Below are 72,089 nucleotides of genomic sequence, written 5' to 3'. Positions count from 1 at the left end.
AGCTTTTGCACAGCAAAGGAAATTATAAGCAAGGTAAAAAGACAACCCTCGGGATGGGAGAAAATAATAGCAAATGAAACAACTGACAAAAGATTAATTTCCAAAATATACAAGCAGTTCATACAACTCGATACCAGGAAAACAAACAACCCAATCCAAACGTGGGAAAAAGACCTAAACAGATATTTTGCCAAAGAAGACACACAGATTACTAACAAACACATGAAAAGATGCTCAACATCGCTCATTATCAGAGAAATGCAAATCAAAACCACAATGAAATGTCACCTCACACCGGTCAGAATGGCCATCACCAAAAAGTCTACAAACAATAAATGCTGGAGAGGGTGTGGAGTAAAGGGAACACTCTTGCACTGTTGGTTGGAATATAAATTGATACAGTCACTATGGAAGACAGTATGGAGATTCCTTAAAAAAAAAAACCTAGGAATAAAACCACCATATGACCCAGCAATCTGAGAGGGTAACAGGCAGGAAGGCCAGGGGTCTCCAAAAGGAGGAAATAGCCTGCAAGTGTCAGACATTTTTATCTCTCTTAAGCGGCAGGAGGAAACAAACTAGCAATATTTTTTTCCTTCTCTATACAAATTTAAAAGGAGGTTTCTCTTAAAATACTGTGTTGCCATAATGACACCTGGTTTCACCTGAAGTTAACTATTCTCAAACCTTGAGATAACCAATGCATTTTTCTTATGGAAATATTTGTCTTAACCTATGCTAATGTACTATGCATTACCCCAAACTCTTCAAGTCGGTTCCACCTAATGGCTCAGAACCTACTTGACAAACCATTATGTTATACTCAGATATTGTTCCCCTAATCTATGTAAACGAAACTGTTTGTATGGTAACCTGCCCTTTTACAAGATTCAAGTTAATCATTTTATGGCCCAGGATGAACCATTTGGTGCCAAGATTATCCCAAAATGCATCTTATGGGTGAGGGGCCTGGTGCCATTCTGAGTTTTAAGACATTCCTTTCTTTCATTAACAGACTGCTAGTGACTGTATAACATCCAGCTGAAGACTAGCAGGGGAATACTCTTTCTGCCCTCTTCTGATCCCTATGTCAGAAGCTTTCTCTATCTCCTTTATACTTTAATAAAACTTTATTACACAAAAGCTCTGAGTGATCAACCCTTGTCTCTGGCCCCAGATTGAATTCTTCTCTTCTGGGGGCCAAGAATCCCTGCATCTTTTCATTCAGCAACAACCTTTCAAATCCCACTCCTAGGCATATACCCTGAGGAAACCAGAGTTGAAAAAGACACGTGTATCCCATTGTTCATTGCGGCACTATTTACAATAGCTAGAACATGGAAGCAACCTAAATGCCTATCAACAGATGAATGGATAAAGAAGTTGTGGTACATATACACGATGGAATGTTACTCAGTCATAAAAAGGAACGCATTTGAGTCAGTTCTGATGAGGTGGATGAACCTAGAACCTATTATACAGAGTGAAATGAGTAAAAAAGAGAAAGATAAATATCGTATTCTAACGCACATATATGGAATCTAGAAAAATGGTTCGAAGAATTTATTTACAGGGCAGCAATGGAGAAACAGACATAGAGAAAAGACTTATGGACATGGGGAGAGGGGAGGAGAGGGTGAGATGTATGGAAAGAGTAACATGGAAACTTACATTACCATATGTAAAATAGGTAGCCAATGAGGATTTACTGTATGGCTCAGGAAACTCAAACAGGGGCTCTGTATCAACCTGGGGGGGAGGGGGGATGGGGAGGGAGATGGGAGGGAGGGGATATATGTATACTTATGGCTGATTCATGTTGAGGTTTGACAGAAAACAACAAAATTCTGTAAAGCAATTATCCTTCAATAAAAAAATAAATAAAAAAATAAATAAATAAGGTGGTTGGGACTTCCTTGATAATCCAGTGGCTAAGACTCCGAGCTCCCAGTGCAGGAGGTCTGGGTTCGATCCCTGGTCAGGGAACTAGACTCTGCATGCTACAACTAAAGAGTTGCAACAAAATGGAAGATCTAGCATGCTACAACTAAGTTGTACCCAGTATAGCCAAATAAATAAATCTTTAAGTACAGGGAAAAAAAATTTCTACAAACTTTAAAAAATAATAAGTAAATAAATAAGGTGATCTGTCTAGGTCTCATTAAGAAGGGCTGTGTGTGGGATCAGCCTGGATCACCCACCCAGCAAATTTCTATGCCCTTGGTCTCATTTCTCAAGAAAAGAGCCTGGAAACTGCAGGGCCATGGAACCCAAGGAAGGGAAGCTACTGGATCGCCTGCTGGGTCTCCAGGCTAACCTGAGCTTGGACTTGGCTCTACCACTTCCTGGCTGCCTGACCCTGCACAGTGGGGGCATTGATAATAACCAGGCTTACGAGACCATGGCAAAGTGAGAAGACAATTGTGAACACACCCAGCAAAATGCCTGGCACCGAGTAGCCTCTTCCATTCTGGCTTCTGTCTTAATACCTTGTATGCAGTTGCTGTGGCTTCTAGAACAAATTCCCACACACCTCCTTGGCTTCAAACCACAGGAATTTCTTCTCTTGCAGTTTTGAGGCCAGACATCTGAAATGGGGGTATTGGTGAGGCCATGTTCCCTCCAGAGGCTCCTAGGGAGAAACGTTCCTCACCTCCTCCAGTTTCTGGTGGTTCTTGGGTTCCTTGGCTTGTGACCGCATTGCTCCCATCTCTGCCTCATAGCCTTCTTCCCTGTATATGTGAGTCTCTGTTCTCTCCTTCTATATGGACTCCAGTCATTGGATTTAAGGCCCATCAGAATGATTACCTGGACTTCCCATGGTAGAGAATATGCCTGCCAATGCAGGAGATGTAGGTTCAGTCCCTGGGTGGGGAAGATGCCCTGGAGGAGGAAATGGCAACCCGCTTCAGTATTGTTGCTGGAGAATCTCATGGACAGAGCAGGCTGGCGGGCTACGGTCCAAGAGGTCACAAAGAGTCAGACACGACTGAATGACCAGACAACAACAGGATGATTACGTCTTGAGATGTTTAACTAATTGAAGCTGCAAATATCATTTTCCCAAATTAGGTTATATTCTGAGGTTTTGTGTAGACAGTGTATTTGGGGATCGAAACCCTCTTCCAGCCAGCGCACACCTCACGGACAAGGAACCCAAGCCCCCGCCTCTGCCCTGTACCTCTGCTCCCTTCTTCCAGCAAGAAAGTCCATCCTGGGGTCGCTCACACAGTCTGAGCCTGTCTCCTCTCCTGCAAACCAGACCTTCCTGGTGTCTGGACCCAGATGCGTCCAGATCACATCCCAAGGCTGACCCAGGGCAGGAGAAAGGAGCTCACTTTCCCAACAGTTTCTGTCCGGGGTTAGCCCAGAGGTTCTCTGGGAACTTCTAGGGCACAGTGGGTGACCTACTGGAAGAAGGCAAGCGGGGATGGGGTGGCGCGAGTAGAATGCCCGTTTTAACCCTTTCTTTGCCCGGAATCAGCCCTAAGCCTAAATCTCGGGTTGCGGCCAAACCCGAGTCCGCAGCGCCCCCTGGCGGTCATCCTAAGTCGGCACCGCAGCTCCCCTGTGTCTGTGCAGCCGCGCGCGTCGGAGGTGGCTGTAAATGAATTTAGCATCAGCATAGTTATTTAAATTGTTTTTAATTAATCACAGATTGAGCAGTAAATGAACCACTAAGTGGAGAGAGAGCGCAGAGTGAGCGAGAAAGAGGTGAGGGGAGGAAGACGGCGCCTGGCGATGGCTTAAAGGAGCACAAATAGCTTCCGGTGGGCGGGGGGTAGTGGGGAGCGCTGGAGGCGCAGATCGCTGAGCTCTGCCTCCCACTCCTGACACACCTCCCCGCCCCAGATCTGGGTACCACGCGGCTGGCGCGGAAGGCGACCCAGCCAGCAGGGCTGGGGTTGGGAGGGGCGCCTTGAGCGGGGTGGTGGGGGAGGGGTGCCTACTCCCCGGAAAAAGGACAGAAAGTTGCCAAAAGGGAAGTGAGCAAGCAGGAGAGGGGAATAACTCTTGGTAAGAGTTTAAAACGTGCCTTGGTAGTGCTCAGCACTTGGACATCCGTTCTTGTATCTGAAAAGCACGCACGGTTGAAAACGGCGAGCATCCTGGCGCAACTAGGTCAATGGTGCACTGAGGGGTCTTGAACGTGGATTCGGCGCCTGAATCTGAATCTGGGGACCTGCAGAATGGGAAGGGGCCCGGTGGAATTGCAGAAGACACTAAGAGCTCCCAGATCCAGGATTCTTTGCCCTTGAACAAGACATTTAGTGATGCCCTGGGCCAGCTTCCTTATCTGTAAAGCAGGTTTACCACATTCTCCAGAATTTAATGCGAGATTCTGCAACCTGCAGCATGCAGGCCTATTTTTGTAAAGCCTGTGAGCTGAGTGGGTTTTTTGGGTTTTGGTTTTTCTACACAGTTGAAAAAAAATCAAAAGAATAATATTTCATGACACGTGAAAATTGTATGAAATCTAAATTCCATAAAGTTTTATTGAAAAGCAGCCATGCTTTTTCATGTTAAGGCTTGTCGGCAGTTGCTGAAACAACACAGCAACAGTTAAGTAGTTACAGCAGAGATGGGATGGCCCTGGAAGCCTGAAATATTGACCATCTGACCATTTACACAAATGGTTTGCTGACCCCTAATTTAATACACCATGATTTGTCAGATGCACGATTTTTATCCGTTAACAAGGAAACACACTGCCAAATTAAACCATACCATGAGCCTTTCATATTACTTAGATTTTATCTTACATGGATTGGAAGTTATTTAGACCATTTAAATGTAGATTTGGACACACTTGTGAAAATGTAAAAAGGAAAATGTGTGTGAAATAAAAAGGGCTTCCCTTGTGGCTCAGCTGGTAAAGAATCCACCTGCAATGAGGGAGACCTGGGTTCAATTCCTGGGTTGGGAAGATCCCCTGGAGAAGGGAAAGGCTACCCACTCCAGTATTCCGGCCTGGAGAATTCCACTGTATAGTCCATGGGGTTGCAAAGAGTCAGACATGACTGAGTGACTTTCACTCATTCATTCCACAAACATTTTCATATCCTAAGACCAACTCTTTTGAATCACTTTTTGACTCAAAAATCACTTTTGTCCTTGTCTTGTATACAGTCTCATCCTCAGTGCCTTTACATAAGGTAGTATTCCTTTTTTTCCTCTTCTTTTTTATTTTTTGAATTGAGGCAATATGGGCTTCCCAGGTGGCTCACTGGTAAAGAATCCACATACTAATGCAGGAGACACGGGGGACTTGGGTTCAATCATTGGGTCTGGAAGATCCCCTGGAGAAGGGAATGGCAACCCACCCCAGTATTCTTGCCTGGAAAAATCCAATGGACAGGGAGCCTGGTGGCCTGCAGCCCATGGGGTCGAAAAGAGTCGGACACACACAACACACAACGTTGGTTTATAACATTATATAAGCCTCATGTGTACGATGTTATATTTCAACTTCTGTGTACGCTGCAGGGTACTCACTGCCAAAAGTTTAGTTTCCACCCATCACCATACAGTTGGCCCTTTTCTCCATTTTGACCTCTACCCTTCCCCTCTGGTGACCATTACTCTTCTCTCTATCTGTATGTTCTGGTTTGGTTTGTTCGTTCCTTTTTTTTATTGCACTTATGAGTGAAATCATAAAGTAGTTATCTTTCTCCATCTGATTTATTTCATTTAGAAAATTACCTTCAAGGCTCATCCATGTTGGTGCAAATGGCAAGATTTCATCTTTTTGTGGCTGAGTAGTATTCCACTGTATATATACAACACAGCTTCTTTATACATTCATGGCAAAGAGTTGGACACGACTCAGCAACTAACACTTTTCTATAGAGGAGGAGAACTGTGAGGCAAGATCCAGAGGACACTAAGGAATCGAGGCAGACATTATTATTCTTTATTGTTATCGCCTATTTATCCATTGACAAACTATTCAGTAGAGAATAAAAAATTGATAAGACAAGAAAGAAAGGAGGCCATTGGTGTGAGAAGTATCCTTGAGGGCTGGAAGAGTTGACTTTCTGTGGAAGGAGAGTTTGTTGATGGTGGGAGGAAGGAAGTACAGCCTAGAAGTGGGCGGGGCCATGTGGAATTGTCGTCATGGCAACTACCATCTCCATGAAATGCGAAGCAATGCCAGAGCATCCCTAACACAAGGGAGGGAAGAGGACATTTTGGAGGTTAGAGAAGAGCGAGTCTGAAACAGTCATCTAGGAAAGTGTAGGGAATGAGCCTGGTTCTATGTTCAGACCTCTTTGGACCACTCACCAGGGTGAAAAATTCATTTACATTCAGATCCAATAGACAACACATTTCACAAAACAATATTTAACCTTATTATATTTGGTGGGCTCTGACCTTTTTTCTATTTTAGCTCACTTTTTTAATGCTTATTGAACCTACTAAATTGGCTCCTTGACCCACAAATGAATCTTGACCTGAGGCTTGTAAAAGGCTGAGTTAGGGAAGCAGCATTGACCCACAGACCTCCTAGAGGCTTGTAGGAAGGAGTGGTCATCAAGACAAAGCAATGCCTGGGTCCAGGTAAGGAGTAGAGAGGATGTTGGATTTAACAAAGACTGGGTTTTTGCCAAGCAGGTGTCACTCATCAAAAACTGACAAGTCATAGGATCTAAGGAAAGAGCTGAGGGTGTAAGGGGTGAAAGGCAGTAGAAAGATGCTGGGGGTTGGGGTGGAATGAAGGTCTGGATGAGATCAAAGAACCATGAAGACAGGGAACCACAGGGAATGATAGGGAATAACACAAAGTTTAGTTAAAGCATGGAAATGGCCGGCCAGTGGAGAGTTGCAGTTGCCAAATACTGGTAGGAACAAGGTCCAGCGTGTAACCATGGGGGTGACTGGCTGAGCCAGGATGAGGAAAAGAGTCTAAGGAATGAGGAGGCTGGGTTACGGGAGAGATCCCTTCTGTAGACACTAAAGTCCCTCCAAATTATGACCCCAGATGTCCCAGGCTGGAGTCACAGCAGAGGCCAAAGGCTTCAGTCTCTGAGACACAAACCCAAGCCCTAGAGATGACAACAAGGAAGAGGGGTGGCAGGAGGCTTGAATCTCACCGTCTGTGGCTGACCCTGGGCAGCAAGGATGGGCAAGGAGTTCCCGCAGTGTGGAGGGCAGGACTACTTGAAAGGCTGCCAGGGACGCATGTGCTCAGGGAGATCCATGCGTCCCCCAGAGCAAGAGGGCAAAGGGAAGATCCAGGGAGGAGGCTGAGCACCTGAGAAATCTTGCAGACACAACGCTGAGTGCTAGAGGGTCTGGGCCTCGGCATCTTAGGCATGGCAGGTGGGGGACTTCCTGTCCGGGAAGGAGGAATGTTTTATCACTGACAGTGTTTAGAATTGTGGGAGGGCGGGGATTCTGGAAAGCAAGCTGACTTTGGTGTAATTCGTGTTTTAAATCCTCTACAGCCCTTCTCACCTGAACCAGGGTAGACTGCTGGTTTGCAGAGTTGCATGAAGTTGAGTCAGTTAGGGGTGCAGCCAGAACAGCAGAGGATGCGATTTGGTGGGAGCGTGGCATTAGAGCAGCTAACGCCCCATGTGTGCTGTCCTCTTCTGAGGACTTCTTCACACAAAGCAATTCATTGAATCCTCGCAACTACCCTGTAAGCTGGGCCCTATAATTAGCCCCGTATTACGGAGGAGGAAACTGTGGCCCTGAGAGATACGTGACGGGTTGGAGGATCTACAGCTTCCAGATGAAAGAGCTGAGGCTCCCACCAAGGTCAGCTGGCTCTAGACTCTGGGCTTGGTACCCCTGTGTGCCCCTGCCTGTGTACCCACGGGCCCCACTGTGATGCCCCGGGGGCCTGGTATCTCATGGTGGCTGCTGTACATGGGTCTGTGAGCATGCTGGGTTCATCCTGGTGGTCCCTTGGGCTCTGAGAGTTGCGAGCAGGGTGTTTACTGGGCTCCTGAATCTCCCTTCCCTTACCCCACACTCTGTCACTCCAGTGGCTGTGACCTTGAGCAGAGGGCCGGTTCCTTGGGCCCTAGGAACTCAGCTGCCTGCCTGTCTGTCTAATGAGATTAGGGATGGACAGGTTTGTGGATGCAGCAAGAAGTGACTGCTAGAGGCCAGACAGATGCAGGACTCCACACCTGTTACGGGGATAAGATAATTTCTTTTTTAAGGCAGGTTGAATTGGAGCATTCCTCTCTTGCACCCAAAGCATCATTAACTGTATTACAGGGAGGGTCTGCCATGAGAGACGTCCAGGGAAGAGCAGCATAGAATCCAGGGAAAGCCAAGATTTGGGGAATCGCACTTCAAAGAGGTCTGGCAGCCAGGCTGTACCCACCAGGAAGATCCTTATGATCCCTGAATAAGAGGGGCCTCAAAAGGAGGCCCTATGGGAGAACTGGATGCAGAGCCAGGACCCAAGATGTACCGTCGGGCCATTTCCTGGCAGGGAAGGTGAGAATACCAGGCAGAGAGTGGAACTGCCCTTACTGGAGTCTGCCCCCCACCATGTATTAACTGTGTTCCTTCAGACGCACGAGTGAACCGCTCTCTGCATCCATTCCCTTCTCTGCCATGTGAGGAGGGTATAGTACCTGCCTCCAGGGTTGCCAGGTGTGCAAATGAGATCATTCTTGCCAGGTGATTGTGCTTGCCTAGCACAAGGCCTGGAGGTGCTGAGAAAGTGCCAATGATGAGTATTATTCCCCTTCCTCTGCTTCCTAGGCTTGCCACCCAGTGGCCATGTCCTCCCACTCTCCACTCCCCTTCATTCCTGCCTGTCTGACTTGTGCACATCCTCGACGAGGCAAATTTAGGCATCCCCTCCTCCTGGAAGCCCTCCCTGCTTTCCTCCTACTCCGGGTCTGGGCAGATGTCTTTTTGTGTGCTTTTACCCACTGATATTTTGAAATCTGCCTCCCAGCCCCTGTCACATTATAGGCTCTTGGTGATTGCTGAACCAATAAGGGAGTGAACAAACAAACTGGGATGGCATCACCAACTCGATGGACATGAGTTTGAGCAAGCTCTGGGAGTTGGTGATGGACAGGGAGGCCTGGCGTGCTGCAGTCCAAGGGGTCACAGAGAGTCAGACACGACTGAGTGACTGAACTGAAACAAACTGGGGAAGTGGGGACTGGGTTTCAGGAACAAAGTAGAAGCTTATTTATCAAAACTGAGGACTAAGGGACAAGTGATGAGAGGGGCTGATACTGAATGCCCTAGGCCTACACACACACACACACACACTCCATCTTGTTGGTCTCAGAGCTGTTTTTCACTCTTGCAGCAAATATCCCTAGCTCCCATTACACCCTATACCCAATTCTGGGCACTAAAGACACAGAAGTAAACAAGATGTTCATAATTCCTTGTCTCTTTGTGTCTGCTATATTCTAGTAGCAGAAACAGACACACAAGGAAATACATAATACACAAGATAATTTCAGATCAAAGATAATATGAGGGAGAAAATGAAAACATGCAGAGCAGAGGGAGTGGCAGGGATTAAAACAAAAACAGAGACAGGAGTAAGTGACGAGATGGAGGAGGCCAGGCCAAATCTGGAGGAAGGACCCCACACAGAGGGAACAGGCAGGATGTGCAAAGGTCCTGAGGCAGGACCAGGCATGGTGTGCTGGAGGAGCCGAAAGAAACAGGGAGGCAGTGCATGGATAGCCAGATGGAGAGGAGAAATGTAGGTCAAGGTAACCCATGCAGTAAGAAGCTTTTAGAGGTTTCTTTACCAGCTGAGCCACCAGGGAAGCCCTTTAGAGGTTTAAGCAGGTTTCAAGCATGATCTGACTTACGGTTTTAAAAGGAGTGATCTGGCTGCTACATTAAGAAATGTCTGTGTTAAATAGATGGTTAATGGGAGCCTGCTGTATTGCACAGGGAGCTCAGCTTTGTGATGATCGCTAGGGGTAGAATGAGGGGGATCAAGGGAGGTTCAAGAGGGAGGGGATCTGTGTGTACATATAGCTGATTCACATTGTACAGCAGAAGCCAGCACAACATTGTAAAGTAATTATATGCCAATTTAAAAAAAAAATTTTTTTTAAATAAAAGAGGTGATCATAGTGGGCAGGGGGCAAAGAGAGTAGCAGGGAACTGGTGAGGAGGCTTTCATGACGGGCCACCATTGTTCAAAGCAATGGTGGTTTGAACAAGAGCCGTGGCCTTGTCCAGGGCCCATGCTCAGGGTCCGCACTCAGGGTCTACGCTCAGCCCAGCTCCCAGCATCTCTGCTGTTCTTCCTGCAGCTGGTCACCAACAGTGGGTGGACACACCCTCCTGCCCAGGACTGCTCTTCCTTCCCTCCCTGCCTTCTGCAGCTAACACCTGCTCTCAGAGTTATTTATCACCATTCTCTTCCCTAAGGATGTCTGCCTCTGTCTGAAAACACCTTCTATTAATATAAAGGAAATACCAACGGCCAGCCCCAGCTCTGCCCAGCGGAACTCTGTGTGCTGTCTCCTTTGAGACTTCAGAAGTCATAATAAAGGCTAATATTGATTGAACACTCATGAGGCACCGGCCCAAGCTAAGTGCTTTCCTTACTGTTGTGGGTTTAATTGTGTCCCTGAACAATGTAATTGTGGAAACCCTGACCCCAGTGCCTGTGAATGCACCATTGTTGGGAAACAAGGTCTTTGCAGGTGTCCTCCAGTTAAGATGAGGTCGTTAGGGCAGATGCTAATCCAGTCCGACTGGTGAGCTTCTAAGAAGAGAAGGGACAGAGAGACAGACTTGAGGGATTTCAAGCTTAATCCCTTCCCCTCCCAAGGAGCCCTGCCCCTCCCATTTCAGGGTCGTCACCTGGTGGCAGAGCTCAGTGCCCATCTGGCCTTAGGAAGGGCACACCTGGATTCCGTCCAGGCGTGCTGACCTGTGGAGCTCTGCTCGTTACCACTTTGCCACCCAGTCATACTCGCTCCTGTGCTGTCCGTGCCCCAGACTGTGACACAGCTCTCATCCGGCTCTGCCTTCCAGTGCGAGAGCAGCCAGCATCACACAGCGGCTTGGGGACCAGCCACCAGTGATGGGAAGACCTGCTTTCAGTATTAGAATATTCCACATTTTGGAAATGGGTTTACAAAGAGTCGGACACAACTTAGCAACTGAACAACAGTGACATTTTGGAAAAATACAAAATTTGAATCATTTACGTCTTGAGACATACCCAGAAAGTCATAGGCCGAATAAACAAATTCAAACTGAGCCAAACTGACTGCTTCAGAAAGCAGTCCCTTCCCATCCCTTTCTCATATAAAACAATTTCCAGGTTGTCATCTAAATTCCCAGGACTTCCCTGATGGTCCGGTGGTTAAAATGTGCTTCCACTGCAGAGATGCAGGTTCGATCCCTGGTCAGGAAACTAAAGTCCCACATGCCACAAAACACAGTCCAAAAATAAATAAATAAATAAATCTTAAAAATGCACTTCCAAAACTAATACAATTATGTAAAGTTTAAAAATAAAATTAAATTAAAAAAAAAGAAAAAAATGCACTTCCATTTCTTGGGTTACTAATGAGAGGGAGCTCTTCTCCATATGTTAATAATCATTTAGCAATTTTAAAATGTTAATAATAATCATTGCCATTTCCTCCAGAGTCCTTTTAAACCCCAAGACTACTTCCCAAAGTCCTCATGGAGTCACCTTAGCCTAGGGCTGGGGGACTAGAGGGCAATAATGAGGGAAAGCAATCATGGAAGTGATCACAGTGGGACTGAGGAGAGCAGGAGGAAGGCAAGGGTGGTGCCATATCCCATCCCAACCTCTGGATCCCGAGCACCTCCTTTCCTGCAAGGTAAAGCCCTCTGCCCCCCTTCCCACCCCCATCACCACCAGGGCCCTGGCCACTTGTGACTGTCTAGGTTGTATCTACACAGGCTCAGCAGTTGGGAGGGCCAGGAAACCCCAGCTCTCCCTGTTACCAGGCTCTGCGCCCTCCCGTATCTGCCTCAGGAGAGCCTCTTCCTACCTGGCCCCAGGTCCTCTGTAGGCTGACGGCAGGTCTGGCACTACCAATGACAGAGGACACAAGGGGGGCCCAGCTTTCTGAGAAATAGAATATTCCCGCCATATCAGTAAACAAGGATGTCAGTCATCAGCGATTGCAGCTCTCCAATGTGAGCTGATGAGCTCGGGGGGAACATGGGAAGGAAAAGAATACCTGCCATCTAGCCACCACCAGACTACAGCAACTCCCTATGCTGAGCCCCAAGGAAGCTCAGGATGTGAAAAATATAAGATACTGGCCCCAGTAGCCGAGGTGCATATCAAAGGAAGGATCTCAGTGAGTCCAGACTCTTGCATCTTCCCATACATACAAAAGTCCTAAATTCCTTAGCTTGGAATATCTGATTTTCTTTAATTATCAGTAATCTCTTGATGTTCAGACTACCTGCCCTTTGTTGCAAAACTTCTATATAACCTGGTTCATCTCCTCACCTCCTTGAAGCAGTTTTTTCAGGGTTACTTGAGATACTATCTCTGGGGCTTGAATTTCTAAAAATTTCCACTGAATAAAACATAACTCTCAACTTTTAGGCTGTGAATATTTTTTAAGTCGACAGGTCCTACTCAAAGCATCTCGACCCAAAGGATGCTGTTGACCTCCAACCATCTTGGGAAACTAAAGGAAGAGAAAGGAGGTCTTCCAGCCTATGCAGACCGACTGTGAGATGTGTGTGGCCCCCTTCCCAATGATTCCCGGGTGTGCCAAAACTATAATCCACTCCATCAGCCTCCAGGGGCCAGGCCAGGAGGCGGCCAACCACAGCTGAGCAATCGGAGGCCTGCATGGGCTCGGGCATGGACAGATGGCCTTCTGCTTTATTTCATATTAGCCTTGTAATGTGATACACTGAGTGTAATTGGTACGTGAATCAGAAGACACACTCCCTTTTATGTTCTCGGTGGGAACCTCCTTGTGTCCCTCTGCCACACTCTGGCACTCCTCCAGCTGGTCACTCTGACATTTCTGGAGCTAGCAGAGAAGATGCTTGGTTGCACCCCCTGAACTGGGGAGTGACATCTTCTCAGGCTTTTGGAAGTAGCAGCCTTCAAACCATGGGGAGGACTAGCCTCCCGTTTTCATCCTTGGAGAAAAAGTCTGTTTCCAACAGTAAGGAACTGGAAAGGCCAGGCAGCAAGCAATGGGAACAGATGCTGGCTCCGCTGTATCTGTTCAGGGCTATGGCTTCCTGCAGGCCCAGCTTCTCTCTTCCTGTCACCACTGCCACACTAGCTGCCTCTCAGCCCAACTCTGCCAGCAGTCCCCAAGGTCCTTCCCAGCCTCAGCTAATCCTTCTGTACTAGCAAGGACACAGTGTCTTGGGGAAAGTGAGGCTTTGAGAGACCCACAAACCCAAAACTGAATCTACATCTGAGTACCTAGGCCAAGTGACTTTCCCTCCTAATGCCTCAGTTTCTTCATCTGTAAAATGGGTAGGTCATACCTCTCACCTTGGCTTGTAGGAAGGATGAATTAAATCTCCCAGAAACTCTGGTACAGTGTTGGTGTCCAAAATGTTAATTTCACTCATCCTCCTATATACACCCCTCCAGCCCTGCCTCCCCCGTGACTGTCAAGAAGTGCTTTTCATTATGTCAAAGAATGAATTCAGGAGACAGCTTGGGGAAGGCCCAGTCTCTTCACTCTGAACACACAGCTGTGAGTTTATCTATCTCTAAAACACAATGGCAACCCACTCCAGTATTCTTGCCTGGAAAATCCCATGGACGGAAGAGCCTGCTGGGCTGCAGTACATGGGGTTGCAAAAGAGTCAGACACGACTGAAGCAACTTAGCAGCAGCAGCAGCAAAGCAGTTCTCCTGCAATTCCTTCCATTGTCAGACATAAAAATCATCAATAAACTAACCACTTATATACATGTCCTTGCTGGAATGTCCCACCCCATTTAACATCGTGTCTCCCACGGCTCATCACACCACCCAGTCAGCGGTGAGTCACCGTCAAGGACTGACCTCAGCACTCCAAGATGCTGTGCCCATGAAGTTCAATTAACTGTATTTGAAAATGCAAATCTCAGGCTTCCCTGGCAGCTCAGTGGTGGGGAATCTATCTGCCAATGCAAGAGACATGGGTTCAATTCCTGGTCAGGGAAGATCCCACATGCGGCAGAGCAACTGAGCCCACGCACCACAACTATTGAGCCTGTGCTCTAGAGCCTGGGAGCCGCAATTGCTGAAGCCCAAGTGCCCTAGAGCCTGCGCTCTGAACTAGAGAAGCCACTGCAACGAGCAGCCCATGCACCACAATTAGAGAGTAGCGCCTGGCCTCCGCAACAATAGAAAAGCCCTCACCAGCAACGAAGACCCAGCACAACCTAAAACAAATAAATCAAAACAATTTTAAAAGAAAGTGCAAATCTCACAACTGAGACAGGATTTCATGAGCTCAACGAAAGTGATATGAGAGCATGGTTCCAATCACACACAGAGCCTTTGATCAGTGAGCAGCTAAGAAGCAGTCTTGTGATTCAAGCCCCTCCTTTTTCCTGTTACTCCTTACAAACCTATGAGCAAGTTTCTAAACCTCTCCATGCCACAGATTTCTTATAAAACACACCAAATATGTCCTACCACATAGAATCATGGTAAGAATAAATCCATTAATATACACAAAGAACCTTGCTCACGGTAAACACTCAAAAAATGCTAGTTATCAGTACTGTGTAGAAGGGTGAGACCAGTTAATAATTAACAAAGAGGAAGTCAATGAGGATAATGAATAAGTATCTCCAAAGAGAATAATTTAAATATCAAAGAACTGAGAGAAGCCCTTAGGAAAACTTAGGAAGCCCTCAAGCATTTCTGCAAATAAAGAAAAAAAAAAATGACCCTCTCTATAGTGGTGCCTTGAAAATCTAATAAGGAGTGAAGGTTGTCCTAACACACCATTAGACCGTCTTGTCAGAAAACTTCCACCAAAAGTATAAAAATGTGATTCATTCTTTGTTCATTCTAAAAGCTCGAAAGCACTCGTTTAATTATAGTAAAATAGTGTTTAATGTAACGTGTGTGTGTGTGTGTGTGTGTGTGTGCGTGTGTGTGCGCTCAGCCACTCAGTCGTGTCCAACTCTTTGCAACCCTATGGACCATAGCTCACCAGGCTCCTCTGTTCATGGGATTTCCCAGGCAAGAATATTAGAGTGGGTTGCCATTTCCTCCTCCAGGGGATCTTCCTGACCCAGAGATTGAACCTGCAAGTCCTGTGTCTCCTGCATTGGCAGCTGGATTCTTTACCACTGTGCCACCTATATTTTGCTTTATGTTTAGTGACAGGTTGGCCTCAACCAAGGAGATGGCACACAGGCTGACATTCAGCAGAGATGATGTCCTTGTGTTACAGGGAAGGACTCCATGTTGGATCTGTTTCTTTTACTTTAATCTTTGCTTCTCATTGCTTTTGTTCACTAAAAGGATGCTGTTTATATATAATGGCCTGCCTCAAGTAACCCTACCCCTCTGCCTGAATGTTAAACCAAAATGCCTTTGTTCAGGACCCTGTCCACCTGTGAATGGTTAGGGGAAGGAAGAAATTAACACATCCCCTCCTAAGGCTAACCATTCCCAGAGATATTTGTAAGATTAATAGCCTTTTTTACTTTACCTCCTCACCTTCCCCCACCTTATTATAAAAGAAACCTGGCATCCAGACTCTGATATGATGGTTATTTTGAGACATTAGTCTGCCATCCTCTTGGTCTGCTGGCTTTCAGAATAAAGTCATAATCCTTGCCTCAACACCTTGTCTCCGATTCATTGACCTGTCCTGCAGTGGACAGAATGAGCTTGGACTCGATAACACTTGCCCTTGTGTGACATAAATAACTTGTGTGGCCAGAGAGGGAGTTCAGGTCAGAAGAAAGTGGAAACAAGAGATTTTCTTTCAGTGAATATTTACTGTGTCAGATACTGTTCTAGATCCTTGAGATACAGTCATGAACAAATAGACTAAAAAAAAAAAACTCACTTCTCATGGACTTATAATCTAATTGGCAAGAGGGACAGAAAGTAAGCTCTAAGCCATAGGCATACCAAATAATAGAGAACAGACTTGTGGACACAGTGGTGGAGGGAGAGGGAGGAACAAATTGAAAGGGTAATACTGAAACATACATTATCATATGTAAAATAGATACTCAGTGGGAATTTCCTGTATGATGCAGAGTGCTCAAACCCAGTGCTCTGGGACAACGAAAGGGGTGGGATGGGGTTCAAGGTTCAAGAAAGGTTCAAGAGGGAGGGGACTGATTACTTATAGCTGATTTATGTGATTTATGTTGTTGTATGGCAAAAACTAACACAATATTGTAAACCAATTATCCTCCAATTAAAATAAAAATTAAAAAGCAACTTACATGCACATAAGTGCTGTAGTACATCATGAGAAATGCTGGGCTGGAAGAAGCACAAGCTGGAATCAAGATTGCCAGGAGAAATATCAATAACCTCAGATATGCAGATGACACCACCCTATGGCAGAAAATGAAGAAGAACTAAAGAGTCTCTTGATGAAAGTGAAAGAGGAGAGTGAAAAAGTTGGCTTAAAGCTCAACATTCAGAAAATGAAGATCATGGCATCCAGTCCCATCACTTCATGGCAAATAGATGGGGAAACAGTGGAAACAGTGGCTGGCTTTATTTTTCTGGGCTCCAAAATCACTGCAGATGGTGACTGCAGCCGTAAAATTAAAAGATGCTTACTCCTTGGAAGGAAAGTTATGACCAACCTAGATAGCATATTCAAAAGCAGAGACATTACTTTGCCAACAAAGGTCCATCTAGTCAAGGCTATGGTTTTTCCAGTGGTCATGTATGGATGTGAGAGTTGGACTGTTAAGAAAGCTGAGCGCCGAAGACTTGATGCTTTTGAACTGTGGTGTTGGAGAAGACTCTTGAGAGTCCCTTGGACTGCAAAGAGATCCAACCAGTCCGTCCTAAGGGAGATCAGTCCTGGGTGTTCATTGGAAGGACTGATGTTGAAGCTGAAAGTCTGGTACTTTGGCCACCTGATGCGAACAGCTGACTCATTTGAAAACACCCTAATGTTGGGAAAGATTGAGGGCAGGAGGAGAAGGGGACGAAAGATGATGAGATGGTTGGATGGCATCACCGACTCAATGGGCATGGGTTTGGGTGGACTCTGGGAGTTGGTGGTGGACAGGGAGGTCTGGCATGCTGCGGTTCATGGGGTCACAAAGAGTCAGACATGACTGAGCAACTGAACTGAACTGAAGTGCTGTAGAAAATGGAAAGGAAGAACAGGGTACCAGAGCAGGGGTGAGCAGGGAGGGTCTAGATGAGAAAGTGGTGTTCGAGCAGACCAGGAGGAAAGAAAGAGTGAAACATGAGACTGTGCAAGGAAAAGCACTTCAGGCAGAGGGAAGAACAAATGCAAAGATTAGAGTGTGTTCAGCATGTTCAAAGGAACTGCCAGGAGGTCTGTGTAGCAGGAGCACAGAGAGATCAGATTTCACAAGGCTGTTGGTTCTCCTCTAGATTCTTGGGGGATCAGGGCAGGTGCTTGAGCAGAAGAGGCTGGATACAGCAGTTATATGGGGCAGAGACTGGAGGGGAATAGAGGAAAGAAGGGAATCGTATACAGTTGTCCAAGGCAGGGACCCAGCTGGCTCACCAAAGGGGAGCAGAGATGAGGTAGGATTCCAGACACACCCAAAAGATGTAACCAAGAAAAAAAAAGTTGTAACCAACAGAATTTGCTGATGAATTAGATGTAGGATGAGAGAGGAAAATGCAGGATAATTTTTAGATTTTTGGTTTTGGCCCATCTGGGCCCCTGACCTGGGACCTCGGTCAGCTCCCCAAACTGAAGTGACACCATCCAACAGATCAAGGCTGCAGTGAGTGGTGGGGAGTTAGTCACAGGGCCCCCACCATATGGCCATCCACCATGTGCAGCCTTGGATTTAATAATAACAGCATGCACTAGGTAGAGACTTACGGAGTGCCAGGCACTGTGCTCTGCTCCTGTCATCTCATTTAATGCTCACAGCAAGCCTGTGACATGCGCATCATTAGTTCCACTTAAGAGATGAGGGACCCTGAGCCCAAAGACATCAGCGAAGTTCACACAGATAGAAGTGGCAGGGTTGAGACATAAACCTGGGATTCTCTTGACAGGAGAGCCTGTGTTCCCAACTACTATGTGACCCCGCCCCCGACGCTGTGCCAGACAGGTCACCTCCCCTCCCTGACCATCAAGCACATGGGAGGGATGACCTCTAGTGATCTCCCAGCTCTGGTATATTTTGTGCTATGAAATCAGGAGTCAAGAGACCCACGTGCCTCCCTCTTGGCTTTCCCACTAACTGACCTGTGACCTTGGGAAAGTCGCTTCCCTGATGGGCCCCACCTGGGCTTAAACACCCCCCCCCCCCCCCGCCCCATGCCTTTTCTGCTCAAAAACTCTATGTCTGTATGAATATCGCCATTTCCAGAAAGTTCCAGTGGGTATCAACGGACATTTTCAGAGTGAGGGATGGATTGTAGTGCCCTCTACACAGACGACTTCAGGGAGAAGCCCTGTCAAACCGCCCTTCATTCACGCCGGCCTGTCAGCAGTCCCCTACCCGCCCACTGCCCTCTGAGGAAGTGGCCGCCGATGGAGCGCCAGCTGGCAGGGCCCGCCCCTCGGAGCCCTGTCCACACCCACCTTCCTCTGCGCTGCTGACCTTCCGTGGGTGTTCCTTTTCTCTCTTTGGTTTCCTTCGTCAAAACCAGAACTGCGCAGAGGGGTTTGTTTCAACTGTGAGAACGTCTCTAAATGCAGCTCGTGAAGTCACCATTCACTGCACCCATGCGACATTCACACGCCTCGCCACATCCACCCGCTCAACAACTGGGGAGGGAGACAGTTTAATGCACACCTGCGTTGGTGAGGCGAGGGCCCTGGCACAGGAGGGTGGGTCTTTGCCTCTCTCCACTGTCCCTCTATTCTCTGCTCTAGGCAAACCTACCTGCAGCTCTTCTCCAGACAAATCCCACCCCCTGCGTTACCATTCCCATCCTCACAGTATCTCCTCCCCATCCTCTCAGAGACGTTTCAAGTGCCACCTCCTCCAGGAAGTCCTCCATGGTGCCCCCTCCACAATGGGGCAGATTAACTGAAACCACGTAGACAGTTTCATTTTCTGCTTTTAACTTTATTTTTTAATTAATATTTTGTGTGTTCAAGATGTACAACATGATGATTTGATATACATGTAGACAGCAAAATGATTACTACAACCAAACTAGTCAGTGCATTACCTCCTCACATAGTTCCCGTGTGTGTGTGTGTGTGTGCGTGCGTGCGCGGGCAAGTGTGCACATGGTGGAAGCACCTTAGATCTACTCTTAGCAGATTTTCAGCATTCATTATGTTATTTTTTTAAGTTTTTAAAATGAATTTTTAAATTTACAATGTTGTGTTTAACTTCTACCATACAGCAAATGACTCAGTTATACCATATTCATTCTTTTCCATTATGCTTTATCACAGGATACTGAATATAGCTCCCTGTGCCATTGCAGTATTATTGACCAGAGCCTCATGCTGCACCTTAGATGGCTAGGCTTGTTTATCCTATATAACTGCAAGACTGTTCCCTCCTCCAGCATCTTCCCATTCCCACCCCACCCCTCCTGACCACCATTCTACTCTTTGCTTCTACAGAGTCAACTTTTTTAGATTCCATATAGAAGTGAGATTACCAAGTTTTTCCCTTTCTGTGTCTGCTGAATGTGACTTCCAGTTTTTGTTTTTAGGTTGTGAGCTGAAAGGTAAAGTGCTTTCTGAGTGTAGAGGCTCTAGAGCAAAACGGATCCGCGTTCAAATCCCACACCAGCCGTTCCTTCACTGGGCAGCCTCGGGCAAGATACTCTGTGGGTCTCCGTTTCTTCATGATCAATTTTAGGTTCAAGACTGACAGCAGTACTTTCTGCAGGTCTGGCACTGTTCGAAGCCCTTCATGTTCAATTCTCACAGCAGCCCTGTGATATGGGTTCTATCTATCTTTTACCATTTTACAGAAGAGACTGAAGCATAGAGTGTTAGAGCAATTTGCCCAAAGCTCCCTGGCTCCTTTCTTTTTCTTTTTTGCTGTGTGGCTTTGGGTAAGTCATTTAACTTCCCTGATCTTGGACAAGTTATTTTACTGCTGTGTGCCCTAGTTACCTTCTCTAGAAAATGAAATATCTGCCACATATTAATACTCAAAAACAGATAAAGTCAAGTTCACTTCACTCAGTTGTTCAGTCATGACCAACTCTTTGTGACCCCATAGACTGTGCTGGCCGTGATCCTCTGTCCATGGGATTCTTCAGGCAAGAACACTGGAGTGGGTAGCCATTCCCTTCTGCAGGGGATCTTGCAAACCCAGGGATTGAACCCAGGTCTCCCACATTGCAGGCAGATTCTTTACCATCTGAGCCACCAGGGAGGGGTGTTTTTTAAATCCTTATCACCTTCATCATCCCTACTGATATAATTACAGACTTACCCAAAGCAATACGAGATACTCAGGAAACTTTCAGCAAATGGAGCAGAGAAGCTGGGCAGGAAGGAAGAAGTAACTGAAAGAAGAACGAATGAAAAAAATGAATAAATGGATGTATTACCCACAGAAAGCTCTGGAATGCAGAAGGGGAGCAAGAGGGTGTGAAGCAAATTTAAGTGATACACTTGTGAACTGATGGACCATGTGGGTGCAGAAGAACTAAAGACCCACATCACTATAGCTATGTAACCTTCCACCCCTCCGCTGATGTCTCTTTTGAACCCCCAGAGCACAGTCTGAGAACCATTTGCACCCTGAATGGATGATGATACAGATGGAAATGTCAACTGATCCTAATTGATACATAAATGGACCCTGCAACCCAAGTTATCAGTTTAAGACCCCAGGGATTCTTTATTAATATTTCTAATTTATGGGCTCATTTGAGAAGTCATTAGTGACAACAAACCTAATAAATCACAGGTTAAAAGGACTCCAGACAGCAGCACACGGGGTCTTCCGCATGCACAGTGGGTGGTAGTCGTTTTACTTCTGAGACAATCATAGCAACGGTCACCAGGGAGACGGGCTGCCAAAGGAAGCCTGGAGTTGGCGGTGGTGACAGCTGGAAGCAGATTATCAAGCGAGGACAGCGTTTCCTGGTCCAGTGGAGTAGGCCAGGGAGGAAACCATCGACTGTGCACTGCTTTGTGCGTGTGTGCGTGTGCTCTGCTGTGTCCGACCCTTTGTGATCCCCTGGACTATAGTCCACCAGGTTCCACTGTCCATGGAATTTTCCAGGCAAGAATACTGAAGTGGGCTGCTATTTCCTTCTCCACGGGATCTTCCCCACTCAGGGATCAAATCCACGTCTCTGTGTCTCCTGCTTTGGCAGATAGATTCTTCACCACTGTACCATCTGAGAAGCCACACTCTTCTGTGCAGACACTTTATTTGCATTGCCTGGCTTAAGCCTTCTCAAGTGACGCCTATGGATAGCTGCCCTGGTTCCCACTTACAGGCGAGGCAACTGAGGCTCAGAGAGACGAGGTCACTAGGCTCAGTTAACATTTGAGCTGTTCAAAGTCAGGAGGCACCCATCCAACAATCCATGCTCTTAATCACTGCACTTTTCTGGCCACCAGTCCAATGTCCCCATTCCACAGAGCTGGAGACTGAGACCCGGTGAGGCAGACACACATGCAAGTCAGTAGGAGAGCAGGGATGAGGACTCTGCATCCTGATGGTCTATTCTCTTGTTCTTTCTGAAGAGCTTCCCTAATTGTCATTCTCATCCCCTTGCTCTTGTTTTCTTATTTTCTTCCCTTCATAGCATTTATCACCTGCCATCTTATAGATTTATTCCTTTGGATCCCAGCATGCTCATATTTGTGAGCTAAGCATTTGGGCCGTTTAATCAATGTGTACCCCAAGTGATACAACTGGTTGCACACCCATCTCAAGCATAGGATCTTCCCAGTGGTACCAAAATAACTAAACTTACTAAAATTCTGCCCCCCCTCCCCGAATGCACTTCCTGCTGCCAAAGTTCAGGAAGAAATGGAGCCTCCTACATGTGCCCCAGTGAGGGTTTTCACTGAGCCCCTGGGGCTGATCAGCCCCTTTCACATGGCCACATTACTAACAGGGTGCAACTTTTGTGTCTTCTTAAGTTGCCTTTACACTTCTCCACTTCAGTGTTTTATGTGTTCAGGATTAGCTGTGTCACCAAAAAGGCCATCTCACTTCCTTTCTCCGTGTTTTTAAGGGGCTCACTCATTGTAGCTCCCAACTACAAGCTGTAGTCAGGCTTCTGTTGTATATCCAATATGCATATTTCCCTTCTTGTCAGCAATAGAATCCCAGTCTCATTCAGGGTAGCAGTGTTTTCAGGTTCAAGATTACATTTCCTAGTCCCACCTTCAGGCATAAGAGTGAGAGGTAACAGGCAGGAAGGCCAGGGGTCTCCAAACGGAGGACATAGCCTGCAAGTGTCAGACATTTTTATCTCTCTTAAGCGGCAGGAGGAAACAAACTAGCAATATTTTTTTCCTTCTCTATACAAATTTAAAGAGAGGTTTCTCTTAAAATACTGTGTTGCCATAATGACACCTGGTTTCGCCTGAAGTTAGCTATTCTTGAGCCTAGAGATAACCAATGCCTTTTTCTTATGGAAATGTTTGTCTTAAGCTATGCTAATGTACTACGCCTTTACCCCAAACTCTGTCTCCAAGTCGGTTCCGCCTCTTGGCCCAAAACCTACTTGACAAACCAGTATGTTATACTCAGATATTGTTCCCCTAATCTATGTAAATGAAACTATTTGTATGGTGGTCTGCCCTTCTTTAAGATTCAAGTTAATTATTTTATGGCCCAAGATTATCCCAAAATGCATCTTATGGGCGAGGGGCCTGGTGCCATTCTAAATTTTAAGACATTCCTTTCTTTCATTAACAGACTGCTAGTGACTATATAATATCCAGCTAAAGACTAGCAAGGGGGTACTCTTTTTGCCCCCTTCTGATGCCTATGTCAGAAGCTTTCTCTATCTCCTTTATAGTTTAATAAAACTTTATTACACAAAAGCTCTGAGCGATCAAGCCTCGTCTCTGGCCCCGGATTGAATTCTTCTCCTCCGGGGGCCAAGAATCCCGGTGTATTCGTGTGATTCAACAACAACCTTTCAAGAGGAGGTTTAATGGAATGAAAGAGAAAGTCATTGGATACATTTCCTTCCAGAAAACTCTTGAGGGAAAACTGACCAAGGTAAGAGAATAGTCCTTCTTCCTCTCCACCTGGAATGCAAACTTGATGTCCAGAGCCACAGCAGCCAACTTGCACTGTGGGGCAACATTGAGGATAGAAGTTGGCACAAAGGTATGTAGACCCTTTTGATAGTGAATTTGCCAGCCCAACCCAGCCCAGCCCTGACCTGACACTCTTGACTCCATTTACATGACAGAAAATAAATAAATACCCTCTTGCATGTGAAATCTCTGGTTATTTTTATCCAGAATTTCCATCTATTGGTGCAGTAATGTGTTGCCTCCACAAAAGTGAAACTCTTCTTGTTAAACTCACATGCACTTATCATGGTCTGATAGGAAAACACCAGTGAGGCAGTCAGGAGACCTGGAATCCAGTCCTCATATTGAACTGTTCTAGGATGACAGATCGGAGAAGGCAATGGCACCCCACTCCAGTACTCTTGCCTGGAGAATCCCATGGATGGAGGAGCCTGGTAGGCTGCAGTCCATGGGGTCGCTAAGGGTCGGACACAACTGAGCAACTTCACTTTCACTTTTCGCTTTCATGCATTGGAGAAGGAAATGGCAACCCACTCCAGTGTTCTTGCCTGGAGAATCCCAGGGACGGCGGAGCCTGGTGGGCTGCCGTCTATGGGGTCACGCAGAGTTGGACATGACTGAAGCAACTTAGCGGCAGCAGCAGCAGCAGGATGACAAATGGGTTGTTGTCCCATTCTTCACACTAGTGTTTATTTATATCTCTACCTCATCCTGGAAAAGAGATGAAATGTGGATAGCAGACAAGTTCGAAGTTACAGTCTGGAGTAAGAACTGGCCTGAGGAAGAGGCATGCTGTGGTGCCAGTTAAGGAAAGATCTGTGTGATTTACAATCAAGTGGACTTACCTCTACACAAAAAGAGGTCAAAATACCTGTGGGAGTGTCTGTGGGAATACTTTTGGGAACACCTGTAAGAATACTTGTGGGAATACTTGTGAGGCTACCTGTGGGAATAATTTAGGAATCATCTCTCAGAATATTTGTGGGAATACCAGTATAAAAGCTTTTTGGGGATGCTTGTGAGGGTATCTGTGGGAATACTTGTGGGACTACCTATGGGAATACTCTGGTAATACCTGTGAGAGTACTTGTAGGAATACCTATGGAAATACTTGTGAGAGTACCTGTGGGAATATTTTAGGGAACATCTCTCAGAATACTTGTGGGAATACCAGTCGAAAATCTTTTGGGGATGCCTGTGGGAATACCTGTGAAAATACTTGTGAGGGCACCTGTGGGAATACTTGTGGGACTACCTATGGGAATACTCTGGTGATACCTGTGAAAGTACCTGTGGGAAAGCTGTGGGGATGCCTGTGGAAAGCTGTAGTCCTTAAGAGAACAGCTCTTCATCTTCTCCCACACCAAGAAATAAAGTCCAAGCCCATCAAGCCAAACCATAATAATTTTAGCTTAAAATTTTTTCAAAGTATGTTTTACAAATCACCCAGAAGGCCCTAGAAAAATCCTAACTCTGCACCCACAGACACCTAATGTTAAGCAAGTATCACCTCCTGGTGAGTCCCACAAATGGCTGAGTAGGAAAATGCAACCCTCAGTGACTAAATGAGTGAATGCAATTCACAGGTTGTTGAATAAAAGCCAACTCAATGTTGGAGGACATCTGCCGACAGTGACAATTGGGGGTTAGAACAGTTCATCCTGAGCCAGTTTTTCCTGACAGTAATGAGGCCATTCTTGCTTCGTGACAATAAAATCATGTCATCTGCATAGAAAAAGACTTTCAACTTTCTGTTCTTTGTAGCAAAGGGCAATTCATTCAGCTCATCCAGAAATTCTTTCAAGTCATACAAGACATGTTAGAGGGAGCTGGGACCAGAGCATGGCTCCTGTGCTCTGCTTGAACTCGACATCTGCTTTTGAGGACACGATTCCTTTGGACGCCGGCCTGAAGGCGCTGCTAAGGGGCAGGTTCTGTGTCAGTGCCCGTGGCAGGGTGGGGATGACTATCAGAACCTCCAGCTTAGCCCATAATTGCTTTCTCTCCACATAATTAGTTTCTCTCCACTGAGTCAAAAGGCCAGACTCAGTCACTACTACTGCAATTCGTATATCATTCCTGACAAATTTTTGCACCAGTGGCATAAAAAAAGGTCAATCATGTGGAATAAATATGCTGAAAACCCAAGGGCTTCTTCATACAAAATACGAACCTGAAAAACCCCAGACCTGCCATTTCTAAAAGAGGATATTGACAGGTGCTTTAGTTGGAATAGTAAATAAACCAATAGGTCTATCATTTGGGTAAGGTTAATAGAGGGATTGGGGGCAAGAGGAGAAGGGGACGACAGAGGATGAGATGGCTGGATAGCATCACTGACTCGATGGATGTGAGTCTCAGTGAACTCCGGGAGTTGGTGACGGACAGGGAGGCCTGGCATGCTTCGATTCATGGGGTCGCAAAGAGTCGGACACGACTGAGCGACTGATCTGATCTGATCTGATCTGAATAGAGGCTGGGCCTTTACAAAGTGGGAGAATCTACCTTTAGGATCCATCCAGACAAGGTTACCTGTAGAATTAAGAAGAACAAGCAACTCGGTGAATGAATGCTTGAAACACGCCAGGTCCAAATAGAGATGACCTATGAATATAAAGCAGACATCAGAATTCAAATTTAGGATAAAAAATAATGCAAATTTTTTTATTGAGTATGGGTCAAAACAATAATATTTGGATAGATTGGTCAAATAAAATATATCATTAAAAATCATTCTATCTTTTCTTTCTTTTTTTTACTTTTTTGTATGCCTACTAAAATGTTTTAAATTACTCACATGCACCCTGTGGTAGCCATCTCCAAGATGACCCTCAGTAATTCTTTCTGATATTCACACCCTTCTGCGATCCCCTCCCACTTTGTATCAGGGTTGGTTTGTGTGACCAATAGAATATTTTTGTTTGAGTTCATTAGGTGGTGCTAGTGGTAAACAGCCCATCTGCCAGTGCAGGAGACAAAAGAGATGTGGGTTCAATCCCTGTGTTGGGAAGATCCCCTGAAGAAAGGAATGGCAACCCACTCCAGTATTCTTGCCTAGAGAATCCCATGGACAGAGGAGCCTGGAGGGCTGTAGTCCACTGGGTCACAAAGGGTCGGACATGACTGAAGTGACTTGGCACACACATTGTTAGAATGTTCATGTAACTTTTTGTGTACATCTCTAAATGTAAGACTGCCACATGCTTGTCTAGGACCAGTTTATAGAACACAAAATATTTTCTAGGTTCAAGGATTCAGTAATTCCCAGATTTGTGAATGTCATCTTGCCCCATGTCCTGTACAGTCTTCCTTAAAGGAACATTACAGTATATTTTTTAGTGGAATACACCAGAAGTAATGGTGTATCATTCAAGATTAGGTTACAAAATATGCTGAAGCTTCTCCTTTGGTCTCTCTTTTCAGTACTTCTGTCTATCAGTCTGTCTCTCTCTTTCTCCCTCTCTCTCTCTAGTCAGGTACTCTAGAGGAAGTTAGTGCTAATTTGTGAGCAGCCCTATGAACAAGCCTGCACTGTGAGGAACCAAGGCCTCCAGCCAACACCCGTGTGGATGAACCCTCTCAGGTCCTCCGGCCATAGTCCAACCTTCAGATAATTGCAGCCAAAGCAATGCCTTGACTACAACCTCGTGAAAGACTCTGCATTGGAATCACCCAGTTAAGCCACTCCCAGATTTCTGGCCCTCAGAAACCATGTGACATCATAAATATTAAGTCATGGGTAATTTATCACACAGCAACATACAGCTAATACACATTCATGTTATTACTATTAAGCACTAATCTCAAGTTGGCTTCCCTGGTGGCTTCAGTGGTAAAGAATCCCCTGCCAATGCAGGAGACATGGGTTCAATTCCTGAGTCAGGAAGATCCCTTGGAGAAGAAAATGACAACCAACTCCAGTATTCTTGCCTGGGAAATCCCAAGGACAGAGGAATTTGTCCTTATAGCCTGGCAGGCTACAATCCATAGGGTCACAAAGAACAGCTAAACAACAACAATGATCTCAAGTTAGCAAAAAAAAAAAAAAAAAAGAATCCTCTAGACAGCATATTCAAAAGCAGAGACATTACTTTGCCAACAAAGGTCTGTCTAGTCAAGGCTATGGTTTTTCCTGTGGTCATGTATGGTTGTGAGAGTTGGACTGTGAAGAAGGCCGAGCGCCGAAGAATTGATGCTTTTGAACTGTGGTGTTGGAGAAGACTCTTGAGAGTCCCTTGGACTGCTAGGAGATCCAACCAGTCCATTCTGAAGGAGATCAGCCCTGGGATTTCTTTGGAAGGAATGATGCTAAAGCTGAAACTCCAGTACTTTGGCCACCTCATGCGAAGAGTTGACTCATTGGAAAAGACCCTGATGCTGGGAGGGATTGGGGGCAGGAGGAGAAGGGGACGACAGAGGATGAGATGGCTGGATGGCATCACCGACTTGATGGACATGAGTTTGAGTGAACTCCAGGAGATGGTGATGGACAGGGAGGCCTGGTGTGCTGTGATTTATGGGGTCGCAAAGAGTCGGACACGACTGAGCAACTGAACTGAACTGAACTAAGCTTCCAAACTCCTCTTCCAACATTAGCTCACTTTCTTGGTTACACTTGAAGAATTGGTTCTGTTTCTTACTTCATTTATTTTCCTTTTCCTTTCTGATAGTCTTTATCAAACTAAGAACTACAATGACAAAATCCATATTGACACTCCCCCCAAAAAATGAACCAACAAAGCCAGTTTTAATTTGCTGACAATTACGTTGATAATGAGTGAGGGGTAAACCCAAGGCATTTCATGATATTTAAAGAGATTCTCAAAAAAACAACTTTCGCCAATTTGAAAATTCCATTCCTCTGAAATGCCCCCACTCTTTGAGTAGAACCATGAGTTCTAACAGGTCTGGCCATACTTAGTTTACGGTGGGATGAATATCATCACTTGTCCCCATCTGAAAATCACCTTCCTTAACATAATAATGAATAAGACAGGCTAACTGTAATACTATTTACAGCATTGTCTTCTTCAAGCCATTTACCGTAATTTGTAATATCTATTTGTCTGCTGCTTACCATGTCACCTCTCTGATCATAATCCCATCTGGGCAGGAGTCTTCTTGGTCTTAATATGTTCCTCGTCCTAGCCTAGTATCTGACACATGTGTGCATCTTGCCGTCTCTTCAGTCATGTCCGACTCTTTGCACCCTTATGGACTGTAGGCTGCCAAGCTCCTGTGTCCATGGGATTCTCCAGGCAAGAATACTGGAGTGGGTTGCCATTTCTTCCTCCAGGAAATCTCCCCGACCCAGGGGTCAAACCCATGTCTCCTGCATCTCCTGCATTGCAAGTTGATTCTTTACCTCTGAGCCACTGGGGAAGCCCATCTGACACATAGAAGGTACCAAATGAATGTTTGCTGAATGAAGGATTGAATGGAAATTTCCCAGATCGATGCAATGCACTAACACTCAGAAATACTAGACCCTATAAATCCATTGATGACTATCTGTCCTCTGACTATCAGACAGCTTGATACAGCTGTCTACAGAAGACATGATCTATAGGCAATCAGAGTGGTTCAAACTGGCCCCTACAAAATCTATGCCAACTCTGACATGCTGGCCTTTGGACTGACTTTTTTTTTTCCAATATAGAAAATTTATATTTTTATATGTGAACAACAAACATTCGGAAAATGAAATTAGCAAAACAATTCCACTTACAATGGAGGCTAAAAATATCATAAATGACTTTGGAAATAAATTTAATGAGAGATATGGAACTGTACAAAAAAGATCTTCACAACCCAGATAGTCACGATGGTGTGATCACTTACCTAGAACCAGACATCCTGGAATGGGAAGCCAAGTGGGCCTTAGGAAGCATCACTATGAACAAAGCTAGTGCAGATGATGGAATTCCAGTTGAGCTATTTCAAATCCTGAAAGATGATGCTGTGAACGTGCTGCACTCAATATGCCAGCAAATTTGGAAAACTCAGCAGTGGCCACAGGACTGGAAAAGGTCAGCTTTTATCCCAATCCCAAAGAAAGGCAATGCCAAAGAATGCTCAAACTACTGCACAATTGCACTCATCTCTCACGCTAGTAAAGTAATGCTCAAAATTCTCCAAGCCAGACTTCAGCAATATGTGAACCATGAACTTTCAGATGTTCAACCTGGTTTTAGAAAAGGCAGAGGAGCCAGAGATCAAATTGCCAACATCCACTGAATCATCAAAAAACCAAGAGAGTTCCAGAAAAACATCTATTTCTGCTTTAGTGACTATGCCAAAGCCTTTGACTGTGTGGATCATAATAAACTGTGGGAAATTCTGAAAGAGATGGGAATACCAGACCACCTGACCTGCCTCTTGAGAAACCTATATGCAGGTCAGGAAGCAACAGTTAGAACTGGACATGGAACAACAGACTGGTTCCAAATAGGAATAGGAGTACGTCAAGGCTGTATATTGCCACCCTGCTTATTTAACTTATATGCAGAGTACATCATGAGAACGCTGGGCTGGAGGAAGCACAAGCTGGAATCAAGGTTGCTGGGAGAAGTACCAATAACCTCAGATATGCAGATGACACCACCCTTATGGCAGAAAGTGAAGAAGAACTAAAGGGCCTCTTGATGAAAGTGAAAGTGGAGACTGAAAAAGTTGGCTTAAAGCCCAACATTCAGAAAACTAAGATCATGGCATCCGGTCCCACCACTTCATGGCAAATAGATGGGGAAACAGTGGAAACAGTGGCTGACTTTATTTTGGGGGACTCTAAAATCACTGCAGATGGTGACTGCAGGCATAAAATTAAAAGATGCTTACTCTTTGGAAGGAAAGTTATGACCAACCTAGACAGCATATTCAAAAGCAGAGACATTACTTTGCCAACAAAGTAGTCTAGTCAAGACTATGGCTTTTGCAGTGGTCATGTATGGATGTAAGAGTTGGACTATAAAGAAAGCTGAGCCGTGAAGAATTGATGCTTTTGAACTGTGGTGTTGGAGAAGACTCTTGAGAGTCCCTTGGACTGCAAAGAGGTCCAACCAGTTCATCCTAAAGGAGATCAGTCCTAAGTGTTCATTGGAAGGACTGGTGCTGAAGCTGAAACTCCAATCCTTTGGCCACCTGATGCGAAGAGCTGACTCCATAGAAAAGACCCTGATGCTGGGAAAGATTGAGGGCAGGAGGAGAAAGGGACAACAGAGGATGAGATGGTTGGATGGCATCACTGACTCAATGGACATGGGTTTGGGTAAACTCCGGGAGTTGGTGATGGACAGGGAGGCCTGGCGTGCTGTGGCTCATGAGGTTGCACAACTGAGCGACTGAACTGAACTGAACTGAACTGATGGAAAAACCTCTACCCTGAAAACTATAATATGTAATGTAAGGTCATTAAAGGAGATCTTTTTTATTATTTTTATTCTATATTTGGGTATAGTTGGTTTACATACCGCCTGTAACTCATCTCCATCTTATTCAAGTCCCTGATGAATGCTTCACTTCACCTTGTAGTTGGGTTCATGAACTGTCATGCACAATACCACCCACAACTCTGTATCACCTGTGGCATAAAATTTTAACCTGAAAAAAACTAAAGTACCCTCGCTCACCTGGCTGCTCTCCAGCTCATCATTCTGTCTTATTTTCTTTATAATACTGTCACAAATAGAAATTACATTGGCCATATTTTTTTTACCTGTTTATTATCTATTTCCAATGTAAGCTCGGTAAGATGGGGGCTGCGGGGGGAGGAGCGGGGTGCTTGCTTATTTTGATCACAACTATCTTTCCAGTCCTACAATCACAGTCTGGCACATATTCATGGGTACTTTAAAAATATTTTTTTAATTGAGGTATAGTTAGTATGGGCTTCCCTGATGGCTCAGGCGGTAAAGAATCTTCCTGTAATGCAGGAGACTCAGGTTCGATTCCTGAGTTGGGAAGATCCCCTGGAGAAGGGAATGGTTACTCACTCCAGTATTCTTGCCTGGAGAATTCCCTGGACAGAGGAGCCTGTCAGGCTATAGTCAATAGGGTCACAAAGAGTCAGACACAACTGAGCGACTAACACTCTCTCATAGATAGTGGATATACAAAATTATATAGTTTTCAGGCATACAACATAGTGATTCACAAATTTTTAAAGTTCTATGTCATTTATCATTATTATTAAATATGGCAATGTTCCCTGTGTTGTACAATATATCCTTGTAGCTTTTTATTTTATACATAGTAGTTTGTGTCTCTTAATCCTTCCCACTATATAGCCCCTCCATCCTTCCCTCTCCCCACTGGTAACCACTAGCTTGTTCTCTATACCTGTGAGCCTGTTTCTTTTTCGTTATCATCACTAGTTTTATTTTTTAGATTCCACATATAGCTGGTATCACACAGTATTTGTCTTTGTCTGATTAATTTCACATCACATAATACCCTCCAAATCCAGCCATGTTGTTGAAAAAGGCAAATGGCTGACTTGTTCTTCCTAAACGGCTTTTCATAAAATAAAATGGACTAGTAACAGTGCACCATGCTGCCAAGGGTCTCTCCGTGCTTGTGTGATGTAGGGTGGATTAAATGAGGGAACCTGTGTGATGACTCCCCTTCTCTCCTTCCTCCTCGGCAAAGCCTTCTTTGGTTCAACCGACTGTACCGAGTTACTCCTCTGAACTCCTCCAACACTGACCACTGACCGCTTTCCACCTTGTGTCCCTGGCCATCTCCTCCACTCCCGACACACTCCCCACCCTAGAGTGAGGGTCCCTCTGGTCAGGTTCGTGGCTCGTTCATCTGCATCCCACACCTCCATGGGTGGAATGAGGAGATGCTTAAGCAACATCTGTGGGATGAACACAGATGTGACTGCCTGGACTACAGCTCACCACGAAGGCCATGGTTTGGAAGATTAACACTCCACACCATGAGCGCTGCTTTATTACCATGCCAAGGATTGCAGCGGGGCAATGCTCACCCCAGAGAGAGAGAAAATACAAGGAACTCAGTGCAGTGCTGAAAAGGACAGGTGTGACTCGGGAAAATACCCCCTCAGAGACGTGGTTCTTCATCTGCACAGTGAGAGGCTTGGATTGGGTGGGCTCTGGGGATTATGGCAAAGGGAGCAGAGCGTGGACTCACCTGGGCGTGACCGCTGCTTCTTCTACAGGATTAACCGTGCAGCCTTATATCCGCACTTACCTCTCTGGGCGCCTCTCCTTGGCTGTAAAATGGCGTGAGTGACCCCAAATGATAGAGCTGTCAGGTAGATTAAATCAGGTGATGCGTGCACAGCCCCTGGCTCAGTGGCCTCCCCTCATACCTGCTCCTTCTTTGGAACTCGGAGTCCATGTCCTCACCCTGTTTTTTTGGGGTTTTGGGGTTTTTTTTTTTTTTGGTCCATGTTACACAGCATGTGGAATCTTAGTTCCCTGAGCAGAGATTGAATCCACGCCCCCTGCAGTCAAAGTGTGGAGTCTTAACCACTGGACTACCAGGGAAGTCCCCCCGTGTTCACTCTTGACTGGCCACCACAAGTGTCCATCATACCTTCTCGGCCCCAAGCAGAAGGAAATCCACACTCCCAAGGCAATAACTCTTTTGAACGGGGCAGGTGCTGACGTCTGTGGGCCTCTGGCCTCCTGACCATAAAGCAGGCATTTCCCTGTGCACCACCCCAGCTGGATTACTTCCCTTCTGGCCCAGAGAACTCCACCTCCCAGAATCTGGGCAAGGCCATGTGACTCATCCCTGCCACATAGTACAAGCAGAAGTTACTGAACCACTTCCACTGCTGACTCATTAAAATTTCCTCCTCTGCTCTCTCCTCTTCCTTGGAAAACTTGAAGTCCTTGATTGATTGGAGGTTGGTTACATCACAGTCTGGAAGAAGCTTGAGTCCCCAGAGGGATATCCAACTACATTGACTGTGACATGAGTAAGCAACTGAAGCTCCCAAGATTTGAGGGTTTGCTGGGCTTCCTAGGTGGCGGAACCTGAGGTAAGGAACCTGCCTGCCAATGCAGGAGACATAAGAAATGCAGGTTCGATCCCTGTGTTGGGAAGATCCCCTGGAGAAGGGCATGGCAACCGACTCCAGTATTCTTGCCTAGAGAATCCCATGGACAGAGGCTGGTGGGCTACAGTGCATGGGGTCACAAAGAGTCGGACATGACTGAAGCACGCACGCTGTGACATGGCAGAGACAGGATCCCCTGGCTAGACCAGACCACCTGACACTTCCCAGGGGCACAGCTCCTCAAACAGTACAAGTGATCTGTCCTCCGACTCGCCCTCCTCAGGGAGGAAGGCTCAAGCTTCTCCTTCCCCCTCCTTCCACGAGAAGGTCTGGGTTCTCATGCCCCATTCAGGTCCACAGACTCCCCCAGGTATCTATCACCCTCGTGAGGACGCACCTTGTGGCCAGCCTGGCAGTCTGGAGCTCCCCCAAGTCCCGCTTAGATGAGACCATGACTTCTACCACACCCTCTTGGTCTGGACCTCTGTTTCCCCACACACCCCAGAAGGACCTCAGAAGATGGCCCTCAAGTCCAGGAAAGCACATCTGAAACGGACTGCCCACAGCCAATACCCAGCAGACCGCACCCTGGCCCAGCCTCCAGCCTACATATGACCCATAAATTCTCCCAGCTGAACAAACACATTTTATGGGGCCTGGGGACACTTCCTAGCCTCACTGTTCCCACCTTCCCGTGTCCTACTCTGGCCAGGCCAGCTCCCCAACACCGCACCTCTCTGGGACCCCCAAGCCCCATCCTTAAGTTTCCCTCCACCTCCTACCCCTCTCCCCCAACTCCCGCCACAAGGAGGGTGGAAAGTTTCTTCTCTTATCAGCCGTTTTACTGCCCCCTCCTCCCTGGTTACACAGTAATTGGGAACAGAACTCTGGCAAGAACGGGTTGATCCTATCAGTTTGCAGTCGACAGTTTACTAGACAGAGGGAAAGGGTCCCCTCAGTGAGGACCCAGGAGGCAGGTAAGAGGTGTGCAAACAAGAGGGGGACAGAAAGGACCCCCAAAGGAAGGGAAAGGAGCCAGGAAGGAGCCTACCGAGAGGCTTGTGCAGTGAAGTCGGGGAGAGAGCAGAAGAAAGTGCTGGCTGGACCAGAGACACCAGGAGAGGTTCAGACACCAGCGTTCAGCCCAGCCCCGGCACAGAGAGCCAGCCTGGCGGTGACCCCGCGACCCTCTTCGGAAGCCTCCACCTGCAGGTGCTCTGGGAGGAAGGCCTGTTCTGGAATCTGGGAGCAGCAGAAGCCAGAGGAATCTAGGAGGATTTCTGGGGGCACCCCTCAAGCTGCAGTGTGGCCCAGGGCTGGGTTGGCCACCTGGGGCTCGCCGGTGGCACTCCAGCCTTCCAGAGGTCTGGCCGGAGCCAGCAGGAAAGAGCCACACGACAGAGAAAGGGTAAAAGTGGACACTTTGCCTCCAGATCTCCTCTGGGGGCAGCCTCCCTTTTCCTTCCAGCTCTTTTGCCCTGTTCCCCACTGGCCATGACTTCAGGGTCCCTGGCCTAGGCTGGGGACTGTGAAAGTGACCACCTCGGAGAAGACCCGTCACAGTAGGACTGAATTCAGTTTAGCAATGGCGATTCCTTTGATGCTGAGTCAACGAGGGCTCTAAGCCCATGGGCACGGGCACAGCCCCTTCCAGCTTTCCCAACGGGACCAGCATCCTTGATCCCAAGATGTTTTGAGGTGACTCACAGAAGTACCCATGGAGACATAACCGTGCTGGATAATCCAACGTGAGAATCTCTGTTCACCTCTGCTCACCCTCTTGTCCAGGAGTTTCAGGAAAGCAAGGACCCCTCCCTCCACGGGCATTGGCCCCTCTTCCCCCTCGCAGCTGCCCACGGAGGGTGCCAAGGCAGGCTCTGATCTCCACGGGAGATGGAGAGGAAGAGTTTGGGGTGCTATGAGGCCCCAAAGAAGCGGGGCCTGTCCTTCTCCATTGAGGACATCTTAAAGAGGCCAGCTGAGAGGAGTGATGTGGTCAAGCCAGAAGGGGCAAGTGGACAGGGCACCAGGCAGGCAACAGCTGCAGATTTCGGGCCAGAAAGACCCCCACAGGACCAGCCCAAAGGTAAGTGTCTTTTTGCCAGTTCTTACCCACTCCTGGGTCTGCAAGCCCCAGCTGGGCTCAGGCAGAGAAAAAGCTGCTCTGTATCAACAGAAGAGAAGACTCCACAATTCAGAGAGATGTCAGGTACTGGGCCAGTAGCCTTAAATACCTTTCTATCTAGCCCAGAAATGGAGCTGTTCTAATTCAGTCACCAAGGCCCAGTTCACTGCAGGACGCAGGGATCTGGGGCTTGTTCCTATAACCAGGCCGTAGCTGAGAATGCCGGTGACCATTTATTTATTCTGTGGTCGGCACCATCCTGGAGGCTGTGCATGTCTCTAACTTCAGCAGAAAAGTATAATTATCATAAACTTGACTGATGAGAAACTCACCTGTGAAAGAGAAGAGGCGGGTGGTGCCCCCAGGTCACACAGCTGCAGAGCAGAGGACCCGAGACCCAGCCACCCGAACACCTGCTTAGGCTGTCATGTTCTTTCCCTTCAGAAGCAGAGTTCGGCCTGCACGGCCTCTAGTGGCTGAAGCTCTGCCCCAAATCTGCCCACCCTGATCACACCCTAGGCCAGTGACCTCCCCAGGGTTTACCCCCAAATAACAATGACCAGATCCCGGGCCCCTCCTTGAGGGCCAGCTTGAGGAGGGGACGGAGGAGGGAACAAACATGTTCCTAGGATTCAGGCAACCGCGGTCAGTCTCAGCTCTCCCCCCGCCTGCCCGTTTCCACTCTGGCCTCAGCTTCATCTCCAGTGAGACAGCTGAGTGAGGGAGAAAATGAAGCTAGTGATGTCTTGGGGGTCCACTGGAGTCTGACCGGCGATGAGCCTGGAGTGTCCACAAGAGTGTCCTGGTCCTCTCTCCTTTCTAACGCTTTAATCCAAGGAAAGGCTTCCCCGGCAGCTCAGTGATAAAGAATCCGCCTGCCAATGCAGGAGATGCTGGTTTGATCCCTGAGTCAGTAAGATCCCCTGTAGGAGGAAATGGCAACCCACTCCAATATTCTTGCCTGTGAAATCTCATGGGCAGAGGAGCCTGGCGGACTACAGTCCATGGGGTCACAAAGAGTCGGACGTGATTGGGTGACTAAATAACAGCAATCCAAGGGAAAGAAACTCAGGGAAGCCACGATGCCTTCTCCTCCCAAACACGGAGCCCCACTCCCTCCCCCAGGTGGAGTCTCCTAAGAGGGGGTTGGTGCTCACTGCTGGTGAGCCAAGGGAAAGAGTCTGCAGGGGGTGGGGGGTCATGTGTCCCCAGAGAGCTAGTGGGTTTCCTAGTAGCTGACCTTTTCAAGAGGAAAGGGTCCCAGCTTAATTGTCAGAAGTTCATTAATACCTTCCAGTGAATTGAATGAGCAATGAGAGTTCACAGGAACCATTCTGCAGAGGGTCTGACCTGAGTGTCTCTTGCTGCAGCTACGTAAAATCTATGTCCATCCTCTCTGCTGCAGAGGAAGAGAGAGAGAGATCTTATTTCCCTTCCCAGAGCAGTTTCCCTTCCCCTAGCCCAACACTGGCTGTTGACAAAAAGGAGGCCAGTCATGCTAAACCTCCGCTGAAGCTGCTGGCATGTTCCAGGTCAACTAGACCCAGAGGAGACACCCTGTAAGTGCTTGGGAAAATGGCAGTCATAAGATTGGACTGGGCTCTCACGGCAGTGTGATGGCCATTGTGCCCATCCATTTGTCACGGTTGTGAGCCCCACCTTAGAGCTGGTGAAACCAAGAAGAGAAGATAAATCACCTGCAAAAACCACACGAGTAGGTAACATTAGAATTGAACCCCGGTTGCCTGAGATCATCCACTCTAGATTATTTCTGAATGTGGCTAAAATCCATCCATCTCCCTGCTAGGCTGGAATTCAGCATGTCTACTTTTTTGGCCACGCCACACAGCGTTAAGGATCCTACTTACCCAACCAGGGATCAAACCCATGCCCCCTACAATGGAAGCGCAGAGTCCTAGCCACTAGACAGCCAGGGAAGTCTCAGGAATTCAGTGTTTCTAAAGAGACTCATGAGGGTCCCCCTGGAGGTTTTCAAAATGCCTTTGAATGTGAGGAAGGCAAAGATTATTTATGTCAATAGTCCTGTAATGATTTCTACACTAACCTTCTATCTATGATGCATGATACCAATTACCCATTTATGGTCATGATATGAGGTTTTCTTTTAATATATATGCATTTATTTAGGGCTTCCCAGGTGGTGCTAGTGGTAAAGAACCTGCCTGCCAATACAGGAGATATGAGAGGCGTGAGTTTGATCCCTGGGTAGGGAAGATCCCTGAAGAAGAAAATGGCAATGCCCTCCAGTATTCTTACCTGGAGAATCCCTTGGTCAGAGGAGCCTGGCAGGCTACAGTCCGTGGGGTCACAAAAGAGTCGGACACGACTGAGCGGCTACACAACAACCGTCATAGCTAAAAAGCAGACAAGGTGTAAATGAATGGGTATGTTTATGTTCCAATAAAATTTTATTTACAGTTATGGGCAGAATGCCAGGTCTGGCCTCAGGCTGTAGTTCATCAACCCCTAAAGCTATTGGCATGACATGCAAAGTCCTTCACAGACCAGCCCTGTGGGTCCCCAGATTCATCCCCCATCATGGCCTGCCTGGCCTCACCCTCCAGGCACATGGAGCATCTCTCTCACTTCCAGTCTTTCAAGCCCTTTTATGTCTCCAAACTTTGCCCTTTAAAACCCTCATGGGGAGGGAGGTGGGAGCGGGGTTCAGGATGGGGAACACATGTATACCCATGGCGGATTCATGTCAATGTATGGCAAAACCAATACAATATTGTAAAGTAATTAGCCTCCAATTAAAATAAATTAAAAAAAACAAACCCTCACTCTTTCCCCTTCTTCTTCCTCCCTTTCCTCTTCCTTCCCTCATCCCCTCCCTCCACATGAGCTTCCTTTAGCTGCTGTGCCAATTACCACAAACTGAATGGCTTAAAACAACAGAAACTTATCATCTTAGAGTTTCAGAACCAGAAGTCCAAAACCAAGGTGTTGGTAGGGTTAATTATTTTCAGAGGCCCCAAGGGAAAGACTACTCAGTGCCTCTGTCCCAGCTTCCCATGGCTGCCAACAATCCACGACAGTGATGTGCCTGTAGACACATCATCCCACACTCTGACTCCATCGTCACTTGGCCTTGACCTCGGGCTCTATGTGGAATCCCCCTCTCCTTTATCTCATCAGGACACATGTCATTGGACATAGAATCTACCCTAAATCCAGGAGAGTCACATCTCAAGATCCTTGGCCTAATTGTACCTGCAAAGACCTTATCTCCATATAAGGTCACCTTCACAGGTACCGGGGGTTAGAACTGAGATGTTTCTTCCTGAGGGGGAAACAATTCAACCCACTCCATCTTTCCTCACGTCTTCATCCCCCTCATTTTCCTCATTCCCCCTCCTTCCTAGTCCCCTTCCCCTTTCTTCTCTCTTTCCCCCTTCCCTCCTTCCTCATCCTCTCCTCCTCACCCACACTGCCTAGGACTAAAGACAGTGGACCTTCTGCTCTGCTCTGGGCCCTGGGAGAGGGAGCCCTGACTCAGGGGCCATCTTCTTCTTGCTGTTCCTCCTCTTTTCTCACACTGTTCCATGCTCGGATGATGGGTTTTTATAAGTCTTCATAGATCATTTTTGGTCTCCATATGTAAAACTCTCAAAGTTTCCTTTTTCAGTTTTTAAATCCCTACAGTGTTCCTACAGAGTGTTTACTTCCCCAGATATGCCTTGTAGTGGGGCTTTCCTGATGGCTCAGATGGTAAAGAATCCACCTGCAATGCAGGAGACCTGGGTTCGATCCCAACCCCTGGAGCGGGGCATGGCAACCCACTCCAGTATTCTTACCTAGAGAATCCCCATGGACAGAGAAGCCTGGCAGGCTACAGTCCATGGGGTCACAAAGACCATAGGATCATGGACACGACTGAGTGACTAAGCACATACGCCTTGTAAGGTGGTAGTTGGTCATCATTTTTTTGGCTAGAAGTGGCTCTTCTCCCTCTTACAAGACCAAGGACTTTGGCTACCTCTAATCTGGGCACTCTGCAGGTTTGCATTTAGGTTGGCCTTCTGTGTGTATTTTCACAGAGATAAGCGTTAGCTGACTTCCTCCTCAGTCCTTTGCAGGAAGGAAAACTAAACATGAGCTCTCCCATTGAATAGAAACAAGTTCTGTGGCTCTTTCCAGGTCACATCAGGGAACCTCCCCCAGTGTTATTAGCTGGTGTCATGTCTGGTCCCCTGCTTTGTCACAAGTATAAAATGGAAAGGAACAAGGGCAGGCTCCCTTTGGAGCCCTCCAGCAGGCTGAGGACACCTTCTAGACAGGACAGGTGGCTTGCAGAGAGGCACCTCCCAGGGCAGAATATGCCAGCCTTTTCCCCCCATAGTGGTCCTGGACTTCTACAATTGCCTGTGCCCACAGCATGCAAGGCATGCTACTTGGCTTGGCATTCAAGGCTTTTCACTCTCCCCTTTAACAGTGTCATCTGCTTTCTCCCCAGTCCTCACTTCCATGGGTGTGGGAGCCTGGATCTTCTTCCAACCGCTGCTTTAGGATGACAAGGACAAGGCTCATTTCAGGAGTCTTAGCCCAGCTGCAAAGCCCCTGGGGCCTCTAGCTGAGCGGCCAAGGCCAATTAGCAGACCGCAGAGAAGGAGCAATCAAGGGAGGGAGCCAAGCACAAAGAAACATCAGTTTATAATTAGGTGGCCTAATCACCTGTGTAAATTGTGTATTTCTTATGATCAATGTGCTAAATGGCTCAGGTTTAATTAAGTTCTGCTGACTCAGTCTCTTTGAAGACCCAGTGAAGTGTGATCACAGCTCAAGCAATTAATAACCTGAGAGGAGCAACTTGAGAGAGGTGGCAGTTCCCTGCCTCCTTCATCTCCCCTCTTCCCACCCTCCCCTGAGTGTCCTTGAATGGGGTTCCACACCCGCATTGTCTTCTCTGACCCAGGGCCGGAAACTCCCAGCCCTTTTCCACAATTAAGAATCATCCTGTGTGATGGGCATTCCACCCATGAACTGGTTCTTCCAGCTTCCTGTTTAATGAGGTTCCTTCTGGTTCCAAAATACTATGTTCCTTCAGTGTCCTGTGTTCTGCCTTCTTCTCTGTTCCATAATTCCTTTATGCTGTCCTTCCTGCCCTCACCAGCTTCCTCTCTCTTACCACCTACTATGGTCTATAAATCAAGCATCAGGCTTGCTGGCTTCCCTCCCTCCTTTCCTAAAGCAGCTCTAGCATTTGATGGGAAAACTGAAGTGTCAGCCTTCACCCTTCCTGAGCCAACCACTCAGCTTCTGCTCTTCCCCATCCCCACTTCCCTGTGGACCACAAGCAGGTCACTCTGCTCTGAGTCACTGCCTGGAGCTCCAGGGCAACATCCTCTCCACTGGTCATCCTTCTCCCCAGGCACCAGCAAGGAGATGAGTGTGGGCCAGCCTTCCCTTTCTCTTACTTTTCCTGTAATTCCAGTTTTCCCAACACCATCAAATTCGGCTCTATGACCAATGGATACCCATTTTCCTAGAGATATGTGGCAATTAGAGGAAAGTGCAACACAAGGAGAAACTTAAAGTGAGGCCCAGAATATGACTTTTTCCAGAAACCAATGGAAAAACCTATAAGGGAGCCCTACCCAATAGAACTTTCTCTGATGATGGAAATGTTTTCTATCTATGCTCTCCAATATGGTAGCCACTAGCCACATGTGGTTGACCTATAAGTAGTGTGGCTAAAGAACTATATTTTTTATTTGATTTGATTTGATTTAAATAGCCATAGGCAGATAGTGGTTACCATATGAACAATGCAGATCTAAAGAGTTGAATTTCTAATAAGGTCCAGCCTTGATCCTATCCTTATTTCCCTGATGTCAGGTTCAAGTCTATCTGTCTCCCAAAACTGCTCTTCTGGTTGGGTGTCACTAGTCATATTTCAGGGACCCCCACTCGCTGGGACCCCCACCCCCATCCGTTTCAAATACAGAGAAGGCGATGGCACCCCACTCCAGTACTCTTGCCTGGAAAGTCCCATGGATGGAGGAGCCTGGTGGGCTGCAGTCCATGGGGTCGCACAGAGTCGGACACGACTGAGCTACTTCACTTTCACTTTTCACTTCCTGCATTGAAGAAGGAAATGGCAACCCTCTCCAGTGTTCTTGCCTGGAAAATCCCAGGGACGGGGGAGCCTGGTGGGCTGCCATCTATGGGGTCGCACAGAGTCGGACACGACTGAAATGACTTAGCAGCAGCAGGAGCAGTTTCAAATAACATCCCAAGAAGGGTTGTATGGAGATAACCAGTGTTGACTACTGACACCCCAAGAACCCATGCTGTCTTGGGAGAAGGGCTTTGGCCCTTGAGTGCTTCAGGCTGGTCCACTTGGGGCTCAGCCTCCATCTCGCCAACCATGTATATTTTAGACAACCCTCTTTCTTTACAGGAGAAGTCACTACATCTGTTGGACACACACATATACAGCCTGTCACCATGATTGAGAGATCATCATCTCTCAAGAATAAACATTTATCCTGAGGATGTTTAGTTCAAAGTTAATGAGAATAAATATTTTTCTAACTGGCTCATAACTGACAGGCAGCCCGTCTCCACAAAGTCAACAATCACATTATTTTGCTGAGGAGGGCTCAGATCCTTTTCTTACAACCTTATCTCCAGGTTATGTCCTTCTGATCCTCTAGGAAATAAGGGGAAGCTGTATTTGTCTTGTTAGCTGCTTCCCTAGTTACACAAATGGAAACTGGAGATAATTATTTTATTAAGGAGTCTATACTTAGTCATGGACACTTGTTTGCCTAAGTTTCCTTCTGGGGAAAAAGCAAGAGATAGCTTATTTTTGCTAATTTCTTAATAACTTTTTAAAATATGTATTTACTTAGCATTCTGACTTCTTAGTTGGAGCATGTGGGATCTAGTTCCCTGACCAGGGGCCGAACCCAGCCCCCTATATTGGGAGCACAGAGTCTTAGTCACTAGAACACTAAGGAAGACCCTATTTTTTTATAATTTACAGTCTGTTTCTAATCCTCTGTTCTCCATGTTGCTTACTTTCCGGTATTCCAGCTCTACACCATACCTTTTTGGTTCAGTATCTTCTATTCCAAAGTTCTATATTCTTAGAAGAATCCCAGATGCATGTTATCCTGAACCTCCGTTTGCCCATCCAACCTGAAATCTTCCATTCTGTGAATTTTTTGGCAATTTTCTATAAAACTGCACTGTATCATTACAATTGTCTAAAACATTGACCTTGTGAATGAATGAATGAGATACTGTCAGCACAATTTGTTCATTTTTGTACTCCTGCAGACAGGCCCTCTGTGCCTAGCACAAAAGACATTCAGTACAGTCTTGGCAATGGATTCATACCTTCCATTTGTCTACACCAATTCTAGATGGGTTTGGCTCTACCCCTTAAATGCACCGCCAGCTCTAAATATAGAATAAATCTCTCTTTTTTTTTAATTAAAAAGTACAGTGGACTTGAGGAGGGAAAGGGAGATAGAAAAGGTAAGAGATCAGATCATATCAGCTGGTTCACAATCCAACAGCTTCCTCCAAGGGGTAAATATGTTTGAAATCTCACTGTCCACAACCCCCAAGAAGCTTCCAAGAGTCAGGAAAATGAATAAAATTACTTTGAGGGGATAAAAAAAAATGGACTGATAACAATGAGGGGTAGTTGGGAGGGGTGAGACAAGTGGCTCGATGGGTAGAGTGGCTGGACCTAGAGTCTGTCATAGAGAATAAAGTAAGTCAGAAAGGGAAAAACAAATATCATGTATTAATGTGTGTGTGTGTGTGTGTGTGTGTATGGTATCTAGAAAAGTGGTACAGATGAACCTATTTGCAGGGCACGAATAGGGACACAGACATAGGGAACGAACATATGGACACAGTGGGGTGGGGAGAGTGAACTGAATTGGGAGAATAGCACTGACATAAGTACTCTGGTGGTTTAGTCTCTAAGTTGTGTCCAACTCTTGTGATCCCATAGACTGTAGCCCCCCAGGCTCCTCTGTCCTTTACAGGCAAGAATACTGGACTGGCTTGCTATTTCCTTCCCCAGACATAAGTACACTACCATGTATAAAAGAGATAGCTTGTAGAAACCTGCAGTATAGCACAGGGAGCTCAGCTCACTGCGCTGTGATAACCTAGAGGGGTGAGATGGTAGAAGTTTAAGAGGGAGGGGGAAATATGTATACATATAGCTGTTTCTCCAATGATTTGGCCACTTGATGTGAAGAGCTGACTCACTGGAAAAGACCCTGATGCTGGGAAAGAATGAAGGCAAAAGGAGAAGGGGGTGGCAGAGAATGGGATGGTTAGATAGCATCACCAACTTAATGGGCAAGAATCTGAGCAAACTCCCGGAGATAGTGGAGGACAAAGAAACCTCATGTGCTGCAGTCCATGCAGGCGCAATGAGTCAGACACATCATAGCAACTGAACAACAACAGAGCTGATTCACTTTGTTGTACAACAGAAACTAACATAACATTGTAAAGCAATTATACTCCAATAAAAAATAGATTAAATAAAATCAGAGATTTAAAAAAAGGGCAGACTATGGAAGGCACTTGTCAATTCTTAGAAATGCAGGAGTAACTCATCCAGAAGTGTTATCCTCAGCAGAAATCTCTCCTTCATCCATCTACCTTTTGCCCAGCCAACTGGGCCCCAGGCAAGGCTGAGGCCAGGTCTTTCAAGCCTCCACCTGAAGAGAAAGAGAACTGCAGAGTGCCAGGGTGGATTTGGCCTTTGTAATTTGATCATTCAACCCCTCTCCACTCCTCCATTCTACAGATCGGGAGACTGAGGCCCAGAGAGTAAATAAAATATGGCCCAATCAAGGACCAGGGTCCTGGAGCCTTAACTCATGCTCAGTGCCCCTCTCACCACCTCCTTGCTTCCTGGGATGGGCTGCTTCTCAGTCCTGTTTCCCCATCCCCCTCAATCCAGTGACCTCTGCCACCCCCATCGTGTGTGTGTTAGTATTCTTGTGCCTGAGGGAGAAGGGCCTTAAGTAGCAAGTGAAAGACCACTATGACTGTTGAGAGGGAGACTGTGGAAGAAAGGAAAAAGCTTTTTTTCTCCTTTTGCACTAGGTCCCACCTATGATGTAGCATCCCTGAGTGGGCCTGAGACTGGACAAGTGGCTGGAAACAGGCTGTGAGGGGCTGACTGCTGAGGTTTTTCTGTAAAGGGCTAGATGGTAATTATTTTAGATTTTGCAGTCTCTGTTTCAGCAACACAACTCTGCCCTTATAGCACAAAAACAGCCATAGACAATACATAAACCCATGTGTCAGGCTGTGTTTCAATAAAACTTTATTTCTAAAAACAGACAGTAGGCCGGATGTGACCCCCAGGCTGTGGTTTGCCATTCCTTGTTACAGACAAGGGAAATTTGCTTGAAGGCATCTGAGCAGCAGAAAGGACAATCAAAGAAGTTTCTAGAAGGTCATTTTGGCCACACTGTCCAGAATGGATAGAGGGAGTCAACCTAGGGGGAGGGGTTCTAGGAGAGAGAACATTGTAAAAGCCCAAGCCTAAGAAGCCAGAGGCCAAGTAGTAGCAACATTGGTTTAATGGGTACGACAAGGCAGCACAAAAGCTTCACTGAGACGAAGGTCACTAACCTAGCTTGGACCCTCCTCCCTCCAGAGGGGAAGAAGGGTAAGCGGAGGCTCCGAACCACCTTCACCACAGAGCAGCTGCAGGAGCTGGAGAAGATCTTCCACTTCACTCACTATCCTGACGTCCACGTCCGCAACCAGCTGGCGGCCAGGATTAACCTCCCGGAAGCACGTGTGCAGGTACAACCATCCCCACCCTCAACCCCCCTCCTCAATGCCCTTGGAGGCATGGGTGAGACCCCAGGTATCCTGCACCCTCTGGGACTGCCCCATCTGAAATTTTCCATTTGCTTTATCCCATGAATACAGTTATTTTGTCCAAGTATCATTTTCCAGGAAATGAGGTCACCATAGTTATAAGATAGATGCTTTCTCTCCTTGGAGAATAGATGTGGAGGGGGTTTTATGATGATGGCCATTGGCATCTGCTCCACTCCCTTCTCCACTTGACTGTACTTCCAAAGCATTATTCACCACGCAGCCTCAAAATAGGTCTTGACAATCTAGACTAGGGCTCAACAGACTTCTTCAGTAAGGGACAAGGTGCTAATTCTGTTAGGCTTTGTGAGGCCATATGGTCACTGTCATAACTATTCAATTCTGCCCTTGTAGCACAAAAATAGCTATAGTTTACAACATACAAACAAATGAGCATGTTCCAATAAACGTTACTGATGAGCACTAAAATTTGAATTTTGTGCCATTTGCATGTCACCAAATTTAGATTCTTTTTCCCAACCACTTAAAAATGTGTAAACCATACGTAGCACAAGGGCTGTACAAAAACAGGTGGGAAGCCAGAGTTAACCTGAGGTTAACTCTGCCAACCTCTGACTTGGAACACATAGGTATCACTTTGGCAGCAGCACAGAGAAGTGGCAAAGACCCTCCATGGTCAGAGACCTAATCTGTAATCTGTCATTTCTTCCCCCTACCTGAGTGTCTAGGCTTCCTCTGTGGTTAGAGATACAGTAGCCCCTCACCAATGGTATGTCCAACTCTCTTTGCACATCCCCAGTTCTGCAAGTATTGCTCTAGCAAATCCAAAACCAATTGTTACATATTTTCACTCTCTCTAAAACAGTTTTCTAAATCACCCTGCATTTTTTTTAACAAATATGATGTGGGAACTATACTCAACATCTTTTTTTATAACTTAATTTTTAATGAATAAAAAAATCTTTGAAAAACAGAAAAATACAATTTTTATTTTATATCAGAGTATATTTGATTTACAATGTTATGTTAGTTTCAGGTGTACAACAAAGTGATTTGGTTACACATTGCATAGATCTATTCTTTTTTTATTTTTTTATTATTTTTTTTTCACTTTACAATATTGTATTGGTTTTGCCATACATCAACATGGATCTATTCTTTTTCAGATTCTTATCCCATATAAGATTATCACAGAGTACTGAGCAGAGTTCCCTGTGATATACAGTAGGTCTTTGCTATCCATTTTATATACAGTAGTGTGTATATGTTAATCCCAATCTCCTAATTTATCTCTTCTCCTCTCCACCTTTCAACATCTTGTAATAACCTATAACAGAAGAGAATGTTAAAAAGGAATACATATATTTGTAAGTATACATAAAACTGAATCACTTTGCTGTACGTCTGAAACTAACACAACATTGTAAATCAATTATATTTCAATACTTTCTTGAAATATACAATGGACTTATTAAATTCAAAATCTTCACCAGGGTCCACATCAATATTCCACCCAAGCCTACCTCTCGTCTGGTCAAGGTCCACCCCTGTCTGGACTTCTCCCCTTTTACTTCCCATTTGAAATCAGTCACCAACGAGGTGGGCAGCATCTACATCTAGTGTAAAGCCCAGAATTCAGCAGCTGTCTCAGCAGAATGAGCAAGTGCAAATGGCCATGTTTCACAGACAGTCAGGGTGCCCATGAATACAGGCAACCCTCAATAGCGGATACCAGAGGGCCCACTGGGGTTGCAAACGGGTGGCCCACCAGCAGGCAAGAGCCCATGGATGGGTTTTCACTGATCTGCATGGTTTTTAAATCTCAGAGCTTTCACAGAAAAATCAAGATTTCTGCCTTAGAAGTTGGATGAAGCTGCAGCGCTGGCCTCACATTTCCACATGGTGGCTATTAGCTGAGGCTGAGACGCTGCCCCCTTCAGCCTCTGTTCACCCCGCAGACCCCACCACTCCCAGTTACAGGGCACCCTGCTGGTTCGCACTGCCTCCTATGAGCCCCCCAGCCCCTGTAGGCATGGAAGGTTGTGACCTCGGATCCTCTCTCCTAAGGCAGATCAGATTCAAAGAAATCGTGGCTGCCGTTGACCTTTACAAACTGTAAAGGGACGGTCCCTTGGAAGGTGCAGTCATCATGTATTTTAAGGAGAGGAAATGGATGGAGAAAAGCCCCTTTGCTTATCTCCATCCTCTCTCACCTTCATCTCAGATCTGGTTCCAGAATCAGCGAGCCAAGTGGCGGAAGCAGGAGAAGACCAACAGCCTTGGGGCTTCGCAACTGCAGAGTGAGGCCGGCTTGGCCCCGTCCACAAACCCGGATGTGGCCGTGAGTGGCTGGGGGCGGGGCTGGGGGCGGGGCTGGGGGCGGGGCTGGGGGCGGGGTCACTGTCTGGGACCATCTTATCCAGATTGGAACACCTCGGGGGCTCTGTTCACTGCTCAGATTAGTTCAGTTCAGTTCAGTTCAGTCAAACAGTAGAGTCCAGCTCTTTGCGACCCCATGGACTGCAGTACGCCAGGCTTCCCTGTCCATCACGAACTCCCGGAGCTTACTCAAACTCCCCTGTAAACACTGGAAATTTTTTTAGAAAGAGAGTGGGCATGGATGCCTGGGAAACCTGCTAGAAGTCTCTGCCTCTGTCCCCGTGTCCTCATCCACTGCATGACCATCACAGTCCTCTCCCTCTTCCAGGGACTGACTTGTATTACTTGTGTAAAACGTCCCAGTTTATGGAGCAGGGTCACAGAGTAAAGGGCGTTATGTGGGAATGGAGCCCATTGGCTCAGGAGTCAGGCTGCCAAGACCGAGATTCGAATCGCAGCTCTGCCCTAAGCAGTATGTGACCTGGAAGAGTCATTGTGCCCCTCAGAGGACAGTCATAGATTTGATGAGGATGAAATGACCAAGTCTTGAAGAATGTCTGCCACACAGGAAGTGGTCGCTAAAAATTAAACATTCATCGAGTCAACAAATTTGAAGTGTGTACCAGATGCTAGTCCTGGATTCAGATCCAGTCCTGAATATTCATTGGAAGGACTGATGTTGAAGCTGAAACTCCAATATTTTGGCCACCTGATGGGAGGAACTGACTCATTTGAAAAGACCCTGATGTGGGGAAAGATTGAAGGTGGAAGGAGAAGGGGACGACAGAGGATGAGATGGTTGGATGGCATCACCAACTCGATGGACATGAGTTTGAGTAAACTCTGGGAGTTGGTGAGGGACAGGGAGGCCTGGTGTGCTGCAGTCCATGGGGTCACAAAGAGTCGGACACGACTGAGCGACTGAACTGAACAGGGGCGAGACAGCAGTGCACAAAATAGATAGTCCTGTGGTTAACGATTTGTACAAACCCACAATGACTCTATGAGGCAGGATTTTTAATTTATCCATTTTTGCTGATGCAGAAACTGGACTCTGAGAAGCAAAGTGACTTTTCCGAGACAAACAGTTGCTGTAAATGCTGGAATGAGGACCAGATTTCCTGGCCCCCCTGGGCAAGCACTTCTTCCCAGGTTGGTCTCTCTATCCACCCCAAGCTGCCAGAGAGTCACTGGGAAAGGTTGGGAAGTCGAGGGACAGTGTGGAGTAAAACTTAAAGCTGACCTCTCTCCTGGCCTTTCCTTCTGACAGGGCCCCATACTGCCACCCCCTGCACAGCCCAGGCTGCTTCCTCTCACCAGGTGCTGTCCACGAGCTCAAGGTCAACTGACCTCTGCCTGGCTCCCCACCCAGATTGCCCTCCTCCCATGCCACCCATGGGAGACACAGCCTCTGCCGGGCCCTCTCATCATCCAGCAGACCTGCATCCCTACATTCTGCTTTGTTCCCACCTCCGCACCCCAGAGGAGGCAGCATCTGTACCACCTCCATAACACAGACTGGACATCCTCTCCTGAGTGGAGCCTCTCTCCTCTCCAGATGAAAACAGGTGGCGGGAAAGTGACCAGGTCTCTGGGGGAGTCAATCTCATGATTCAGAGATGACCCACAGTTCAAAAAGCCACCCTGAGCATGTCCTTCGGCAGGTTGCTTCAGATTCAGCAGCAAGGTGACCAGTAAAGGAAGCTCTCCTCTCTCCTGGCCAATGTGGCCCTCCTGCTTCAGACAACAGATGCTATGTGAGGTCTCAGGATGAGCCCTGGAAGGAAGAGGTTGCCCTCTTGCACCTGTGCTTCCTTTACGTGGTTGTGTGACCTCCAGTCAGTCGCTCGCCCCTCTGGACTTCATCTGTAACACAGGCAGTTGCACAAGATGACTCCTGAGCACCCTTCTGGCCCTTACCTTGGTGAGATGAACCATGGTGAGAACAGAAGCACAGAGAAGGCCAAGGAGAGGTTGTTTGTTCACTCACTCATAAGACACTTATTAAGTACCTACTGAGTGCTTCATAAGTGGAACTGGATATTGGCATGAACAACTGAGGCTCTACCCACAAAAGCTCGGTCCAGGATGACCAAAAGGGTAATGCTGACCTTCCCCTGCAGGCAGAACATTCACTCAATGACCTTGCAAGAGGCCCACGGCTAACACATTCTGTTTGGCATTGATATGAATGTTCTAAAGAGGAAGAGACATACAGAAACATTTCTTTAAAACTTTAAACAGAATTTAGTGTCTTTGGTTATTCTGCCGGGCTGTGGAGGGATGTTGTCATTTCTAGTTTGGATGAAGGGAAAGATAGTAAGCTCTTGTCACAGTTCATCTTCCCAGGACCTTGCAAGGGGTCCAGTTAGAAAGCCAGCCTCACTCTATGCTGAAAAGCCTAAGAAAGAGGGAGAGAAGGAGAAAGAGAAATTGATTTTTTTTAATATAAGGAATTAGCTTTCACAGTTACGGAAGCTGAAAAGTCCCATGAGCAGCAGTTGGCCAATTGAAAATGGAGACCCAGGAGAGCAGAGGGTATCAGCTTCAGTGTGAGACTGAAGGCAGAAGCTCCATGTCCCAGCTCAAAGACAATCAGGCAGAGAGAGCAAATTCTTCCTTCCCGCACAGTTTTGTTCTATTCAGCCCTCAATGGATTGGAGGGGGAAGGCCATCTGCTTTACTCAGTCTACTGATCACAGTGTTCATCTCATCCAGAAACACCTTCACAGACATACCCAGAATAATGTGAAGCTGAATATCTAGTTACCCTGTGGGCCAATCATGTTGACACACAAAATTAACCATCCCAGGCTCCATCCCCTTTCCTAGGCACATATCCTCCCTCCAAGCATAAGGGGTTCAGGTGACCAGAATGCCTCAGCTTCAGTACAGATGTGAACGTTGGTTTTAGGGGGCCACCTCTTCCACTCTAGGTGTTCCTTTTCCCCCAAGAACTATTTTCTTATCTTTACCTTATATCTGTGGGGCAAATGAATCACTTTAGCACTCTTACCAGCTGTGAAAATTTGGGCAAGAGACACATTACCAGGACTTCCCTGGTGGTCTAGTGGCTAAGACTCCAAGCTCCCAATTCATGGGGACTGGGTTCAATCCCTAGATTTCACATGCCACAACTAAAGATCCCTCATGCTGCCAACGAAGATCAAAGATCCTGCATGCCGCAGCTAAGACCTGGTGCAACCAAATGAAGAAAAAAAAAGAGAGAGAAAGAGAGAAACACATTCCCTATGTGTTCCTTGGAGAGCAAGTTTCTTGTCTCTGACGGTTTCTCTATTACATGAGTTAATAAGCATGTGCATGTGCATACTCAGTTCAGTCGCTCAGTCGTGTCCGACTCTTTGTGACCCCATGAATTGCAGCACACCAGGCCTCCCTCTCCATCACCAACTCCAGGAGTCTACTCAAACTCATGTCCATTGAGTTGGTGACGCCATCCAACCATCTCATTCTCTGTCGTCCCCTTCTCCTCCTGCCCTCAATCTTTCCCAGCATTAGGGTCTTTTCCAATGAGTCAACTCTTCTCATGAGGTGGCCAAAGTATTGGAGTTTCAGCTTTAGCATCAGGCCTTCCAATGAACACCCAGGACTGATCTCCTTTAGAATGGACTGGTTGGATCTCCTTGCAGTCCAAGGGACTCTCAAGAGTCTTCTCCAACACCACAGTGCAAAAGCATCAATTCTTTGGCACTCAGCTTTCTTCACAGTCCAACTCTCACATCCATACATGACCACTGGAAAAACCATAGCCTTGACTAGATGGACCTTTGTTGGCAAAGTAATGTCTCTGCTTTTGAATATGCTATCTAGGTTGGTCATAACTTTCCTTCCAAGTAGTAAGCATCTTTTAATTTCATGGCTGTGATCACCATCTGCAGTGATTTTGGAGCCCCAAAAAATAAAGTCTGACACTGTTTCCACTGTTTCCCCATCTATTTCCCATGTCACCCTGCTTATTTAACTTATATGCAGAGTACATCATGAGAAACGCTGGGCTGGAAGAAGTACAAGCTGGAATCAAGATTTCAGGGAGAAATATAAATAACCTCAGATATGCAGATGACACCACCCTTATGGCAGAAAGTGAAGAAGAACTAAAGAGCCTGTCGATGAAAGTGAGAGAGGAGACTGTGCATGCTCAGCTGTATCCAACTCTTTGCAATCCCACAGACTGCAGCCTGCTAGGCTCCTCTGTCCATAGGATTCTCCAGGCAAGAATCCTGGAGTCGGTTGCCATTTCCTACTCCAGGGGATCTTCCCAACACAGGGATCAAACCCCTGTCTCTTGTGTCTCCTGCAGTGTCAGGGTATTCTTTACCACTGAGTCACGAGGGAAGTCCAGATAAGATAATGCATTGTGGTAGATGGTAAGCACAGGTATTAAGAAAAAAGTCATTGTACCAATTCTCCCTTCTACCTCCTTCAACTTCTGATCTTGACCAGCTATATTCATCCCAGACTCTATGCCAGGAGTTCTTAAACCAGTTTGCAGGAAGTCAAGGAACTCTGAAAAGAGTAAGCAAGATTGTGTGTGTGTGTTTATTTTTCCCAGGCAAAACATTCATTGTTTTCATCAGCTTTTCAAAGAGGTTTCAGCTAACAACAATAATAATAAAGGTTTCCTGTTATACATATCTGAGTCAGACCCAATAGGATCCTTTTCTAGCTGTGTGGACTAGAGGCATGAGAGAAATGAAAGGGTCATTTTTTTAAAGGTACTGAAACCTCATATTTCAGATTGAGACTTGAACTCATTCTCTTTTAATTGAAAGCACATACCTGGTCTCAGGACTTACTGAATCTCAAGTTCTTTATGTCTCAGCACAGAAAGAATGCAGTGAGAGGCAAAGTGATAGGTAAGAAGTGGATTTATTTAGAGAGACACACACTCTGCAGACAGAATGCAGTCCATATCAAAAGGTGAGACTGGCCCTGGGAGAAACACACTCTACAGACAGCGTGTGGGTCACCTAAGAAAGCAAGAGACCCCAAAATATGGGGTGGTTAGTCTTAGTGGTGGAAGCGGGGGTGGGGGGCTTCCCAGGTGGTGGTAGTGGTAAACTGCCTGAGACATAAGAGATGCTGGTTAGTTTCCTGGGTCGGGAAGATCCCCTGGAGAGTGGCTTGGCAACTGTTAGGTAGTTAGAATAGGAATACAGGAATCCAAAATGGCAGTGGCTAAAAGACAAGGAAGGGAAAAGCCTGAGAAAATAGAACAAAGGAAGGTCAAAGGAAGGTCCAAGGACCAGAGTGAGGACATCAGGTAGAACAAACAGCACTCCTGGCTAGCCCAATTTACATAGGGAAGGCCCATGGGGGAGGAAAAAACATAAAAAGAGGAGCCAAAGGGCCAGGGCTCTTTCTTCTCTTCGTGTCTTTGGGTCGGCATGCCCTCACGCCTCAAGGATGTATTTTCCTGCTATTTTCTAAATAAAACTGAGCTGTAACACGGATCTGTAACACTGATCTAAGAGCTATAACACAGTCTGTTCAAGAATTGAGAGCTATAACATGGTCTGTGACGCACCGAGGGCTTTAATATCCATCGCTTCAAATTTGTGTTTAGATGAAATAGAACCGAGGAGATTATACTCACCTGACAGCAACCCACTAGAGTATTCTTGCCTGGAGAACCCCATGAACAAAGATCCTGGTGGGCTACAGTCCATAGGGTCACAAAGACTCTGACATGACTGAAGTGACTGAGCACACACAGCTTAATGAACTGGGTCATTTCATAGGCTAGTGAGTGGGAGGATTATTCCAACTATTTTGGAGAAAAGTGAAAGTGTTAGTAGGTCAGTCATGTCCGACTTTTTACAATCCCATGAACTGTAGTCCTGCCAGGCTCCTCTGTCCATGGAATTCTCCAGGCAAGAATCGTGGAGTGGGTTGACATTCTCTTTTCCAGAGGATCTTCCCGACCCAGGGATCAAATGCAGGTCTCCCACATTTTCAAGCAGGGAAAGGGATTTCCAGGAATTGGGCCACTGCCCTCTTTTTGACCTTTTATGGTAGGCCTTGGAACTGTCATGGCTCTGCTAGGTGTGTCATTCAACATGTGTTAATGTATTGTGTGTGTGTATGTGTGTGTGTGTGTGTGTGTGTGTGTGTGTGTTAGTCGCTCAGTTATGTCTGACTCTTTGTGACACCATGGACTGTAGCCCACCAGGCTCCTCTGTCCATGGAATTCTCTAGCCAAGAATACTGGGGTGGGTTGCCATTCCCTTCTCCAGGGAATCCTCCCAACCCAGAGATCGAACACTGGTCTCCCTCATTGCAGGCAGATTCTTTACTGTCTGAGCCACCACAATGAGCATATAATGAGTCTCAAGTTCTACTGGAAGTCAAATCTTCAACTATCTTGGACCTTGTTAGTTCTAACCAATTCTGTCTCATGTCTTCAAGAGCTATGTCATTCGTTTAAAGGTTCTGCCCTGCCCCTCTTCCCTCCTGTTTCAGTTCAGTTCAGTTCACTCAGTCATGTCTGACTCTTTGCAAACCCATGGACTGCAGCACGCCAGGCCTCCCTGTCCATCACCAACCCCCAAAGTTTACTCAAACTCATATCCATTTAGTTGGTGATGCCATCCAACCATCTCATCCTCTGTCATCCCCTTCTCTTCCCTCCTTCAATCTTTCCCCACATCAGGGTTTTTTCAAATGAGTCAGTTCTTCGCATTAGGTGGCCAAAGTATTGGAGTTTCAGCTTCAATATCAGTCTGTACAATGAACATCAAGACTGATTTCCTTTAGGATGGACTGGTTGGATCTCCTTGCTGTCCAAGGGACTCTCAAGAGTCTTCTCCAACACCACAGTTCAGAAGCATCAATTCTTCAGCACTCAGCCTTTTCATGGTCCAACTCTCACATCCATACATGACTACTGGAAAAACCATAGCCTTGACTAGACAGCCTGTTTCAGTAAGATCATATAAATATAAAATGAACAAGTGCTAACTCACTTTATCTAACTCACTAATTAATGGGGAACAAGTAACACATCAGAACAGTTCAAAGGAGAACTCAAAGAACAGACATGGAGCAGAGGCAATCAGGAATGCTGAAATGCATTACAAATAGAGACCAAAAGGTTCAATGGTCATATGGAAGTAATCAATAGCATCTCAATGGGACACAATTCATTTTCATTTCTATGGACAAGAATCATTTGCATTAGTACTAACTTTTTATCAATTTAATGAGTGGAAAAATAGCTCACAAACGATGGAATGGCCTGAAACTCTAAGAGTGTGCTAGACAGAGCAATCTAATGCCCATTTCAAAGTCTTTCACAGTTTTTCCTGACCTGAAGTTGCTTAATCTCTCTGAGTATATCAGGACCTGCCTCAGAAGTTAGCTGTGAGATTATATTAGATCATATAGCAAGTTTTTTGTACTTGTAAAACACTGTAAAGTTAGGAAATGATTATTTATTGCCTTTCTAATTCCTCTAAGGACTTCCCTGGTGGTCCATGGGTTAGGACTTTGCTTTCCAATGCAAGGGATGCAGACTTGATCCCTGACTGGGGAGCTAAGATCCCACATGCTTCCTGGCCAAAAAAGCCAAAACATAAAACAGAATCAGTATTGTAACTAATTCAACAAAGGCTTTAAAATTAGTCCACATCAAAAAAAAAAAAAAAAAAAAAAAACTTTAAACAAAGAAAATAACTCCTCTAGAACTCAAGCTTAAAAGTCCACATATAGAAAGTGTTTAGAAATACAGTGCATGCTAACTTCAATCTTATCCAACTCTTCGTGACCCACCAGGCTCCTCTGTCCATGGGATGTTCCAGGCAAGAATACTGGAGTGAGTTTCCATGCCCTCCTTCAGGGGATCTTCCCAACCCAGGGATCAAACCCCTGTCTCTGAAGTCTCCTGCATTGGCAGGTGGGTTATTTACCACTAGCACTACCTGGGAAGCCCAGAAATACAGTAACACTTCTTTAATGTTCATTGACCTTTTTTGGTTCAATTTTTCAAAAGCCTAAACAAGCCACAGAGAATGGGCAAAGAGCAGAAATAAAAGATTCACAGAAAAAAACATACAAATAGATACTAAACATATGAATATAGTCTCAACCTCATCCATCATTTTAAAATGTAAGTAAAACAGTAATAAAATACTTTTTTTTTTACCTTTCAGGCTTGCAAATATTTCAAAGTGTTGGTGAAGGCTTGATGAAAGTCACCCTTATATATAATGAAGTATGAATTGGTAAATTATTTTGGATGGTAACTTGACAACTACTAACATCCTAAATGTACATATCTTTGACTCAGTAAATTTTTTGTAAGAATTCATCTGATAAATTCACATAGATAAAAATACTGAGGCTCTAGTACTTTGGTCACCTGGTGCAAAGAGCCAACTCGGTTGAAAAGACTTTGAGGCTGGGAAAGGCAAAAGGAGAAGCAGGCAGCAGAGGATGAGATGGTTAGATAGCATCACTGATTCAACGGATGTGAATTTAAGCAAACTCCAGGAGATAGAGAAGGACAGGGGAGCCTGGTGTGCTGCAGTCCATGGAGTCTTAAGAGTCTGACATGACTTAGCAACTGAACAACAACAAATAAATATGGTCTACAAGAATGTTCACCAAGGCTTTGTGACAGATATCTCTGGAAACCACAAAAATAAGACACTGGTTGAGCCAATTAATTATAGCATATTCACCCAACTGTTAAAAATAATGAGAGACTGAAATATACCTCATGGGAAATTGTCATTAGACACATCATTAAATGGAAAAGACACGTTTCAGTGCAATATTATGGTCTCATTTGAGTGAGAAAAATATCAAAATAGCCTGATAAATAAACACCATCAAAATGTGATACTTTCTGCACACATTAGTTGCTCCACAACAAATCTCACCAAAACATCAATGCTTGAAGTAATGACTTCTTTGGCTCACAACCCAGGATTGACCAGGCCCTTGGTCTGTCCGGGGCTAACTTGGCTGACCTTGGCTGGGCTTCGTCAGGTGTCTGTGGTCAGCTGGTCAGTTGGTGGCTGCTGAGGGATCTCAAGTAGCCTCACTCACAGACTGGCCTGGGTTTAGCAGGCTGTTGGTGGAGGGCATGGCCACCCACTCCAGTATTCTTGCCTGGAGAATCCCCATGGACAGAGGAGCCTGGTAGCCCATAATCCATAAGTTAACAAAGAGTCAGACACGACTGAAGCAACTTATCATGCATGTATGCATAGCTGAGGTCACAGGGTTACTGGGTCACAGTAGGCTTCCTAGTGGAATAGCCACAGGATTCCAAAAGCACAAAAGCAGAGTGTGCAAGGGCTCTTGAGGCTTGGCCTGAGAATTCACTTGTCACTTCTGCTACATCCATTGGTCAAAGCAAGTCAAGGTCAGCCTAGACTCAAGGTGTGGGAAAAGCTGTGAAGTGTGTGGCCACATTTACCATCCACCATAACACCCAAGATGCTTGCTTCTGGAAGAAAGCAAACCTAGACAGCATGTCAAAAAGCAGAGACATCACTTTGCCAACAAAGATCCATACAGTCAAAGCTATGGTTTTTCCAGTAGTTATGTACAGCTGTGAGAGTTGGACCATAAAGAAGGCTGAGCGTCAAAGAATTGATGCTTTCAAACTGTGGTGTTGGAGAAGACTCTTGAGAGTCCCTTGGACAGCAAGGAGATCAAACCATTCAATCCTAAAGGAAATCAACCCTGAATATTCATTGGAAGAACTAATGCTGAAGATGAAGCTCTAATACGTTGGCCACCTGATGTGAAGAGTCGACTCATTGGAAAAGACCTTGGTGCTGGGAACGATTGAAGGCAAGAGGAAAAGGGGATGACAGACGATGAGATGGTTGGATGGCATCACCAACTCAATAGATGTGCATTTGAGCAAACTCCAGGAGATGGTGAAGGACAGGGAAGTCTCGTGTGCTGCACTCAATGGGGTCACAAAGAGTCGGACAAGACTCAGCAACTGAACAACAACATAACACCCAAATGAATATCTCATCTCAACTTCTTCCTTAATTTCTCCTGACACCTCTACTTGATTGTCTAATGATCATCTCAAACTTAACATGTCTAAAAACAAATTCTATTCACGCTCTAGCCCAAACCTGTCTCTTTCTCAGCCTTCTTCCTCTCAGCACAGGGCAATGCCTTTCTTCTCGTTGTTCACACTCAGATCCTTACAAACACATATAGCGCTTTTGATGACTATCTTTTTTTTATAAATAGATGTATATATATATATATGAGGGTAGACACATGGCTTGCAGAATCTTAGTTACCTGACCAGAACTGAAACTGGCAGTGTAAGTTCAGAGTCCTAACCACTGGACAGTTAATAAATTCCATATATATATATATTACATATTAAAAATATGTGTATAGGGGACTTCTCTGGTAATTCAATGGCTAAGACATCACATTCCCAATGCAGGGGGCCTGAGTTTGATCCCTGGTCAGGGAACTAGATCCCACATGCTGAAACTAAGATCTGACACCACCAAATAAATATTTTTAAAATATGTATATATATTTAGTTTTTATTGGAGTGTATGGTTGACTTGCAATGCTGTGTTACTTTCAGGTGTATTTGTCTGATAACTCTGTTTTCTCATCAAGTAGCAAACCCAGCATTCAACTCTTCCTCCTCTATGCCAGCCTGGGTCACCTTGGTCATCTCCCCAGTGTCTCCCTGTGGTGACCTCGCCCCACCTGCACTCTATTCTTCACTCCACAGCCAGTGAGATGCTGGAGAATGTGAGTCAGATCATGACTCAGACCCTCAAGCTCTTCTCTGCCTCACGTGGAATCAAGTCAAAGTTCTTCTCATGGCCACAGGGAGGTTTTCCATGGCACCCATCATTTTCTCCATTGCTCCCTTCTCCAGTCTTGCCAGTCCTGTACCAGTTGCTGCTCCACCATGCTGAATACACTCCTGCCCCAGGGCTTTTGCACCTCTGGTCACTGCCTGAAAAATCCTTTTCTAGCTATTTTTCTGGCTGACTCCCTCACTCCCACCAGGTCTCCACTCAAATAGTACTCAGACAGTCATCCTCAGGCCATCGTATCTAAGACAGCACACACATACATTCCTTGTCATCCCCCACCCCTTACTCCATTTCTTAATTTTTATACTTCGTATCAATACCTGACATATTATGCATTTACTTATTTACTGTCTCTCTCCCAACAGTAGAATGAAAGTTGCATGAGGTCAGGGATGTCATGTGATTTGCCTCTTGAGAAATTTGTATGCAGGTCAGGAAGCAACAGTTAGAACTGGACATGGAACAACAGACTGGTTCCAAATAGGAAAAGGAGTTTGTCAAGGCTGTATATTATCACCCTGTTTATTTAACTTATATGCAGAGTACATCATGAGATATGCTGGACTGGAAGAAACACAAGCTGGAATCAAGATTGCCAGGAGAAATATCAATAACCTCAGATATGCAGATAACACCACCCTTATGGCAGAAAGTGAAGAGGAACTCAAAAGCCTCTTGATGAAAGTGAAAGTGGAGAGTGAAAAAGTTGGCTTAAAGCTCAACATTCAGAAAACGAAGATCATGGCATCCGGTCCTATTGCTTCATGGGAAATAGATGGGGAAACAGTGGAAACAGTGTCAGACTTTATTTTTCTGGGCTCCAAAATCACTACAGATGGTGAGTGCAGCAATGAAATTAAAAGACGCTAACTCCTTGGAAGGAAAGTTATGACCAACCTAGATAGCATATTCAAAAGCAGAGACATTACTTTGCCAACAAAGGTCTGTCTAGTCAAGGCTATGGTTTTTCCTGTGGTCATGTATGGATGTGAGAGTTGGACTGTGAAGAAGGCTGAGCGCCGAAGAATTGATGCTTTTGAACTGTGGTGTTGGAGAAGACTCTTGAGAGTCCCTTAGAATGCAAGGAGATCCAACCAGTCCATTCTGAAGGAGATCAGCCCTGGGATTTCTTTGGAAGGAATGATACTAAAACTAAAACTCCAGTACTTTGGCCACCTCATGCGAAGAGTTGACTCATTGGAAAAGACTCTGATGCTGGGAGGGATTGGGGGCAAGAGGAGAAGTGGACGACAGAGGATGAGATGGCTGGATGGCATCACTGACTCAATGGACGTGAGTCTGAATGAACTCCGGGAGTTGGTGATGGACAGGGAGGCCTGGTGTGCTGCGATTCATGGGGTCGAAAAGAGTCGGACACGACTGAGCAACTGATCTGATCTGATCTGATCTGATATTCCCAAAACGGTGAACAAAATCAGGCCTGGCACATAGTAGACAATATTTCTTACGTGGGTGTGCACACACACATCTCTATATGTGTAGAATGTTCCTAGACAAATACAAAAAAAAACCCTGACCGCAATTATTTCTAAAGAGTGGACTAATGTGATGGAGAGAGGGATGTTTGTTTTCCTGCTGCCCGGTAGTGTTTGAATTTTTGTGCCCTACATATATAATTTTATAAATTAAATGTTAACAAATAACAGGACAATGGATGTTTTTTCTCACTTCTTTTGTGCTTTACAGTTTGACCCCTTGCTATCAAAGAAAATGTTTTTCTGCCTCTTCTGGTGCTGGAGGGGTCCCCTGTTGGGACAGGGGGTCACCCAAGAAGCCACTGCTGAGAATCACAAGACGAGGATGGAGGGCTGGAAAGCAGCCTCTGGAGGTGGGGAGGGCAGACGCAGGCACAAGGGGAAGTGAACAGAGAGATCTGGGACAAAAAGCAATGGAGATCTATTCACAGAAATAAATAAATAACACAGAGCAGGCAGGCAGGCCCGGAATCTGAGAAGAGAAGGTGGGGTCATCAGTGGAACAACCTACTCCACGGTGCATGATCGTGAGCAACTTAATTCAAGAAAGGGAATTTCTCTGCACTTCATTTCTTCATCTATAAAGTGAGGGAGCTAAAATCAAGGCTCTCAGCTGTCCCTTCTCCCAGCAGCCCTCCTATAATGACAAAATCACAATGGAAATGAACCTTGAAGAGTTGGCTGAGACAAAAAAAAACTTCACTTTGAATAATATAAAATATAAAGATTACATACGTATGAGATTTATAAGTTTTATCTGTATAAATATAGAGACCAAAAAACCAAACAGGAAAGTGTATGAAGAAAGAGAGGTGGCTTAACAATAGCCCATGAGAAAAAGACTTAGCAGATTCATTCCAAGTGAGCTTAGTGGAAGTTAGCGGTGTGTTGCAGCACTGGAATGAGTTAAGGGAGCCTTTGGCTGCATGAAGTACAAAGTGCAGAATGAGGGAGGGGATACTTCTCTATAATCCAACAACAGCAGGAGTGATGCAGTCCTTTCTCCATGCTTCTTTTTAAAACTGAAGAGTAGACAAACTGGACTCTGTTCAGAAGAGATGACCTGTAGAAAGATCAGGCTGACACCATCTAAGCTTCCATCAGCTTCCACCTCACTAAGAGTGGAACAACCGTCCACTGTGGGACTCCTGATACAAAGCACACAAAGCCATCTGTGAATTGTTTTTCTCCTTTAAAAAAATATTGAACTTGACTCCAGTCATGTTCTAGAAGACAGAAGAATAAGTTAAATACCAGGAAGAAGCAGTTAGTCATATTCAGAATATGGGACGGTAGAGGTGGTGCTGGTTGAGTTGCTCAGTCGTGTGCGACTCTTGCAACCCCAGAGACTGTAGCCCACCAGTTTTCTTGTGCATGGGATTCTCCAGGCAAGAATACTGGAATGGGTTGTCATTCCCTTCTCCAGGGGATCTTTCTGACCCAGGGATGGAACCCAGGTCTCCTACACTGCAGGCAGATTCTTTACCATCTGAGTCATCTGGGAAGCCCCAAATATACTATAGGAAACATTTTTTGGATCCCGATTTTTTTTAATGAGAAAATCTCAAATATAATCAAGGAACTCTGAACATGAGTAATAGAGGATATTGAAACTGTTAATTGTCAAAGTAATATGGTCAGGTTTTTTACTGTCCCTTTTTGTTAGTGATGCATACTAAAATCTTTTGAACTAAAAGACATAATGTTTGAGATTTGCTCTAAACTACTAGGAAACCTGACTGGCAAAACGTTCATAGTTTCTGAGACTTATTGATGGGCAAAAGCTATCCTCTAGCTTTGTATATGCTGGAGATTTTTCATAATGAAGAAATCTTAATCCAGAAACCATTCATTTAACAGAGGTAGAGGGGCACAGAACAGAAAAAAAAAATTGATCTGGAAAGCACAAGAGCACAAGTTCTTGAAACCAGGTCTCCTGAGGGTCACGTGAAAGAACCAGGGATGTCTGTGACATGGGTAAGAGATTCCAGGAGATCCAATGTTTGAAGGGCTTGTCTGGAGGAAGAGGAAGGTTCACTCTAAGTACCCCAGAAGGCAGCATCAGGACCAATACAGAAATTATAGAAAGGGAGGTTTAAAGTCAGTGCAAAGAACATTGGAACTAGGTTTTCCAGAAGTCCCTTAGCCCCCATTTTGTTGAATTCCTCTTCTCCTGCAGCCATCTGTGAGCCCTGTGTTCCAACCACACTAAATCGTTTGAGGTTCTAGGGCACAGCAGGGACATTCCTATCTTGTGCCCTTTGCACTGCATTTTCCTGGCTAGGAGTGCACTCCCCTCACCCCAGCTATTGGAATTCTGCTCATGCCTCAAGGCCCAACTCAAATGCTGCCCTCGTTGCCCTTGATCTCTTTTGAAGTAATATCATCCTATAATTGCTCTGAATCTGCTGGTGGCTGTTCCGTGCATATCTCTATAGATGGATATCAAAGATAAGTTATAAATTACCTTTTATAATGATTCTGCCTTTTTACTCCCACAACACTATGTACCTTAATTATGATAAGAGTGGCTCTTACATATGGAGGGCCCTGCTGCTGCTGCTAAGACACTTCAGTCGTGTCCGACCCTGTGCGACCCCATAGACGGCAGCCCACCAGGCTCCCCCGTCCCTGGGATTCTCTAGGCAATAACACTGGAGTGGGTTGCCATTTCCTTCTCCAATGCATGGAAGTGAAAAGTGAAAGTGAAGTCACTCAGTTGTGTCCGACCCTTAGCGACCCCATGGACTGTAGACTACCAGGCTCTGTCCATGGGATTTTCCAGGCAAGAGTACTGGAGTGGGGTGCATATGCTCATTCTCACCCTAGTCCAATAATGTAGGCATCATAAGTATCAGAGCAGGGTGCAACTTGCTCAGCATCACACAGCAAAGGGCTAATTTCAACTCAGACTTGCCTGATGCCAAGATTTTAAGCATATATGTTATAACATATGTGTTGTTCAGTCACTGAGTCAGGTCTGAATCTTTGTGACCCCATAAACTGTAGCCCACCGGGCTCCTCTGTCCATGGGATTTCCCAGGCAAGACTAGAGCAGGTTGCCATTTCCTTCTCCAATGTGTGTATATATATATATATATGTGTGTGTGTGTGTGTGTGTGTGTGTGTGTGTGTGTGAATATATATGTTATTCCTTATATATGCTGGGACTTCTCTGGTGGTCCACTGGCTAAGACTCTGTACACCCAGTGCAGGGGGCCTGAATGTATAAATGGTGTATGTGTGTATTTACACTCATCCCATTATTCATTGAGTCCATTTTCCTTTCTAGTAACACTGTCTGGAATATAGTAAGTCCTCAAAAAATACTTGAGAATGGATGGATAGATGAATGAATAAATCCTGTAGTATGCTTATATGCATACACTTCTTCCCACAGTCCCCCAACCCTGGTAAACTTATAGACAATAGAATAAATAAATGGGACTAGGCTCTAGGATTCCACATGGGATAGAAAAGCAGTCCAAGTGGTAAAGAGTGGCAGGGGCCTTGCCAAGGTTCCCAGGAAGCCGATGGGGCGATGGAGGGAAGGGAGTTGCCAACGAGGTCCCATTACAGTGGCAGCCAACAGCCCAGGCTGCTCCTAGGTGTTGCCAGATTTGGGGGAGGAGGTGATGGGAGAAGAAAGCCTCTATGTCTTCTTCCCCAGCTGCCAGGGCCCTGACCGCTGTGTGACCCCTGGGAGTGGGGACCCACACTCCCCAGGGGAGGAAGGTTACAGCCCAGTTATCACCAGGAGGCAATAAAGTCATTTCGTGATAATTAGAATCCTAACCAATTTAAGGCATTTACAGCTCTCAAACAATTACCTGGTGACTCTTATCTCCCCAAGAATCCTGAGATGTTATTCGAAAGAGGTCATAAACTAAGAACCTGGTTGGGGGCAGGGAATGATGACAGAGGACATGGAAGAAAGATGGCTGCCCATGGGGATGAGAAAAGAGAAAAAATTTAGAACTCCAGTCGCATGCCTGGTCATCGGATGTGGGCAAGGCAGGCCTATCCGTGTGGATTTTGTAGGAGAAAAGTGTTCTGTCTCTAGAAGATTCCTTTTCAGAATCATGAAATATTAGCTAGAAAACCTTAAAAAAAACAAAACAAAACCCAGGAATGTATTTCCCAAATCAGAGACTCTGGACATCTTTGGTTTATGAGATGTTTGTGGCTACTGGATGAAAATATTCCTATCGGGTGTATGGGTTTGGGACATCCATAAATTGTGACTCCCTCATAGAGAACCACAGGCCCCACTGCATCTCAAAGGTTCTGGCAAGATTTATAGGAAAGAAACCAGGATCTACAAGAAAGTTTAATTCAATGAAACCCCCAGTGTGTTCAGACTCTGACTACTGGACCTTTTCAAACCCCACAGGAAATCTATTAGTAGCACAAGAAGGTTCTAGAAATCTGGATCATTTTATCCAAGTTGCTTTCTCATTCTTGGGCTGAAGTTAAACTGAGTGGCTTTCTGTTCTGTAATACACTCCTGGTTAGGACAAGTCGTGTAGTGTTAGTCACTCGATCATGTTCGACTCTTTGCGACCCCATGGACTGTAGCCTACTAGGCTTCTCTGTCCATGGGCTTCTCCAGGCAAGAATACTGGAGAGGGTTGCCACTCTCTTTTCCAAGGGTTTTTCCCAACCCACAGATTGAACCTGGGTCTCCTGCATTGCAGTTTACCTTCTGAGCCACCAGGGAAGTTCAAGTATCTGCACTCAACAGTGGGCAGTCAGTCATCTGATTTCCAAAGATGGTAGGAAAAGACTTAGTCTGTTGATACTAAAAGAGCATCAATCCAGTTAAAGAAGGAACTCTCTAACAGTCAAAGCCACAGACAGCAGAACAGGTGACCTCAGGAAGGAACGAGCTCCCTGACAATATGTGCAGATGAGCTGAAGCTGAACAACCCCCTTAGGAGTGCAGGACTCACTCAGTTAGTAAATATTTGAGAATCTGTATTGTTCAAAGCCACAATTGAAGGTAGAAAAATAGTAATGAGCAAAGTCCCTGATGTACTGGGGCTTATATTCTGATGGGGAGGGGAGATAAACAGATAAGGGGCAAGTAAACAAAAATAAATGTAATAGTTACAGAGAGCTCTAAAGATATTAAAAGGGTGATGTCATAGAATGGAAGAGAGGCTAGTCAAGTTACGGTGACCAGGCAAAGCCTCCATAGGACCAAGACATCTGAGCTGAAAGCTAAGATTGAAGAGCAATGAGCCAAGTGTAAAGATCAGCACATCCAGGAATTCTGCAGTGGAAATAATTTGAGCATATCTGAAGAACAAAAGGGAGGCCAGCATGGAGGAACTTAGTGAGTAGGGCTGAGAGGACCCCATGGGTGAGGCTGGAAAGGTACAGCACAGTCCAGCATCAGTGGACTAGGCAGCCCTGTGTGTCCTTACAGTTCTGAGAATCTTTGTCAATGCCTCTGACTGATCAGACTGAGATCACAGTCCCTCTCCCTTGACAAATGTCAACAATATCAGGCTTCAATTTCCTCAGTTTCCTCACCTGACAACTGAAAGTCATAAACCAACTTTGTGAAAATTCTACCCAGGTAAGGGTCTATGTACTTACTTAGCAAGCACAGATACAGCACCATGTGCTGTTCTGAATCCTTTATAATATTACTCACTGACCCCTCCTAAGAGACCTAGGAGATTTTATTGTTACTGTTCAGTCACTAAGTCATGTCTGACTGTTTGCAACCCTGTGGCTTGCAGCACACCAGGCTCCTCTGTCCTTCACTATCACCACTGTTTGCTCAAACTAATGCCCATAGAGTTGATGATGCCATCCAACCATCTCACCTTCTGTCACTCCCTTCTCCTCCTGCCCTCAATCTTTCCCAGCATCAGGGACTTTTCCAATGAGTTGGTAGACACTGGTAGTATTCCTATTTTATCAAGGGGGAACTGAGGCACAGAGAGGTAGTTGGTATGTCTATTCCATAGTAGATGCTAAGAACATCATAGTTACTGCATGCTTAGATTTAAGACTTTCCAGGAGATGTAAATAAAATATTCTCTAGAATCTTTGTGCTCTCCTACTCCTACTTTTGAACTCTCAGTCTGGAGCATGTACATGTCATTATAGATTCTCAACAAGGAATTATTCAGTTAAGTCATATGGCACCAATACACATCTCCAGAGCCTGAGGATAACTAAGAGTCTTGCAGTCATCCTTATCAAAATCCCAATAGCATATTTCACAGAAATAGAAAAAGCAATTCCCAAATTCATAAAAAACTATAAAAGACCCAAATAGGCAAACAAATATTGAGAAAGGACAAAGTGGGAGGCATCACACGTCCTGACTGCAAACTACATTACTAGCTATAGTCATCAAAACAGTATAGCACGGGCATCAAAACAGACATACAGACCAATGGAATAGAATGGAGAGCCCAGAAATAAACCCGCACATATATGATCAACTAATCTATGACAAAGATGCCAAGAATACACAATGGAGAAAGGATAAATAAATGGTGTTTGGAAAATCAGACCCCCAATGCAAAAGAATGAAACTGGACTCTTAGACCACTCACAAAAATCCACTCAAAGTTGATTAAAGACAAATGCAAGATGTGTAACCATAAAACCCCTAGGAGAAAACATAGAGTAAAAGCTCCTTGACATTGGTCTTTGCAGTCATTTGCAGGGATATAACACCAAAATCACAGGCAAGAGAAAGCAATAATAAATAAATGGTATTAAATCAAACTGAAAAGCTTCAGCACAGCAAAGGAAACCATTGACAAAATTAAAAGGCAACCTACAGGATGGGAGAAAATATTTGCAAACTATATATCCAATTAGGAGTTTATAACCCAAAATATAAGCTTTGGTGTCTTAGAGGGTAAAGAATCTGCCTGCAATGCAGGAGACCCAGGCTCCATCCCTGGATTGGGAAGATCTCCTGGAGAAAGGAATGATTACTCACTCGAATATTCTTGCCTGGATAATTCCATGGACAGAGGAGCCTGGTGGGCTACAGTCCATGGGGTCGCAAAGAGTCTGACACAACTGAGGGAACACTTACAACTCAATAGTAAAACAAAAACAAACAAACAAAAAAATAACCCATTTTAAAAACAGGCAAAGGACCTCAAAAAACATTTTTCCAAAAACAATAGGCAAATTTCTGGCAAGGACATGAAAAGGTGCTTAACATCATTAATCATCAGAGAAATGCAAATCAAAATCACAATGAGATATCACCTCACACCTGTTGAGATGGCTATTATCAAAAGGACAACAGCTAAGTATTGGCAAGGGTGTGGAGAAAAGGGAAGTCTTGTGAATAGTTGGTGGAAATGTAAGTTGGCACAGCCATCATGGAAACGTTGCTGCTGCTGCTGCTGCTAAGTCGCTTCAGTCGTGTCTGACTCTGTGCAACTCCAAAGACAGCAGCTCACCAGGCTCCCCCATCCCTGGGATTCTCCAGGTAAGAACACTGGAGTGGGTTGCCATTTCCTTCTCCAATGCATGAAAGTGAAGAGTGAAAGTGAAGTTGCTCAGTCGTGTACGACTCTTCGCGACCCCATGGACTGCAGCCTACCAGGCTCCTCCGTCCATGGGATTTTGCAGGCAAGAGTACTGGAGTGGGGTGCCACCGCCTTCTCCATGGAAACATTATGCTGCTGCTGCTAAGTCGCTTCAGTCGTGTCCAACTCTGTGCAACCCCATAGATGGCAGCCCACCGGGCTCCCCCGTCCCTGGGATTCTCCAGGCAAGAACACTGGAGTGGGTTGCCATTTCCTTCTCCAATGCATGAAAGTGAAAAGTGAAAGTGAAGTCGCTCAGTTGGGGCTCCTTAAAAAGCGAAAAGTAGAGCTACCGTGCAATCCAGCAAGCCCACTAACAGGTAGGCATCCAAATGAACCTAAATCAGTGTCTCAGACAGACATCTGCATTCTGTGTTCATTTCAGCATTATTCAAAATAGCCAAGATATGAAAACAGCCTATGTATCCCCCCCATAGATGAATAGGTAAAGAAGATATGGTATGTACATATACATCATGGAATACTGTTTAGCAGTAAAAAAGAAGAATCACCTGCCATTTGGAACACCAAGGAGGAACCTGAAGGATATTATGCTAAGTGAAATTAGTCAGACAAAGACAAATACTGTATGATATCACTTATATGTGAAATATTAAAAATTGAACTCATAGAACCAGAGAGTAGAACCATGATTACCAGGGGCTAGAGGGTGGGGGAAAATAGAGAGAGGTTGGTTAAAGCATACAAGCTTTCAGTTCTAAGATGAGTAAGTTCTGGGGAGGTAATGTGCATTCCATTAATAGTTAATCATATTCTATAATAGTCTAGAAATTTGCGAAGAGAATAGATCCTAAGTATTCTCACCTCCCAGAAAAAAAAAAAAAAAAACTACGTGAGGTGATAGATGTGTTAATTAATTTGACCATGTTAATTAATTTGACCGTGCTAATTACTTCACAATGTATATGTATATCAAACCATCACATTATACTTCTTAAATACATACAATTTTTATTTGCCAATTACACCTTAATAAAATTGAGGGGAGTAGGGGAGGTCCTGCAGTTAAAATATTGGGTACTGAAGGCCATGTCATGTAGCTACACAGGCTGTACAAAACTATAGGACCTCAAGAGAACTCATATTCATTTAGCCTCTATTCTGCACCACAGGGCTTCCCCACAGGTAAAGAATCCACCTGCCATGCAGGAGACACAGGAAACGCCAGTTCAATCCCTGCACAGGGAAAATCCCCTAAAGAAGGGACTGGCTACCCACGCCAGTATCCTCACCTGGGAAATCCTTGGAGAGAGGAGCCTGGCGGGCCACAGTCCACTGGATCACAAAGAGTTGGACATGACTTAGCTACTGAGCACCAGCACATGAGCCCTGCATCCCATCCCTGGATTACAATCCCCACGGTACAGCTCACGAAAAATTGAGGCTCAAGTAAAATCTATACTGAGTAGTAGAGCTTCATACTTGAAAGAGTCTCCCTCTGACCTAGTCCACGGGGACGCTCCAGAGAGTTGGGGGGAGGGGCACCTAGCTTTCAGAGATCTTTTCCTTATGAGGGGAGGGGTCTCTCCGACCTAGTTTATAATACATCCAAGTCGTGAGAACTCTACAGTACACTTACCCTCAACAGTGGCTTAACAGAGGGAAAAATAAGTATACATTCCCTCTTATGCTGAAAAGAAAAGGGTATCTCTATTACAAAATACATATTTAACACATTTTATGGTGTTAAAATATTTTTAAAAGATTGAGGAAAAAAAAGATTTCCTAAAGCAGACAAGGGTATTATTTAATACCTTTCCATTTAACCTTATGGCAATCAATTTATTCAAAACACTAACCTTTTTATGAGCCTTGGCTCAGACTATTTTCTTATTATGCATCCACATCCCATGGGCATGTGCATCTGTATTTTCACAAACCTCCAACTAAGATGCAGCATTTTCTTCCATTAGGACTGCAGACAACAATTACACAGGAGTGTATTCACAGTAGTTATGACCTGCAGGTATCTCAAAATATCTAAGGTATTACTAAAAAAACACGTGTATGCTACAGAATCACAAATGTTTTTCTATTTTGATAGCTGGATTTCTGTAAAATTAAATGTCTTTAAAAATCTGTATCTTATGTCATCAATTCATTATTCAGAGAAAGGGTCACAAGTTTTGCCAGCCAGAAGAGGCTGTGGTTCCAAAAAGCTAAGGACCCCACCCCTTCAGGATGCCTTCCTTCCCCGCTAGGGGCTCCCGACAGCAAGCCCCCGCCCCCGCCCCCCCCCCCCCCCCCCCGCCCCCGAAGCCTTTTGTGACTCTTTAGGCTAATCAGAGGCCCAGCATCTCTCAGCTTCTGTCCTGCGCCCTCCCCACCTGAATCATTCATTCATGCTGAAAGAAATTCCAGTCACAAGGGGTTTGGATCCTGCCCACCTCCTTAACCTCTGGAACGGATTTTCTCCAATCCCACTTGCTCCGCCCACTTACCTTTTTGAAGAGCAGGGAAAGCGCCCGCCTCTTCAGCCTTTCAAAGAAAGGCTTTGAGTTGGTACAGGACTTTTACACCCGAAGGGAAGGTCAGATTTCGTCTGCAGGGTCCCTGGGTGGCAAGGAGCTCAGCTCACAAACTTTCTGTAAACGGGCTGACATTTCTTTCCATAGAGCAGTGGGAAATGCTACGGGAGAACACTTCCGGTGAGTTTAAACGCAGAATTAAAGTTCGTTCCTTCTCAAGCAAGGAAACCTTTTCTCCTGAATCACCTGATGCAGATCTCGGAGCACACTGCCCTCCAGGGAACTGTGGCGCGATGCTTTCACCACCTCATCTTCTGTAGTGGCTGGTAGGTCATAAGTCTCAGGTTAGGGGCTCAGAGGCAACCACTTAGTCAATTTTGTTCTGTGTCATCACCCCACCATTCATCCTCCAGGGTGTTTCCTATGTCCTCTGGGAAGATGCGATCCCAGGCAGAGGACAGAGGGTCCTGGGCTAGCAGCAGGCAGTTCTGATTCATGTCCAAGCTTCCCTCAGCTGCTGGATGCGTATGGACAGTGGCTCCCACACCCCTGGGTCTCAGTGTCCCCATCTGGAGAATGAGAACGGATGACTGGATATTCCTTCTCTGGAGGCCTTGGGTACCACATCAACATCACCCAGTGAATGATGCCCCTGGGAGGTGCTGCCCACACCCAGTGTTGCCTGGCTTCATTTCTGGCTTCAAGTGGTCAGACAGGTAGCCCCATTCAGGCCCCAGAGTTCACAGCTTCCTGTCATGAAAAGAAGCGCCTCCATGAAGGCAGGATGTCCAGGGGTCCTCAGTCAAGAGGGCCAGGAAGTGCAGAGGGCCCGGGACTGTGTCCAGTGACAGACGTTGCTTCTTGCTTAGTCTTAAATTTCCTCATTGACATGCCTCCTTTGGGTCCTTCTGGGTCAAGGCCAAGCTGGCCCAGGCAAAGAAGTCTGACTGATGAGCCCTCTGAGAATAACATGTAGGGGATGGTGACATGCTAGCCCAGTCTCCCCTGGGGGCTCCTGTGACTTGGAATGCCCTTTGGGGCTAACAGGATGGGGAATCATTGCCCTTGGAGATTCCTCATGCAAATAGCTTGTTTACAGCAGAGAAGAAGCAGAGGAGAAGGGCCTTGCACAGGGTCATATGCCAGTGTCAAGAGGACCAGAATCGAGTCCTTCTCTCCAGTCTTTTATTTATTGATTGATTTTATTTAAAAGGACCCTGTGACTCAGACAACACAGAGGTGATGTGTGAAGGAGACAAAGTATCTTCTCCCCTCCCTCGCCCCTCAACCCCATGCCCTAAGTATGGTGAATCCATGCTCCTCCCCAGGGGTACCCCAGGTGTAAGGCCAAGGTCACCTCCATCTCCCCAGCTGGTTTCTGAAGGGCACATGACAGGAGCTGGCAGTCCACAGCTGGTCGGCGCTGCCTCTTTGCACTCAAATGTTTTCTCCTCTCAGCCCCGCTGCCCTGCAAGAGAAAATGGCTATCAGTCTTCTTTCCCTAAGTCAGATCCCAGTAGGGATTTCTGGAAAGGGGCCTTAGATACAAGCCCCTCAAATGTCTCATGGATGAACACCAATCCTGGCCATCTGCCCCCACCCAGCTTCTGCTCTCATGACCTCTGGTCTCATGGGTGGTCTCCCAGCTTCCGTAATCACCCACTCAGTGCCTCTCTACAGCACTATTGGAGGGAGGTTTAAAACCACCCCTGCTGAAAACTTTTCAGTTCCCTGTGACCCCCCAGTTGCCTGGATACCCAGATGGAGGTCCAGAACCCCCAGACCAGAAGGTCCAGAAGAACTTTTTGTGATCTGCCCCCAGGAGACCTCTCAATCCCACCTTTGGTAACATCAATGGACATTTCAATTGCTTCCATGTCTTGGCTTTTGTAAATAGTGCTGCCAGGAACACTGGGGTGCATGTATCTTTTTGAATTATAGTC

The 72,089-nt window shown here is 45.9% G+C and overlaps 1 protein-coding gene across 1 annotated transcript; it reads left to right on the top strand.

Annotated features, from left to right (window-relative positions):
* Nucleotides 1-33,559: 33,559 nt before the first annotated feature.
* Nucleotides 33,560-50,856, top strand: ISX (intestine specific homeobox). Its single transcript, XM_025283564.2, is given in 6 exon segments — nt 33,560-35,461; nt 45,171-45,322; nt 47,586-47,702; nt 48,785-48,892; nt 49,011-49,199; nt 49,201-50,856. Coding segments are annotated over 6 exon segments (861 nt in total). The 5' UTR covers nt 33,560-35,268; the 3' UTR covers nt 49,303-50,856.
* Nucleotides 50,857-72,089: the final 21,233 nt, after the last annotated feature.

Source organism: Bubalus bubalis, chromosome 4, assembly GCF_019923935.1.
Source record: "Bubalus bubalis isolate 160015118507 breed Murrah chromosome 4, NDDB_SH_1, whole genome shotgun sequence".
Lineage (NCBI taxonomy): Eukaryota > Metazoa > Chordata > Mammalia > Artiodactyla > Bovidae > Bubalus > Bubalus bubalis.
The sequence above is the reverse complement of the archived record's forward strand: the minus strand, read 5'-3'. Positions and strand labels throughout refer to the sequence as shown.